At 34.9% G+C, this 72,089-nt stretch overlaps 3 protein-coding genes across 4 annotated transcripts; 2 read left to right on the forward strand and 1 right to left on the reverse strand.

The window, feature by feature from the left end:
- Positions 1–21,547: 21,547 nt before the first annotated feature.
- LOC139871821 (uncharacterized) lies at positions 21,548–25,008 on the forward strand. 2 transcript variants are annotated; one of them, XM_071859568.1, is made up of 5 exons: positions 21,548–21,772; positions 22,627–22,680; positions 22,769–22,834; positions 23,066–23,144; positions 24,823–25,008. In XM_071859568.1, exons 1-5 carry the CDS (start codon positions 21,615–21,617, stop codon positions 24,922–24,924), a joined length of 459 nt encoding a protein of 152 aa, XP_071715669.1. In that variant the 5' UTR covers positions 21,548–21,614; the 3' UTR covers positions 24,925–25,008. The 2 variants fall into 2 exon arrangements, with proteins under 2 accessions (XP_071715669.1, XP_071715673.1); XM_071859572.1 differs by lacking the exon at positions 24,823–25,008 and adding an exon at positions 23,476–24,035.
- Positions 25,009–26,286: 1,278 nt separating this feature from the next.
- On the forward strand, positions 26,287–29,772 carry LOC139901752 (uncharacterized). Its single transcript, XM_071884433.1, has 9 exons — positions 26,287–26,437; positions 26,543–26,673; positions 27,326–27,423; positions 27,511–27,788; positions 27,976–28,500; positions 28,573–28,712; positions 29,079–29,291; positions 29,388–29,534; positions 29,707–29,772. Exons 1-9 carry the CDS (start codon positions 26,287–26,289, stop codon positions 29,770–29,772), a joined length of 1,749 nt encoding a protein of 582 aa, XP_071740534.1.
- Positions 29,773–30,534: 762 nt separating this feature from the next.
- Positions 30,535–33,600, reverse strand: LOC139871833 (vacuolar protein sorting-associated protein 2 homolog 2). Its single transcript, XM_071859582.1, has 11 exons — positions 33,474–33,600; positions 32,968–33,012; positions 32,777–32,811; positions 32,654–32,704; positions 32,438–32,542; positions 31,961–32,032; positions 31,632–31,703; positions 31,438–31,518; positions 31,321–31,356; positions 31,067–31,125; positions 30,535–30,595 (listed from the first exon to the last, which is right to left on the reverse strand). The coding sequence occupies exons 1-11, from the start codon at positions 33,514–33,516 to the stop codon at positions 30,535–30,537; spliced, it is 660 nt and encodes a 219-aa protein (XP_071715683.1). The 5' UTR covers positions 33,517–33,600.
- Between the last annotated feature and the right edge of the window lie 38,489 nt (positions 33,601–72,089).

A 72,089-nucleotide genomic window follows, 5' to 3' on the forward strand; every position in this document is an offset into this window, starting at 1 on the left:
ATATTCACCTGAGAATAAACATGCTTTAAACGTCAACAAAAAATGTTGGTGAGTTATAGGTTTAACCTATATATATCAAATCGTAACAATAGACCACAAGATTTCATATTTCAATACACATCCCATACATAGAGATAAAAATCATTCATATGGTGAACACCTGGTAACCGACAATAACAAGATGCATATATAAGAATATCCCCATCATTCCGGGACACCCTTCGGATATGATATAAATTTCGAAGTACTAAAGCATCCGGTACTTTGGATGGGGTTTGTTAGGCCCAATAGATCTATCTTTAGGATTCGCGTCAATTAGGGTGTCTGTTCCCTAATTCTTAGATTACCAGACTTAATAAAAAGGGGCATATTCGATTTCGATAATTCAACCATAGAATGTAGTTTCACGTACTTGTGTCTATTTTGTAAATCATTTATAAAACCTGCATGTATTCTCATCCCAAAAATATTAGATTTTTAAAAGTGGGACTATAACTCACTTTCACAGATTTGTACTTCGTCGGGAAGTAAGACTTGGCCACTGGTTGATTCACGAACCTATAACAATATATACATATATATCAAAGTATGTTCAAAATATATTTACAACACTTTTAATATATTTTGATGTTTTAAGTTTATTAAGTCAGCTGTCCTCGTTAGTAACCTACAACTAGTTGTCCACAGTTAGATGTACAGAAATAAATCGATAAATATTATCTTGAATCAATCCACGACCCAGTGTATACGTATCTCAGTATTGATCACAACTCAAACTATATATATTTTGGAATCAACCTCAACCCTGTATAGCTAACTCCAACATTCACATATAGAGTGTCTATGGTTGTTCCGAAATATATATAGATGTGTCGACATGATAGGTCGAAACATTGTATACGTGTCTATGGTATCTCAAGATTACATAATATACAATACAAGTTGATTAAGTTATGGTTGGAATAGATTTGTTACCAATTTTCACGTAGCTAAAATGAGAAAAATTATCCAATCTTGTTTTACCCATAACTTCTTCATTTTAAATCCGTTTTGAGTGAATCAAATTGCTATGGTTTCATATTGAAATCTATTTTATGAATCTAAACAGAAAAATTATAGGTTTATTGTCGGAAAAATAAGTTACAAGTCGTTTTTGTAAAGGTAGTCATTTCAGTCGAAAGAACGACGTCTAGATGACCATTTTAGAAAACATACTTCCACTTTGAGTTTAACCATAATTTTTGGATATAGTTTCATGTTCATAATAAAAATCATTTTCTCAGAATAACAACTTTTAAATCAAAGTTTATCATAGTTTTTAATTAACTAACCCAAAACAGCCCGCGGTGTTACTACGACGGCGTAAATCCGGTTTTACGGTGTTTTTCGTGTTTCCAGGTTTTAAATCATTAAGTTAGCATATCATATAGATATAGAACATGTGTTTAGTTGATTTTAAAAGTCAAGTTAGAAGGATTAACTTTTGTTTGCGAACAAGTTTAGAATTAACTAAACTATGTTCTAGTGATTACAAGTTTAAACCTTCGAATAAGATAGCTTTATATGTATGAATCGAATGATGTTATGAACATCATTACTACCTTAAGTTCCTTGGATGAATCTACTGGAAAAGAGAAAAATGGATCTAGCTTCAATGGATCCTTGGATGTCTCAAAGTTCTTGAAGCAAAATCATGACACGAAAACAAGTTCAAGTAAGATCATCACTTGAAATAAGATTGTTATAGTTATAGAAATTGAACCAAAGTTTGAATATGATTATTACCTTGTATTAGAATGATAACCTACTGTAAGAAACAAAGATTTCTTGAGGTTGTATGATCACCTTACAAGATTGGAAGTGAGCTAGCAAACTTGAAAGTATTCTTGATTTTAAGAAACTAGAACTTTTGGAATTTATGAAGAACACTTAGAACTTGAAGATAGAACTTGAGAGAGTTCAATTAGATGAAGAAAGTTGAAGAATGAAAGTGTTTGTAGGTGTTTTTGGTCGTTGGTGTATGGATTAGATATAAAGGATATGTAATTTTGTTTTCATGTAAATAAGTCATGAATGATTACTCATATTTTTGTAATCTTATGAGATATTTCATGCTAGTTGCCAAATGATGGTTCCCACATGTGTTAGGTGACTCACATGGGCTGCTAAGAGCTGATCATTGGAGTGTATATACCAATAGTACATACATCTAAAAGCTGTGTATTGTACGAGTACGAATACGGGTGCATACGAGTAGAATTGTTGATGAAACTGAACGAGAATGTAATTGTAAGCATTTTTGTTAAGTAGAAGTATTTTGATAAGTGTATTGAAGTCTTTCAAAAGTGTATAAATACATATTAAAACACTACATGTATATACATTTTAACTGAGTCGTTAAGTCATCGTTAGTCGTTACATGTAAGTGTTGTTTTGAAACCTTTAGGTTAACGATCTTGTTAAATGTTGTTAACCCAATGTTTATAATATCAAAAGAGATTTTAAATTATTATATTATCATGATATTATGATGTACGAATATCTCTTAATATGATATATATACATTAAATGTCGTTACAACGATAAACGTTACATATATGTCTCGTTTCAAAATCATTAAGTTAGTAGTCTTGTTTTTACATATGTAGTTCATTGTTAATATAATTAATGATATGTTTACTTATCATAATATCATGTTAACTATATATATAACCATATATATGTCATCATATAGTTTTTTTATAAGTTTTAACGTTCGTGAATCACCGGTCAACTTGGGTGGTCAATTGTCTATATGAAACCTATTTCAATTAATCAAGTCTTAACAAGTTTGATTGCTTAACATGTTGGAAACATTTAATCATGTAAACATCAATCTCAATTAATATATATAAACATGGAAAAGTTCGGGTCACTACAGTACCTACCCGTTAAATAAATTTCGTCCCGAAATTTTAAGCTGTTGAAGGTGTTGACGAATCTTCTGGAAATAGATGCGGGTATTTCTTCTTCATCTGATCTTCACACTCCCAGGTGAACTCGGGTCCTCTACGAGCATTCCATCGAACCTTAACAATTGGTATCTTGTTTTGCTTAAGTCTTTTAACCTCACGATCCATTATTTCGACGGGTTCTTCGATGAATTGAAGTTTTTCGTTGATTTGGATTTCATCTAACGGAATAGTGAGATCTTCTTTAGCAAAACATTTCTTCAAATTCGAGACGTGGAAAGTGTTATGTACAGCCGCGAGTTGTTGAGGTAACTCAAGTCGGTAAGCTACTGGTCCGACACGATCAATAATCTTGAATGGTCCAATATACCTTGGATTTAATTTCCCTCGTTTACCAAATCGAACAACGCCTTTCCAAGGTGCAACTTTAAGCATGACCATCTCTCCAATTTCAAATTCTATATCTTTTCTTTTAATGTCAGCGTAGCTCTTTTGTCGACTTTGGGCGGTTTTCAACCGTTGTTGAATTTGGATGATCTTCTCGGTAGTTTCTTGTATAATCTCCGGACCCGTAATCTGTCTATCCCCCACTTCACTCCAACAAATCGGAGACCTGCACTTTCTACCATAAAGTGCTTCAAACGGCGCCATCTCAATGCTTGAATGGTAGCTGTTGTTGTAGGAAAATTCTGCTAACGGTAGATGTCGATCCCAACTGTTTCCGAAATCAATAACACATGCTCGTAGCATGTCTTCAAGCGTTTGTATCGTCCTTTCACTCTGCCCATCAGTTTGTGGATGATAGGCAGTACTCATGTCTAGACGAGTTCCTAATGCTTGCTGTAATGTCTGCCAGAATCTTGAAATAAATCTGCCATCCCTATCAGAGATAATAGAGATTGGTATTCCATGTCTGGATATGACTTCCTTCAAATACAGTCGTGCTAACTTCTCCATCTTGTCATCTTCTCTTATTGGCAGGAAGTGTGCTGATTTGGTGAGACGATCAACTATTACCCAAATAGTATCAAAACCACTTGCAGTCCTTGGCAATTTAGTGATGAAATCCATGGTAATGTTTTCCCATTTCCATTCCGGGATTTCGGGTTGTTGAAGTAGACCTGATGGTTTCTGATGCTCAGCTTTGACCTTAGAACACGTCAAACATTCTCCTACGTATTTAGCAACATCGGCTTTCATACCCGGCCACCAAAAATGTTTCTTGAGATCCTTGTACATCTTCCCCGTTCCAGGATGTATTGAGTATCTGGTTTTATGAGCTTCTCTAAGTACCATTTCTCTCATATCTCCAAATTTTGGTACCCAAATCCTTTCAGCCCTATACCGGGTTCCGTCTTCCCGAATATTAAGATGCTTCTCCGATCCTTTGGGTATTTCATCCTTTAAATTTCCCTCTTTTAAAACTCCTTGTTGCGCCTCCTTTATTTGAGTAGTAATGTTATTATGAATCATTATATTCATAGATTTTACTCGAATGGGTTCTCTATTCTTCCTGCTCAAGGCATCGGCTACCACATTTGCCTTCCCCGGGTGGTAACGAATCTCAAAATCGTAATCATTCAATAATTCAATCCACCTACGCTGCCTCATATTCAGTTGTTTCTGATTAAATATGTGTTGAAGACTTTTGTGGTCGGTATATATAATACTTTTGACCCCATATAAGTAGTGCCTCCAAGTCTTTAATGCAAAAACAACCGCGCCTAATTCCAAATCATGCGTCGTATAATTTTGTTCGTGAATCTTCAATTGTCTAGACGCATAAGCAATCACCTTCGTTCGTTGCATTAATACACAACCGAGACCTTGCTTTGATGCGTCACAATAAATCACAAAATCATCATTCCCTTCAGGCAATGACAATATAGGTGCCGTAGTTAGCTTTTTCTTCAATAACTGAAACGCTTTCTCTTGTTCATCATTCCATTCAAATTTCTTCCCTTTATGCGTTAATGCAGTCAAGGGTTTTGCTATTCTGGAAAAGTCTTGGATGAACCTTCTGTAGTAACCAGCTAGTCCTAAAAACTGGCGTATGTGTTTCGGAGTTTTCGGGGTTTCCCACTTTTCAACAGTTTCTATCTTTGCCGGATCCACCTTAATACCTTCTTTGTTCACTATGTGACCGAGGAATTGAACTTCTTCCAACCAAAATGCACACTTTGAAAACTTAGCGTACAATTCTTCCTTCCTCAATACTTCTAACACATTTCTCAAATGTTCACCGTGTTCTTGGTCATTCTTTGAGTAAATAAGTATGTCATCAATGAAAACAATGACAAACTTGTCAAGGTATGGTCCACACACTCGGTTCATAAGGTCCATGAACACAGCTGGTGCATTAGTTAAACCAAACTGCATGACCATAAACTCGTAATGACCGTAACGTGTTCTGAAAGCAGTCTTTGGAATATCATCTTCTTTCACCCGCATTTGATGATACCCGGAACGTAAGTCAATCTTTGAATAAACAGACGAGCCTTGTAGTTGATCAAATAAGTCGTCGATTCTCGGTAGTGGGTAGCGGTTCTTGATGGTAAGTTTGTTCAACTCTCGGTAGTCGATACACAACCTGAATGTACCATCTTTCTTCTTGACAAACAAAACAGGAGCTCCCCACGGTGATGTGCTTGGTCGAATGAAACCACGCTCTAAAAGTTCTTGTAATTGGCTTTGCAGTTCTTTCATCTCGCTGGGTGTGAGTCTGTAAGGAGCACGAGCTATTGGTGCAGCTCCTGGTACAAGATCTATTTGAAATTCAACGGATCGATGTGGGGGTAATCCCGGTAATTCTTTCGGAAATACATCGGGAAATTCTTTTGCAATGGGAACATCATTGATGCTCTTTTCTTCAGTTTGTACTTTCTCGACGTGTGCTAGAACAGCATAGCAACCTTTTCTTATTAGTTTTTGTGCCTTCAAATTACTAATAAGATGTAGCTTCGTGTTGCCCTTTTCTCCGTACACCATTAAGGGTTTTCCTTTTTCTCGTATAATGCGAATTGCATTTTTGTAACAAACGATCTCCGCTTTCACTTCTTTCAACCAGTCCATACCGATTATCACATCAAAACTCCCTAACTCTACTAGTATCAAATCAATCTTAAATGTTTCGCTAACCAGTTTAATTTCTCGATTCCGACATATATTATCTGCTGAAATTAATTTACCATTTGCTAATTCGAGTAAAAATTTACTATCCAAAGGCGTCAATGGACAACTTAATTTAGCACAAAAATCTCTACTCATATAGCTTCTATCCGCACCCGAATCAAATAAAACGTAAGCAGATTTATTGTCAATAAGAAACGTACCCGTAACAAGCTCCGGGTCTTCTTGTGCCTCTGCCGCATTAATATTGAAAACTCTTCCGCGGCCTTGTCCATTCGTGTTCTCCTGGTTCGGGCAATTTCTAATAATGTGGCCCGGTTTTCCACATTTATAACAAACTACATTGGCATAACTTGCTCCGACACTACTTGCTCCGCCATTATTCGTTCCGACACCATTTGTTCCTTTCGTTCTATTAACCCCTGGTCCGTAGACCTCACACTTCACCGCGCTATGACCATTTCTTTTACACTTGTTGCAAAATTTGGTGCAGAACCCCGAGTGATTCTTTTCACACCTTTGGCATAGCTGCTTCTGATTGTTGTTGTTGTTGCGGTTATTATTGTTGTTGGGATGATTGTTGTAGTTGCTGTTGTTGTTGTTGTTGTTGTTGTTGTTGGGCCATTTTTTGTAGTTGCGATTGATGTTGCGATTGTTGGGATAATTGTTGCGATTATTGTTGTAATTGCTGTTGTTGTTGTATTGGTGATTCTTATCACCGTTTTCCTCCCACTTTCTTTTGACTTGCTTCACATTGGCCTCTTCAGCAGTCTGTTCTTTAATTCTTTCTTCAATCTGGTTCACTAGTTTGTGAGCCATTCTACATGCCTGTTGTATGGAGGCGGGCTCGTGTGAACTTATATCTTCTTGGATTCTTTCCGGTAATCCTTTCACAAACGCGTCGATCTTCTCTTCCTCATCTTCGAATGCTCCCGGACACAATAGGCACAATTCTGTGAATCGTCTTTCGTACGTGGTAATATCAAATCCTTGGGTTCGTAACCCTCTAAGTTCTGTCTTGAGCTTATTGACCTCGGTTCTGGGACGGTACTTCTCGTTCATCAAGTGCTTGAATGCTGACCACGGTAGTGCGTACGCATCATCTTGTCCCACTTGCTCTAGATAGGTATTCCACCATGTTAACGCAGAACCTGTGAAGGTATGCGTAGCGTACTTCACTTTGTCCTCTTCAGTACACTTACTTATGGCAAACACCGATTCAACCTTCTCGGTCCACCGTTTCAATCCGATCGGTCCTTCGGTTCCATCAAATTCCAAAGGTTTGCAGGCAGTGAATTCTTTGTAGGTGCATCCTACACGATTTCCTGTACTGCTAGATCCAAGGTTATTGTTGGTATGTAGCGCAGCCTGTACTGCGGCTATGTTTGAAGCTAGAAAAGTACGGAATTCCTCTTCATTCATATTCACGGTGTGTCGAGTAGTCGGTGCCATTTCCTTCAAAATAGTTAAATGGAACAAGTTAATCATACAGAATATTAAGAGTAGTTAATAGTATTTCGTAGCATAATATGAACTCATTTATAAAAGCTTTTTCTTCATATTAGCGTTTTATAAGTTTAAATTCGGGTAGTACCTACCCGTTAAGTTCATACTTAGTAGCTAATATACAATTCAACTACTACAATTCTATATGAAAAACTGATTATAATAATATTTCGCGTTCAAACTTTTATACAATATTTTACAAACTTACAATACCGCTTATTTTACATAAAGCATGAAATATAGCACACAATAACTTTGATACAAGATAGTTATGAAGACAATTCTAGCTAGTACACAAGTCGTTCAGCAAAGGCAATAAAGACACGTAATTCATACGTCCAGAAACAAGTCATGCATTCTGGTTTTACTAGGACTACTTCCCATCCTTGGTCTTGTGCAACATAACCGTTATGGCCGTTGATAAGATAGCGTGTTGTAACGTCATCAAAGGGACGAGGGTTACGTAATGTCCAACAGTCCCGTAATAATCTAAAAACCTCATTTCTTACCCCAATTACCGACTCCGTCACTTGTGGAAACGTTTTGTTTAATAGTTGTAGCCCGATGTTCTTGTTCTCACTTTGGTGAGAAGCGAACATTACTAATCCGTAAGCATAACATGCTTCTTTATGTTGCATGTTAGCCGCTTTTTCTAAATCACGAAGTCCAATATTCGGATATATTGAGTCAAAATAATTTCTTAACCCGTTGCGTAAAATAGCATTTGGGTTCCCCGCAATATATGCGTCAAAGTAAACACATCGTAACTTATGGGTTTCCCAATGTGATATCCCCCAGCTTTCAAACGAAAGTCTCTTATAAACCAAGACATTCTTGGAACGTTCTTCGAATGTCTTACAAACTGATCTCGCCTTAAATAGTTGTGCCGAAGAATTCTGGCCAACTCTAGACAAGATTTCATCAATCATGTCTCCGGGTAGGTCTCTTAAAATATTGGGTTGTCTATCCATTTTGTGTTTTTAAACTGTAAAATAGACAAGAGTTAGTTTCATAAAAAAAATACTTATTAATACAAGCAATTTTTACATATATCATAAAGCATAAGAACACTATATTACATATATTACACCACACGAATACAACTATCTTATTCCGACTCGCTCGTTTCTTCTTCTTCGGTTTTGGTTCGTTTTGCCAAGTTTCTAGGGATATATGATGTTCCCCTAATACGAGCCGTCGTTGTCCACATTGGTTTAGAAAAACCTGGTGGTTTAGAGGTTCCCGGGTCATTGTTACAACTTAAGGACTTCGGGGGTTGACGATACATATAAAGTTCATCGGGGTTGGAATTAGATTTCTCTATTTTTATGCCCTTTCCCTTATTATTTTCTTTTGCCTTTTTAAATTCAGTTGGGGTAATTTCTATAACATCATCGGAATTCTCGTCGAAATCCGATTCATCGGAGAATTGGTAATCCTCCCAATATTTTGCTTCCTTGGCGGAAACACCATTGACCATAATTAACTTTGGTCGGTTGGTTGAGGATTTTCTTTTACTTAACCGTTTTATTATTTCCCCCACCGGTTCTATTTCTTCATCCGGTTCCGATTCTTCTTCCGGTTCCGACTCTTCTTCCGGTTCCTCTTCGGGAACTTGTGAATCAGTCCACAAATCATTCCAATTTACATTTGACTCTTCATTATTATTAGGTGAGTCAATGGGACTTGTTCTAGAGGTAGACATCTATCACATAATATCAAACACGTTAAGAGATTAATATATCACATAATATTCATATGTTAAAAATATATAGTTTCCAACAAAAATGTTAAGCAATCATTTTTAAAGAAAACACGGTCGAAGTCCAGACTCACTAATGCATCCTAACAAACTCGATAAGACACACTAATGCAAATTTTCTGGTTCTCTAAGACCAACGCTCGGATACCAACTGAAATGTCCCGTTCTTATTGATTAAAAACGTTCCATATTAATTGATTTCTTTGCGAGGTTTTGACCTCTATATGAGACGTTTTTCAAAGACTGCATTCATTTTTAAAACAAACCATAACCTTTATTTCATAAATAAAGGTTTAAAAAGCTTTACGTAGATTATCAAATAATGATAATCTAAAATATCCTGTTTACACACGACCATTACATAATGGTTTACAATACAAATATGTTACATCGAAATCAGTTTCTTGAATGCAGTTTTTACACAATATCATACAAACATGGACTCCAAATCTTGTCCTTATTTTAGTATGCAACAGCGGAAGCTCTTAATATTCACCTGAGAATAAACATGCTTTAAACGTCAACAAAAAATGTTGGTGAGTTATAGGTTTAACCTATATATATCAAATCGTAACAATAGACCACAAGATTTCATATTTCAATACACATCCCATACATAGAGATAAAAATCATTCATATGGTGAACACCTGGTAACCGACAATAACAAGATGCATATATAAGAATATCCCCATCATTCCGGGACACCCTTCGGATATGATATAAATTTCGAAGTACTAAAGCATCCGGTACTTTGGATGGGGTTTGTTAGGCCCAATAGATCTATCTTTAGGATTCGCGTCAATTAGGGTGTCTGTTCCCTAATTCTTAGATTACCAGACTTAATAAAAAGGGGCATATTCGATTTCGATAATTCAACCATAGAATGTAGTTTCACGTACTTGTGTCTATTTTGTAAATCATTTATAAAACCTGCATGTATTCTCATCCCAAAAATATTAGATTTTTAAAAGTGGGACTATAACTCACTTTCACAGATTTTTACTTCGTCGGGAAGTAAGACTTGGCCACTGGTTGATTCACGAACCTATAACAATATATACATATATATCAAAGTATGTTCAAAATATATTTACAACACTTTTAATATATTTTGATGTTTTAAGTTTATTAAGTCAGTTGTCCTCGTTAGTAACCTACAACTAGTTGTCCACAGTTAGATGTACAGAAATAAATCGATAAATATTATCTTGAATCAATCCACGACCCAGTGTATACGTATCTCAGTATTGATCACAACTCAAACTATATATATTTTGGAATCAACCTCAACCCTGTATAGCTAACTCCAACATTCACATATAGAGTGTCTATGGTTGTTCCGAAATATATATAGATGTGTCGACATGATAGGTCGAAACATTGTATACGTGTCTATGGTATCTCAAGATTACATAATATACAATACAAGTTGATTAAGTTATGGTTGGAATAGATTTGTTACCAATTTTCACGTAGCTAAAATGAGAAAAATTATCCAATCTTGTTTTACCCATAACTTCTTCATTTTAAATCCGTTTTGAGTGAATCAAATTGCTATGGTTTCATATTGAAATCTATTTTATGAATCTAAACAGAAAAAGTATAGGTTTATTGTCGGAAAAATAAGTTACAAGTCGTTTTTGTAAAGGTAGTCATTTCAGTCGAAAGAACGACGTCTAGATGACCATTTTAGAAAACATACTTCCACTTTGAGTTTAACCATAATTTTTGGATATAGTTTCATGTTCATAATAAAAATCATTTTCTCAGAATAACAACTTTTAAATCAAAGTTTATCATAGTTTTTAATTAACTAACCCAAAACAGCCCGCGGTGTTACTACGACGGCGTAAATCCGGTTTTACGGTGTTTTTCGTGTTTCCAGGTTTTAAATCATTAAGTTAGCATATCATATAGATATAGAACATGTGTTTAGTTGATTTTAAAAGTCAAGTTAGAAGGATTAACTTTTGTTTGCGAACAAGTTTAGAATTAACTAAACTATGTTCTAGTGATTACAAGTTTAAACCTTCGAATAAGATAGCTTTATATGTATGAATCGAATGATGTTATGAACATCATTACTACCTTAAGTTCCTTGGATGAACCTAATGGAAAAGAGAAAAATGGATCTAGCTTCAATGGATCCTTGGATGTCTCAAAGTTCTTGAAGCAAAATCATGACACGAAAACAAGTTCAAGTAAGATCATCACTTGAAATAAGATTGTTATAGTTATAGAAATTGAACCAAAGTTTGAATATGATTATTACCTTGTATTAGAATGATAACCTACTGTAAGAAACAAAGATTTCTTGAGGTTGGATGATCACCTTACAAGATTGGAAGTGAGCTAGCAAACTTGAAAGTATTCTTGATTTTATGAAACTAGAACTTTTGGAATTTATGAAGAACACTTAGAACTTGAAGATAGAACTTGAGAGAGTTCAATTAGATGAAGAAAGTTGAAGAATGAAAGTGTTTGTAGGTGTTTTTGGTCGTTGGTGTATGGATTAGATATAAAGGATATGTAATTTTGTTTTCATGTAAATAAGTCATGAATGATTACTCATATTTTTGTAATCTTATGAGATATTTCATGCTAGTTGCCAAATGATGGTTCCCACATGTGTTAGGTGACTCACATGGGCTACTAATAGCTGATCATTGGAGTGTATATACCAATAGTACATACATCTAAAAGCTGTGTATTGTACGAGTACGAATACGGGTGCATACGAGTAGAATTGTTGATGAAACTGAACGAGAATGTAATTGTAAGCATTTTTGTTAAGTAGAAGTATTTTGATAAGTGTATTGAAGTCTTTCAAAAGTGTATAAATACATATTAAAACACTACATGTATATACATTTTAACTGAGTCGTTAAGTCATCGTTAGTCGTTACATGTAAGTGTTGTTTTGAAACCTTTAGGTTAACGATCTTGTTAAATGTTGTTAACCCAATGTTTATAATATCAAAAGAGATTTTAAATTATTATATTATCATGATATTATGATGTACGAATATCTCTTAATATGATATATATACATTAAATGTCGTTACAACGATAAACGTTACATATATGTCTCGTTTCAAAATCATTAAGTTAGTAGTCTTGTTTTTACATATGTAGTTCATTGTTAATATAATTAATGATATGTTTACTTATCATAATATCATGTTAACTATATATATAACCATATATATGTCATCATATAGTTTTTTTACAAGTTTTAACGTTCGTGAATCACCGGTCAACTTGGGTGGTCAATTGTCTATATGAAACCTATTTCAATTAATCAAGTCTTAACAAGTTTGATTGCTTAACATGTTGGAAACATTTAATCATGTAAACATCAATCTCAATTAATATATATAAACATGGAAAAGTTCGGGTCACTACATAGAGCACATGTAACGCACAGTCGGGTTGCTCACGCAGCGGATCTCTCTCTTTTTAGATATCTATAGATAAAGAGAGAGAGGTGTGAAAGTAGTAGTGGAGTGTAATGGAATGTTGATGATTGTTTTGGGCCCTGATGATCGTCTTTCACTTTTTCAATCAAGTGATCAATCACCCCGACCCGGTCTTGATTGTTGATTAGCATAATTCACCTTAACACAATGTAAAAATTCCTTGGGCAAAGTCACAGGTGAAAATTACAAAGGCTAGAGCAAATGGTGGAGAATCAACAACCTATAAATGAGAGACCAAGCTCCCTATTTATAGTTTCTGAAATATTCGCGGTGTGCGAATTGACCATTATCTGCATTGACTTAGCGAAAGGAATCCGCAATCTTTATTAATGCGCAATCTGATCCGCGAACTTAACTTTCAGCAGATCTTCCAAATCCTTTAAGCATACTTCGCGTAACTTTCTATTTTCAGCCTTTAGCACTTAAAATATACATATACAATGCTATGTATATGATCAAGTCCCCCCAGTTTATTATGGTACATTTTATATAAAAAAAATGTAGCATAATAAACTCTAAAAAATAAAGCTTGCTATTAAAAAATTTTATTGCAGCAAGTCGCAATGATTTTTACACCGTTAATTTATTACCATTTAACTGAGTTAAATAATATATCCATTGAATAACATTCTCAATGATTACGCGTAATAGCGGCTGAAATTCTGTAAACCTGTTAAATCGAGCAACGCTGTAACGGCTATTTAATTACCGTTGATACGTTGCAGTAATTCTGACCGTTAAAATTTTATCATTACCCTTACGACTTCCTCGTCTCAATCTTAATTATAAATAGCAAAGTGATTCGCATTACAAACTTTACACTTTCATAATCAATTTCGTGAATCCAAATCTTCTGCTTTCAATTTAGCGATTCTTTTCTTAACCCAATTTCATTACAATACTTACTCATTATCCATAAAATCAATATGGCCTCATCGTCATCCTTAAACACACCAAATACATTCGTTTCATACATGACAGCATAAAAATTTGAAATTTTAAAGCAACACTACCCATTGTTAGCAATTTTCACCCACTGCAACATCTGCAGAAGATAGGGCCAATGCCCCACCCAAAGACATGATTACAATTTACGAAGCCGCTATCTCTCATGGAAATCTACGACTTCCATTAACCCTTTCTTTCTTAGCGTGTGCGAATATTATAAGATTGCGATTGCACAATTGCATCTAAATGCAGTAAACAAAATCATTCTTTTCGAGACGTACTGCAACGCGCTTGACAAACAGCTGCTGCTTAATGTTTTTTGCTCATTTAACAGCATCACCCCACATGATGCAGGGTGGTTTTCGTTCCACGGTCGTCTTGGGGTGATGACCACTCCCAAAGACTCAATTGGGAACTAGCGTAGGTCGCTTTTCTTCATCAATAATACTGCTCATGGTTCTAGCAATATTGTGAAAACCTGGTGCACAGAGCTTGGCGCTCATGCAAATGAGAAGGTCACATCGAATGATCTTGACAATGAAATCCTCAAATTGATCAAGGGTGCTGGTTTAATAATGCGATCATATAGCAACGTTCCGCTATATATCGGCAGGGTCTCCATATATTGGTTATGGCGTGAGCATAACGCCTTACTAATTGACGCATTGTATAATGGTATAACGCAAGTAACTTTTTTTGCACAAGGCTTTATTTTATTTTATATATGTGTAAATTAACGCACACATGATTTTGCAGAGGTTGGTCTTGACCAAGTGATGAGAATAGCGGACGTTCGAGCCATTAAGCCTGCGCGCCGCCCAAAAGAAGGCGATAGCGCAATCATCCCTATTGACGAACCAATTCTGAATACTTTTACCATTCATGGTGGCAAAGACTAAGGAAAGCGTAAAGCAACAGCCGACGAGGTTACTACGCCCCGCAAAAGACGCCTATGCACTATAGCAGAGCAAGAAGCAAGTAAGTTAGCTTTATTCAGCATTGCTACGCACATTATTTTGATATTATGACTGCATTCATAAAACTTATTCAGTTAATCTGCTTATCCGCTTTTAGTTGTTATTTCAGGCTCATTTGAGGAGGCAGGGGAGACATTCACCATAGGTGGGGATATCCCAGAAGGTATTTTTGAAACACCTGGTAAATCGTTGATTTGACCCTTCCCTCCGAAGCTGAGACATCAAACCGCGATGACGACACCGCAGATGCCGCAGAAGAAGAGTATGCCAACAAACTTTACCGGAAACTCTGCAAATTTATGCCAAGAAGTGTGCACGCAAAATACAGCGAACTTACATTCGCAGAAGCCGAATGACAGAGGATAAAGAATTGCTTTAACGCAATTTGCTTAACCGTGGACAACGTCGAACGGTTCAACACCATTTCGGAACATTATGACAAGAAGTGCGCTGTTGCTCTAGCTCGACGCAAGAAAATTCAAGAGCTGGAGCAAAAACTTAAGAAGACTGAAGATGCACTTAAAAAATCTCAAGATGAAGCTTACGCTCTAAAAAATAGAGCGGAATTTACTGAATGTCAATTTGCGCAACTTGTCAAATATCTACCCGAGCTTGGTGACAAGGTTATGGACTCCGCGCCAGTGACAGAGAAGTTCAGAGCGTATGCGCAAGCATCTAAGCTCGCTACTCGCTGTGAATGGTATGAATTGCTTTGCCAACTTGGCGATCTTTCCCAGCCGCTTCCTTCTGATATTGCAAATGAAATATTCCCAACAGAAGAGGCACTGGAAGCACTGGCGAAGGCCAAAAAAGAAGTCGAAAAGGTTACCATTCCAGCTTTAGAGGAGATTAGCCGAAAGAAGAATGTAACCTTTGAATAAATCAAGGCACTCGAGCTATAATTTTTCGTTTGACTAGTGTATCTGTAATTGCAATCATGCATTGCGTTTTTTGTATATCGACACGCTTCGCATAGCGTTTATTAATGAATTGTTATATTTCGCAGTTGCAACTTTATTTATTTATATAGCGCTTTGTTCAACATATTCATAACCTAGACTTGTCCTTTACAATTTCCAACTTTTATTATTGTGCACATAATAAGTATGTACTTTCGCGAAACAATTTGTACTTGTATAAATTTATACATTATGAATCTTCTAAGTCCGCCAAAACGATCCTTAGGCAATTTGTTAGCATTGCGAAGCATCTAAGTATGGAAAAATCAAATACTTTAGGAAATTTTATCCTTTCACAACTTTTATTACTTAGCACAAATGGGCAATTTCTTCACCTGGCTTTAAAGATAATATTTGATGAAAATCCGCATTGTTAATGCTTAAGTGGGCTTTATCATTACTTAGCGAAATAATGCCATATATCTTAAAATTTTTGCAAAAACTTAACTAAATTTTGCATAAGAATATTATTCAGTGTTGTGATACTTAAGCGTTTGTATTCTGCAAAATTATTACTGCGCGTGGCCACACGCAGTGTTTTCTGTTTTGTATAGAAATAATCACTAAAACACAAGTTCGTCACTTTTTATTCGCACTTTTCAAGAAATGACAACCATTAATAAGAACAGTGCAATGCAGTGCACATACACTAACATGTGACTAAGTAATCAATCACTTAAACGCTTATCTACTCCATACGTTTACGCTATTTAGCGAGCACTGCATGCCCTTCAATACCAATGCTTTCTCGTGCAGTAATCATCGCGCACATTGGTTCAATTACCGCTGAAGTTAGCATACCAATACCATTGCAAGTAGAGAACTTTACCATTCCGTGCAACGTAGATGATATTGCGCCAAACCAGCGCAAAGCAGTACGCCCAAGAATCATGTTAAACCTAGACTGATTACGCATTACATAAAGGTTTAACAAGGCTTTCCGCTTTAGCAGTTCATTGTGGTCATCTACCAATTCAATTTGCAATTCCAACTGACCAATAGGCCAAGTTGATTCCCCTGAAAAACCAGCAAGCGAAACCACAGTGGGTTTTATCGAAGCTTTAACATGTTTAGGTATTTTATTGAAACATTGCTCGTGCATGACATCTACGCTACTGCCAGTGTCAACGTGCACTTTCATTATTATAATACCAGTGTTTGCAATTCGGCATGAAATCACAACTGGTTTATCAAGATCAGCGCTTAAATTTGTAGGAGGGAAAGTAATAGAGGCGCATTGCCAATTTGCAAATTGCTCAGATACTTGAAACACAGACATTTCGTTTTGAATTTCCACCTTATTAATAACCTGTATTTCACGCAGATTCTCCTTCTTGCTCACCATCTTAACCCCTAAATTCTTTACTACGGGGGCTTTTTGATCAGTTTGAACTATCGCACCAGTATTTAGCACTTGTGGAGCATTAGATCCTGCGGGCAATATAATCGCGTTTGCAGTATTCGTAACTCCTTGAGCTAACAAGTGATCTAATTTTCCTTGCTCAAACGCTTCAGCGATTAACTCTGCCAAATCCCGACAACGGTTAGTATCATGACCATAGTCGTCATGAAAAATGCAAAACTTGAACTTATCATGCCTGCTATTCTCCGCTAAAGGCTGAGGATCAGGAAAAGACCTCGCCACTCTTTCTTACAAAAGAATTTCCTTAGACGTATTTGTTAACATTTGAATAATGTTGAAAGATTCATTATTCCATTTACGCGAAGAATAGCGATCGCCGATTGTACCCATGATTATCTCCTTGAACTTGATATCTGTCGTTACGCGGGTAACTACCGCCGCCGCTTCGCCTTGGATATCCCGAACTGCGAATATTATCATTATTTCCATCGCAGAAAGAATCATTATCATCTCTCCAACTTTTATCTTTACCCCATGCTCATGTAGGGGTTATAGCACTATCTTCACCACCTCTAATGTAATCATACGTTTCTTGTTGTACTTTTGCAAAAGTTGGTGGAACATCTCTTCTCAAACCCGCACAAGCGCTGGATGTCTTTGCGGATTGATGGCATGCAAAAAACCAGAAATCTTTTGATCCTCATTCAAACTCGGTATCTTTTGGCACTCATAGATATATCGTGTAAGTAGCGCATTTAAAGTTTCTCTATTGCCCTGCTTGATGTCATGGCACTCGATATGCGTCTTCTTTTGCGGTAAAAGATTTTAAAACTGCAATAAAAATTTATCGTGAAGATCGATAAAACCGATAATACTGCGGGCTTGTAGGCTATGGAACCACTCCCTTGCTGACCCTTGTAGAATCATGGGAAATACTCGGCACGCAACCGGTTCATCCCAATTATAAGTGCTTACAACTCCCTCAAACCGCTGCAAAAAATCCAATGGGTCAGTTAAGCCAGAATAAACTCCCAACGTTGCAGGCACAATGGGCGGTGTAACAATCGGATAATCAGAAATATGCTGGACAAACTTGTCTGCAGCAGTAGTGATCTCAGTCGCCTTTTTTGTGCGGGTATCAGTATTCTCCGCACAAAACTTAGTTATCATATCTTGCAAAAAATTCGGTTGTTCAAACTTATGCTGCATTGATTTAGGCACAATGCTTTTAAAAGCATCCGCTAAGAAATTTTGAGCATTTTCTCTGCGCGTAGCATCAGAAGACTCGCCCTCATCCCTATGACGGGGAAAAGGTGTTGACGGTCTCCTACGCTTAACATGTGGAATTTTTACAACCTCTTTTGCGTTGTCTGAGTCATCAGAATACTCACTTTCCTCTCTTGGCATTTTTGCAATCTTGGAATTATAGACAGAGCTGAAAACAACACGTTGCTCTGCGTCATCACTATCGCATCGCGATGCTCAATAACTAAACGATCAGCATGCGATCCTGAATCATTCAATGACCATAGATAAGTACGCGGTACGCGAGATTCACGACCTTGCGTAGCATCTTTTTTGGCTTGCTCAATAGCAGTGTCAACAACCTTATCCGCTTTCGAGTTTGTTTTTGCAGCCAAAATTCTGAGGCGTTTGCCTTCTACAGTAGTTTCATCGCGGACCTTTTGCAAATTTCTGCGCGCGACCATCTTATCAGCAACAACCGTTAATTGCGGTTCAGCACCAGTAACAATGGCAGTAGACGCTTTGGCAAGCGGTTCATGAACCGAATTACTCGCATTAGCATTAACATTTGCCTGAAAGTTAACTGGCAAGACGTTCTGCAAATCATCATGCAACCCATCAGTATTCACGGAGCTGTTTGCTTGCTTCACATTAGTTGTCATGGCAAATGATCGAGTCAGCTGGTACACCTTAGCAACTTACCTGCAAATTATCAAAACATTACATGGTTAAAATTAAACAAGCAATTTTACTGTTCGATAGCACGAATCGAAAGAATTTCGAATTTAATTTTGAACGTGTCCCACGGATGGCGCCAATTGATCAATCCTATATTAATATTACTTAATTAAGGATTGAGAGCAATGAGATTAGTGGAGTGGATGGGATGTTGATGATTGTTTTGGGCCCTGATGATCGTCATTCACTTTTTCAATCAAGTGATCAATCACCCCGACCCGATCTTGATTATTGATTAGCATAATTCACATTAATCACCGCAAATGGTGGAGAATCAACAACCTATAAATGAGAGACCAAGCTCCCTATTTATAGTTTCTGAAATATTCGCGGTGTGCGGATTGACCATTATCCGCATTGACTTAGCGAAAGGAATCCGCAATCTTTATTAATGCGCAATCTGATCCGCGAACTTAACTTTTAGCGGATCTTCCAAATCTTTAAGCATACTTCGCGTAACTTTCTATTTTCAGCCTTTAGCACTTAAAATATACATATACAATGTTATGTATATGATCATTGAGTTTCCCCATTATCCTTATTTTGACTCTCTTGCAATTCAAAAACTTTTGATGCGTCTGATAAATAATCATCATCATCTAAAGGAGAAGCAAAAGAAGAAGATTTGTCTGATTCCTGTGGTGAACAAGATAAAGATGAAGATTAACCATATTGATATATGATATATTGATGAAGAAGAAGATATAGTCACGATGCGTACAGTTTAGCCTAATAGATATTAGATAGATACTCCCGTATTATTTAGAGATAAGATTATCAAATAAATAGATAAAAAATAATTAACCAAAAATATAGGATGGCAGATGAGGGTGAATCAGACGTGGATGTACAACTTATATTGCCAACCAACTAAGTATGTAAATTAATTTGTGTAAAAGTGTATGTGAAGGTAGCATTTCTCAACGTTAATATTGTGTGAAATGGATTTTATGTTTCTCGGCCCAACATTGGTGGTTTCCAATTCTAAAAACTAAGGATTGAAGGTGTAACGGCTGATTTTATGTACTGATTCGAAAGTAATTAATTTGATTACTCCGCACAAATTCAATTCAACACCATACCTAACCTTCATCATCGTCCCGTTCCATCGTTCCAATCCAATGTCTCACATCACACAAATTCAATTCAACACCATACCTAACCTTCATCATAATCACCATGTACGTAACACGTTAACCTGTAATTTAATTTCTTATAACGGAGTAATTAATTAATAATTAATTAATGCTATAATAACATTTACTAATTCCTTTATTATGCATATATAATACGAATACGAATTGCTACAGGTTAGGTCTGGATTTCGCACATTCAACGTTCATATAACATCTTCTACACCTTTTCTCTCGCAATTCCAATTTAATCATCCCAAAATCACAGCGAAATGTGTTTACCTCCGGTGTACGCGCAATGACGACGATGTGAGTTTTATTCAATTGTTCTTATATTCTGCTACAATTTTAATGTTTTAATGTGTCATATTGATTGAATCGTTGGATATTTTTTTTACCTAATTTTAACCTAAAGGTACTAATCTAAGTGTCCTAGTGGTTACATATTGCTAACTACTATAAATGTGTGTTTATATACATGTTTCGATTAATTAGTCCAATAAATTAGGATTATAGCATATCTTTTGATTCACTATGTGCAAATATATATAACTTGTGTAAGTTTCGATCCACAACGTTGACCTTTCAGACATGTAGCTCAGTTAGTTCTGTAGGGGATGAATTTCCTTCCAAATATTGTCCTCGAGATGAGCAATTATCCCAAAATGAAAGATTTTTTATAAATTCAAGCTTATTGATATAGTCTTAGAAGTATAGAATGTTTATTTATTGTGGCTAATGACCTAATGTTAAGTTTTTAGCAATGAAAATGTTAATTATGTTACATGTACTTCAAACAATATATACTGGATGATAAATGATATATTTGATATTTATTAGTATCGAGTTAGTTGCCCTGGTAATAGTCCTCCACTCTAGGTCAGGAGTTGACTACTGAATAAAGTTTCTTGTTAAGCCGACAGCTCGACATAACTATCAAAATATTGTTACTTATTGTATGATAGTGTTTACTTCATCTCCATTATTAATCCTGATGTTACCTTACAACAATTAGTGGATGTAATGGTGCATTTAAGGTTCAGTTTTGTTCACTCGTTTTTGGATTTTCAGTTTTATTACCTTGCTAATAATGTTAACTCTTCACTTTAAGGTTAGCCTCATGTGTTATCAAATCCGTCCAGCAGCTCTACAGAGCAAGAAGGTAATGAGTATTAAAATCACGTTTGACTTGACAGAAATGCTACAATACTAAAACATATCTATATTGTAAGGCTTCTGAAAATTCACATCTTCTATTTTCGTTTCAGGAGAACACAATGAAAGTCAAGGAAAGTCATCCTCATCATCCGAGTACTAACTACTTGCTTTTCATCACGATTGCTCAATAATATAGACTATTCTTTATATGCATTGTCAATATTAGATTTTATTTGACAGCATTAATTGTTAACCCATTTCATAAATGCAAAGCAAGAAGATATGGAAATGTTTATTGATACAATTATTGTATGTGGAAATTTATAGGATATTGACGAAGCTTAGAAGATATGGAACCGCGGGGATATTGTCCTACGGGTTACTGAACACAGCCTATTATCTATCTGCTTTTCTTGTGACATGGTAACTGCTGTAAACCTAAATTGGTGATGGCAATTCGAGTTGGATTGGGTTGGCGGCTCAGAATTCTCAGTCTGATTTTTTTAAATGGGTTGAGTATTGCGACCCAACCTAAAACCTGTTTACTCGTACACGACCTTGATAAACCGTTTATCTAATCATGTTAACCAATTTTTGGGTCAGTTTGGCTTATCAAGTCCATTTCGAGTCAATTAGGCCAATGTGATCTAAGATTTTATGCAATTGTTAGTTTGCATAAAAATGCTTATTGAATCCCAAAGACAATTGTGTTAGCTATTAAATCCACCCAAGAATGGTCCAAAATTTTAGTTTACTAAACTAAAATAAAAACGTTAAATTTTTGAAAAACTCTAAAATGTATTGGGGTTGGCCTGTCAACGAGAAAACACATTGGGTGACCCCAAACTATCCTGAAAAAAAAAAAAGAGGGTACGCGAGTCGAAAATCCCAAACCAAACCTGCTCATTTTCAGACCGGTTTCATATCGGATTTCGGGTCATGTCAGATTTCGGGCCGTGTCAGAAATTGCCATGCATAAATTAGTCAATGGTCATGACTACTTTCAAGATACTTAGATCACTTAATGAAGTTATATGTATATAACTTCATATTTGGACTGTGAGGACCAATTAATTATGTCATTTAGTCATTATACGTATAAAAAATTGTTTAAACAATGTTGAGTGGTATCAGCTAGTACAATCCAATCATTTAGAAACTAACCTAGTAACAAAAGAGGGTGGCTCGCAATATTAATTACAACGTTATCATCTCCCTTGAGTTAATTACTCCATGAATATCTACTTAACGGCAATAATTTATTGTTTGTGGTCTAGGTTCTACATTGCACCTGCACCAGGGAAAATGGGTTATTTTACAGCAGTTAAAAGGTGATTATTATTTAATTTCTTATTCATCATTGTAAACCTCGTTGCTATACGTTTGTTATGAGAGTTTGCTGTGAATAATAATGTGCAGGTTTGTAAAATTGATGGCTATGGTCTGGGCTGGAAGCCAAGTAACTAAACTTTTGAGAGCTGGAGGGTAAGCTGCTTAACGTCATCAGTATTTTACATACACAATTTATGTTTTATTTGCTCATTTGACCCGTTAGGGCTAAGGTATAAACCCAAATGGACTCATTAACCCATAAGTGGACAAAACATGACCTCTCTTATTCAGATAATTCTTGCCCACAATCATAAGTTATTGCATCACATATAGAGACCTGAAAAAATGGAGAAGTTAAGTGACAAAACCGACATTATCGTGCAGAGCTTTGGCACTCGCACCTGTAGTTGCTAAAGGTTTATCCTGGTTCATGGCCAAGTTCAAGTTTAAATCACAGGCAAAGGTTCGTCACACCTACACCATTTCCTTTTTTCATATCTGTTTAAGCATCATCTAATCACCTTGTTTTACTCCTCGTCAGAGGTTACTAGGGTTGGGTTGGCCAGCTGGCCTACAAACACTTTTTTATACAGTTTTTGTATACTAAAAAAAAATAATGTTAAAAAAGAATAATTTAGTTTAATAAAAATCTTGTTATTTTAATTAACCAAGGTTATGTGATACACTATGTTCTTAACAAATTCGTAACCCGAATAGCTCAATTTGAAAGTAAATGGGTCGAAGTTATCACCTCTACTCCTCATTGGTGATATATAACAATTAACAATCCACAGGCCTTCACAGTGATTGTTGGGTGCTGTTTTGGACTTGCTGCTGTGTTGTTTCTTGTTGTGACGCTGCTTTCCGCATAAAAGTTTCTTTGTTCCTTTCTACGTTGAATGCCCCACCTTGACCCCATAGTAGCATTTTGAGTTTTGAATAAATATAAAAGGGTATTAATGTCTTATCTTTTCAAATTAGTTTTGAAAACCCGGACAAGTTCAGTAGGTCTATTAGTCTGTTACTAATAAGTTGGACCTTAAAAAGTCAAAATTCAGTAGCTGAAAATGGTAAAAGAACATTATATATCTTATAAGTGAGAAGCTTTATATCGTAAGATCAAAAAACGAGTAGCCGATCAACTAAGATATGTACTAAAGATATAAGTTTTTGAAATGAGAAGTATGTACTAAAGATGCAAGTTTTTGAAATGCGAAGTCTTCAAACGAGTTACAATGTAAGTTACGAGTATTATGTAAATTGAGTTTGTTTAGTATAATGTTTGTTCTATAAATAGGGATTAATAGATTATAAACTATGTGCATAGTAAAATATTTGCTTTGCAATTAGAATAGAAGTTTTCGCTTTCAATCTGTCTATATTCTTTGTATTTGCTCTGTATCCAACACATTTAAATTTGATTTCTAGATTAAAATGAAATTATGTCTCTAGTTCTTGTACTTAACGATCATTAGACAATGCTCTCAATCGAAAAAACGGCAATAACTAACAAAGATCAAATTACATTGTATATAAACGTAAGTGCACATGTCAGCTTAGTAGAATCTGTCATCTATTTATCATAGTATTATTAAAAGGGTGATAATATACTACTATATTTAAATAAAAAAATCATCAAAATTGTTTACATTAAGAACTTGCACGGTACGAGCCTTCAATACATAATTTTATTATATCTGTGTTAAAAAATATGGAAAATATATCACTAGCCTTTGAAATTGTTTAATTCTGTTATTATGTTCCTTTCTGGCACAATCGATTCACTTCAACATGCTGATTCACATATAGTAGTGAAATCAAACTCCTCTCGACACACTAGAAGAGTTCACAAAGGATGGGTACAATGTTAAGTATGATAGATAACCGAACTTTGTTTGCTTGTATAACATGTCAAAATGACTTACTTTCGATCAAACGCAATTGTTTATGTAGGTCAAAACTTCTGACCGGAACGTATTTCTCTTCATTATTTGGTAGACGCAAAAATTACGAGAAATATCTAAAATTATATGGAGTTCTCTTTAAACATTGAAATTTAGATAGAGTAAAATGATATAGGATGTTGTAAGTACCTGATTATGAAGTTTGATTTATCCAACATGTTACATTTTTTATAGCAGACACAAGAGATGCACGAACTACATATCCATCACACCCCGACAGTCTATCGTCCCTTAAAGCTAAAGTGGTGGACTAACCAGTTATCTTCATATTTCATCTAGAAATAAACAATGGTAGGAGATATTTGTTAGTCACTACTTTATGCTTACAAGGAACTCAAATTTCCTTTCTATATCCAATGTAAGACGGGTTGTTACAATTGTATTTTATCCTATCAACATCTTTGTTGGATATAATTAAGCTTGGTGATGATTAATGCTATTTTAATCTCATATTGGAATAGATTAAGTTGCAATATTGATGCCCCTATCACATAAGACTGATGTGAGAGTTAGCTCACTGTATACTTCTTAATCTTAATGTATAAACCTTAGTTTCATGTTTTAACCACTAAATAGTTGTAGTGAGTCAAGATTACTCTGTTTCTATGGGTCAAATACATGTTACTCCAATTTCATGCTCGCTCCGGATTTGCACCTAGAATGACAAAAAATTAGTAGCGGAAAGACCATAGTTTCTATCCAATGGTTCGTCCCCACACGACGAAGCTGGATATTTGATGCTCATTGTTGCGTATAAAACAACATTATGATCATCCAATAAAAAACCATACAAATTAGATATGTTATATTGGTAATACAAGCTTTGTTTTTGTCACTTTGAAGTATGAGCACAGCCGGCTATTAATCGAAAAAAACAAGAAATTGTCATATCATAAGTTTTCACAAATAGGTACTTAACATACAAAATCTTTCCTTGTTGACAATGAAAAAGTTCGACGCAGATAGAGGATATGCGAAAGAATGAACTCAAACTAGGCTGCTTCACACCAACTCCTCTATAAAGAGTAACTTCAAGTTTCTTAAACCTAATTCTAGTGAGCACTCTACTATCCCTTTCCTTATTTTCGGTTAATTACAAATAATTAAGTCATCTTCGTCGTAAATGATCTAATCGCGGCTTCGTTAATTTCCAATTGGTCTTAAGATATAAGTTTCACTGCAATAATAGTAGCATACTTTAATAATGATCATAGCAATCATGAGATAATTACAATAATGTAACCTTAACGCATGTCTATGGTGACATTGTCAAACTACTTGTCGCTTTGTGCAATTTTTATATATTATTATAATTTTTTTTCAAAAATGTGATAGTTTAGCAAGGCTCTATTAGAACACTTAATGAAACACAAATCTTAATAAATTGTGGACCGTGGAATCATCTCACACTATGATATAGGGTGTTTATCGGTTCGGTTTTTCGTTTATTTTGTCCGGTTTTGAAAATTTGAATGCAAAACTGAAAACTGGAACATAATTCAAATTCGGTTTAGTGTTTTTGGTTTTTATTATGTTCAGTTTTCGGTTTAATCGGTCTGAAACCAAATATAGAACACCCCTACAGTATGGAACTTACCATGAACCTACGATATTGCAGTTCAAATATATTAGAAGAACGTCATGCCTACGTGGCCAGAAAAATGGATGGTAATTCATGATGCGTCACGAAATGATGGTTTAAGCGCGATCATATTAGGTTTTGACAGTATACCGGTTAGATCAGGGGATGAACTAACACTCCTTGGAGTCTTTCACCAGCTTTCTAGTCCTTGTGCGTAACCTTTCATTCATCATTACAACGAATCATCAAATATCAAATATAACAATGAAATATCAAACTTATTACACTATTTTGTTTTGCTTAACTTCTACTTAGTGAAAATCAAGAGCATGATTGATGGCAGTGGTTCGAACGGAAATGTTAAAGATTATGAACAGATGAAGAAAGAGGAGTACCTTAAACGAGAGGATGTGATGGAATTGTCTAAGATTTGTACAGCAAAAAAGGTTCAAACGCTATACAAATCCGCACTTTTTGTAGTTTAGTTTACATATTGGTCATATATATAGAGTTAAGTGGCTGAAACTGTATCCAACTGAATAATTTAATGCTAAATGGTTCATGATCTGAATGATTCGGAGTCTCTGAACAAACTTGTCTCTGAATGAAAATAAGTTGTTTGATAATCATTTCGAATGGACGATATGAATTGAGTAAAATTACCTTATTATAGTGTTACATGAATTAAAAGAATCCAATATACGAGTTTGTTAGGTGTTCTGGATATAATTTGAGAAAGATATTACAGAAAATTTAGGTGCTTAATTGTTAAGAGTGTGTTTCAACTCTGAATGGTTCGGCACTGAATGTTGAACGCATTCAGCATCAAATGTCACTCAGAGGTCAGAAACAAACGCGTTGAATGCTGAATGATTCAGCATTCAACGTTGAGCCATTCAATTAAGAGGTAAACAAACACACCCTTAATTTAGAGTACCATTGTATTTAGCAATAACTGAAAGTTTTGATACTTACAACATAAGCTTCAATGTTTGGCTATGGATACAAATTAAGATGCTAAACTCTATTGCTCGTTTAAGTTCGTAAGAAAGTACATTTTTTCTAGCTAATTTTTAGTAAGAACAATGCTTGTTCCAGATAATATTTCATATAGATGTGCAAGCTGCATCGTCACCAAGAAACGCTGCTGCAACAGCTGCCAAAAGTTTAAAGGTTACGTGGGTGGTACTTGATCGGTATGTTGATAGTGAGAGTAGTTAAGTATCTATTTATAACCTTTTAACATGAACATTTATTGATAAAGTTTACAACATTTTGTACAGGCAGATGAAGAAAGACAAAAGGTACTTTATGGATAAGCTTAAGTGTGGCATACTAAGGATGAAAAGTAGTAACACAATCGAAAAGCTACGAGGGCCTATACTTATAGAAGATAAGAAACCGATGCGAAGGACTTTAAGCAGTGAACATGTCTCATATGGCGAAATGATACCGCAAATGTCAAAACAAAGAGACTCCAAGAAAAGTAAGATCCATATTTTCATCTCATTTGCTGCTAATATAAGGGGTAAAATGGGTGGGTCGGGTCGTTGGGCTACAGGTTAGGTTACATAATTTAGGACGTGGCAACACGGGTTGGGTTGAACCAGCAACACTATTTGTTTCTGGTCTAAAAAATTATAAGTAACTTTTAACCCGTTTAGCCCGTTTCCTTTTATTTGCTAAACTCTTTAATTTTACATATCTTACCCATTAGCACTAATCTATTTTCTATATGTTTTTTTCAGAAACAAGTGGTCAAAAGACAACAAACTTACCAAAACAAGAAGATTGCATAAGTGGTGATACAAGCAAAAGAAACTTATCCAATTTCGAAATCGATCCTAAAAATGAACAGGCCCCACCCGAGAGTAAAGATATTATCGAGGTTGAGTTTGATGAACAAACAGAATTTGAATATTCAGTTTGTTCGGTTTGCCAGAACAAGCGTCCTAGTATGAGGTTAAAACGAGACTTCAACTATGCCGAACTGCAACAAGTGACTAACAATTTCTCCTCAACAAACTTCTTATCAGAAGGCGGGTTTGGTTCTGTATATAAAGGAGAGATGATAGGTGGATTAAAAGTTGCTGTCAAACAACATAAAGACGCAAGTTCGCAAGGGGAAAAAGAGTTTAAGTCAGAAGTTAATGTACTTAGCAAGGCTCGGCACCCGAACTTGGTCGTGTTGTTAGGATCATGTTCAGAAGGAACACATAGACTGCTCGTTTATGAGTTCGTATGCAACGGTTCTTTGGATCAACACTTGTCAAGTAAGCCAAATCGATTAGGAGATAGCTAGATTTAATTTTATTGATGATAATTTATAAATTTTATATATGCAGGGCCGGAACTTACTTGGGACAAGAGAATAAAAATCGCGCTAGGAGCTGCACGAGGTCTAGATTATCTACATCGAATAAACATCATACATCGAGATATGAGGCCAAATAACATTCTCGTAACACATGACTACGAAGCACTGGTAAGGTTCAAATCATTGAAAACAATTTGCATAAGGAAAATTGCACTTATGAGTTACGAAACCAACGTTTGAGAGGCCCGTTTCCTGGTATTATTCTCGTTTGAGTACGTTTAACTGCAAAGTTCTCACGGGATCGGTTCATATCACCTATAAACCCAACATTAATCATGTCCGGTCGATGTGGATTCAGCTAGGGTGTAACATATGCTGATAACCGGGTACCTTAAACGCTGATTTGAATACATTCCAATTTATGTGCGGTTTTCCTGTGACAAAACGATATGGCACATCATAAATAGGATGATATTTACATAGAGTTACAAGAACTGTAACATACATAACTTATTTTGGATGTATGTATATCAGCTAGGTGATTTTGGTCTAGCAAGAACCGACTGTGTTGATACTGATTCGACTGGAGTGGTTGGGACCCTTGGATACGTAGCACCTGAGTACGCAGAATGCGGAAAGGTGTCAACCAAGACAGATGTTTACTCATTCGGTGTAGTCCTGTTACAGCTCATCACTGGATGTAGGACCCGGGAGGAGAAATTCGAAGGGAAAACGCTCGTTGAATGGGTAATGCGATTGATTATTTTACAATAAAGCAAACAAATCTAGTTAGTTATTAAAGTTGGTCCTTTTTATAGAAAGTTGTATTGCAACATTATGCAGGCAAGGCCACTTCTTGAAGAAAAGAATTTTCCAGTTTTAATTGATGAAAAGATTCTTGATGTTCATGTCTTTCAACTGTATCTCATGGTAAAGCTTGTTGATGGTTGTCTCAAAAAAGATCCTTCCAAGAGAGAAACAATGCAAGATGTAAGTATCTATCACCTACATTTTTAGAACGGGTCGTACATATGGGTCGAATGGGTCTAAGTAAAGCTTAAAAATCAACAATTACGTTCCGTGTTTACGTTTCGCATTTACGATACAGTTAGTTATTGCATGTTAAGTTGATATCAATTATGCATATATACTGGAAATGCAGGTGGTACAGGAATTAGAATGCATAAAGATGGGAACTACAAGGTATAGAGACCTAAAGCAATGTTAAATCAATCGGAGGAACTTAAGTTGTATCCGATTAATATGTCAAGAATAAAGCTGTGTCAAATATTCGAATGTGACATCAAATCTGTATCTATACACCAGATGTTAATGTATTTCGATATAGCCGTGTTGTATAAGTAACAAACCTTTGTTTGCTAGTTAGTTTACTTGAAATTCTTGTACATGTTGCATCATAAAAGTGACTAAAGGATATATTAATGGGTTAAATCGCCCTCACAAGTTACAAGAACATCTTGCGTCCTTGCAAACCAAGATTTATGTCATCTTACCGTGCATTTTGACAAATAACTTTTTTGAAAGTGTATCGTTATAGTTTAAATGAAAAATGGGCATTTTGGTTAATAACTCTATAATAGTAATTCTTAGCTAACACTAAATAGATTGACACAAGAATACAAAACCAGGAAATGTAAAAAAGCTGGTAACTTTACCCCTTAATCATAAATCACTGGACATTATATATATCTATATAGATATATGAATTTCTTAAACATAATAAGGGTGCAAAGTTTTTGACCTTTATCAATTTGATTCTAGCTGCACCAAAACTGACAACACTAACACAATGTAATATGCATATAAGCTGATCCAGAACAGCAAAGAATTAATACGTTCATTATATAATAACAATATAGAGACAATACAAAGATAGGTAACCTTTACATAGAGCATAACTAGACTTGATTCCATCCAATCACCAACCCAGAGCGCTCGCTCATGTTATGAAAAGCACTGTTTCCTCCTTTCATATGCGTCGAAGAGACGCAAGTCTCTTTTCAAGATCATCGACATCGTTTGTAACAGAACTGAAAATTCGAAACAACAAATATTACTTGCCATCTAAAGTCTGAGTTTGCATGAACGCATAAGTGAAAAGGTGCATTCGTGCATCATTGCTAAAAAAATGCATGTGTCAATTGTTACTTTCGTAACGACATTCAAGTCTACATCTATTTCAGGCTATGTACTTTTGTTATTTTACTCGGAAATATTCCATAATCTAAACTTGACAATAGAATTAAAAGAGGTTACAAAGATCTACATTCGGCCCTTTCCTTAACATTTTTTAAAACGGTGTTTTAGTTAGGTGGTCTCATATCATCAATGTTAGACTTTCACACAATATTGTAGTCAATTAAATTCTGCAGACTGTTATTTTCTTTCAATTTGAGTGCTTATTTTCACACTATGCAGGTTGTTAATTATGAAGTGTCAAATACAATTTTAAACTAAAGTTACAAACTTTTTGGTTTACTACAAGCTAATAATTGGCATACCTGGGGGCTGCATTCTCAACTTTCTTGGGTCCAAGTCGACCTTTTGGTGCTGAAGATAACTGTAAAACAAAAGTGTAACGAATTAAATATGGCTAGACAAATCAAATTAATGCAAAATTCATAATTTAGGAGTTTGTAAATTGAAACACTTTTGCCCACCAACTCCATGCAAATCGACCCATTCAGTAGTAAGTGGTTAAAGTTGCTAGATATTTAATCTAAAGAGTAACATAACAATACACTTAAAAACCTACCTGTGATGCAACGCCTACACCAATCTCGTCAAGCACCTGTAACAGAACCAAAAAATGTTGGATAATTAATCTGAGCATGCAAGAAACTGAAAACAGAGATGCATAATCAATCCATACTTGATTTGTAAGGTTCTCTGTTTCCTCTTCAGCCTCATCTTTGTCTAAAGTTTCATCAATGGACTCAGACATCATCTCAATCTGTTGAAAAAAAAAATAACAGTAAGTTGTAAAGTCTGATTATTTGACTTAAAGTTGTAAGAATCAGAAAATTGGGTTTAATATGTATTAAAGGCATAAATAATGAAACTTACAGTCATATCCAGCTGAGCTGACTCCTTCTGGAAACTTTTAATCACTTTAATTTGTTTTCCAGGGGCCATTTCCTGAAAAGAATATAATTTATCATGTCAGAAAATATCTATGTCAATATAGGTTTAACACATTCTTCAATATACAAGATTCTAGTACGGTCAAATCAGGTTGGCTTTGATCTCTGGGTCAAATACTTCGACCCACCCAAAAATATGAAGTTTATCAAATATAGTGGCCGATTAGCCATAAATAAACAAATAAAAAAAAAAAAAAAAAAAAAAAAAAAAAAAAAAAAACCAATAATACTAGAGTGAATTTCAAATTGTACCTTGTTCATGGCAACCATTGCTTTTGTTGCACCTTTCATACCAGTAGAAATCGAAGTGTTGGCGTACAGAGTCTACAAACAAAAACATACAAGGCTTAATCTAGCAAGTATAGATAAATCCATGTGGCAATTGTCTTCATGGACTACAAAAACTAAACATACGATTATAAAATAACAAATATACAATTGGTTGAGACAAAGGAGGGGTTGCTTGCATAATAGACTATAGACTATTCTAATAATATTTGAGCATCTGAAAAGTAGTATGTACATAGTAATTATAATTATACTTGGTATTTGAGAGTTAGTTTTGTTGCAACTGGTACTAAACTTAAAATTTGACCTCAGATTATCAGGACTAGTTATCCAAACACTAAAAAAACGATTATTGCAACTCGAAAACACAATAATCAGATAATTATTTCAAAACACAAATCCAAAAAAACCCTTATTCCTAAAAGCATAAGGTTTATATACCTGTGTGTGAGTTGCTACACCTCTGATCTGTGCACGACTGCCTTGCAGATTTGTTATTTGCTGTCGTAGACGAACAAGCTGACGAGCTAATATCTTGGTGGCAGCCTAATCAATGAAAACAACTTCTAAATACTACGTATAATAATAGTAATAACTTGTAACAATTTTTGGGAAATGTACATATATATTTATACAACTAACGTAAGCAACACTAACCTCGTTCCCGGTCTTAGCTGTTTTCTTAATCTCCGCCACTAATTTCCTCTCCTGAAAATTAATGTCATGTATATGTAAACTCAATGAACATAAAACAAAATCGTGTGTATAATTATAATATACCTCCATCTGTAAGCTTGCAATTTCGCGCTCAATACCTGCAATTGCAGCATATCAAAACATGATAAGGAGTCAAAAAATGCAGTTATGAAAATATTAAACTAGTTTACTGAATAAATCGGGCCCTATTATAGTACTAAACTAACAACGATTTCCTAGTACTCAAAAAAACTAAATAAAGAATTGTAGTTTACCGCGTGTGGCGACAGACATTTCTCTTTTGCTCTCCCTCAGTGCATCTGTATACAACAAATATCAATTCATCAACAACAATATGTGTATGTATGTGTACGTGTGTGTGTGAAATTTGAACCTTCGAATGACCATTTATCAAAATCCAATCACAACACAATGTAATGTTTCCAGCACACCTCATCAATTAGGTAAATTTAGATTATAAAATTTTCAATTAACTAAATACTACTGTAAAAAATAGAGAAATAGGGTAAACTTACCCAAATAAAATGCATCATTTTTATGCCCAATTAGAAAAATTAGGGAACAACATAAATTAGCGCACACAAAAAACAGAAACATCGAAACTTAACATTTACTAGAGTAATTATTAATTTGGGAAATATTGAAAATATAATTATCAAATAAATTTAGACTAAAACAAAAAAGAGAGCAAGTAACTAAATAAATAATAATAATGGTAAAAATAGAAAATGAAAGGAGGAAGATAGAAAGAAAGGTTTGCCTTTAGGTGAAGTCTTCTTCTTGAAGATGTTGATGGCTTTCATTTTTTGGGTCGGTCCGTACAGATCTGAAGGGAACGAGTTTAGTAGTTTAGGTTAGTTTATTTAGCAGTGTGTGTGTTCTTTCAGGTGTGATTATTATGAACAAAACCTTTTTACACAGGGTCGGCTCACATTATAGCCGTTACGCTCTCAATTTACTATTATGCCCTTAACTTTACTTTATCTAATCATATATGGCCCCCACTGCTCTTCTTTAAACTTTTTCCTTGGGGGAATACCGGAATACTCCCAATATTCCGCAGTACTTACTATTTTCAGAGATTTTTACCAACTATGACGCCGTTATGATCATTTTTTAATAGCCACATCAGCTTTATCTCTTCTCTTTTCTCACCACTTCCTCTCATAATACTCTCATAACACACCATTGTCAACCATGACATACTTTCTCAATTTTTATTATTATTATTATTATTATTATTATTATTATTATTATTATTATTATTATTATTATTATTATTATTATTATTATTATTAAAGCAAATAAATAATTGTTTTTGAACATCACATTTATTAAATAACAATGATACGGTTACATTTTTTTATAAAAAAAAGACATAATTGAAAATAAACACAAGTACATAAAACAATAAAAACTACTCGTCGTCGTCGTCGTCGGATAACTGAAACGTTTTTTAGTATTTCTTGGTGATTCTTGTTCGGCCTCTCATTACCAAAGCGCGTTGTTCCTCCGTCAAGTCGGGTGCACATGGTTGGGTGAGAAATGACAAATTATCCAACATTTCACGGGTCTCGGTCGCGTCGTATAGCCTATCCATCGTCCGCCTAGTAGGGTTGGCGGATTCAATCAATTTTACACGAGCTTCGTGAAATGCCCCGTTCATATCGATTATAAACGATTCACAATAGTTGATTTCATTGCGAGGTATTTGACCTATATATGATAAGTTTTACAAACATTGCATTCGTTTTTAAAAGACAAACTTTCATTACATCGAAAGTTGACGACATGCATACCATTTCATAATATATCCAAACTATAAATGACTTAATAATATTCTTGTTGAACTCAACGACTCGAATGCAGCGCCTTTTGAAATATGCCATGAATGACTCCAAGTAACATCTTTAAAATGAACAAATGCACAGCGGAAGATTCCTTTAATACCTGAGAATAAACATGCTTTCAAGTGTCAACCAAAAGGTTGGTGAGTTCATTAGTTTATCATAAACAATCATTTTCAATAATATAATAAACCACAAGATACTCATATTTCGAAAACAATTTGTGCAGGTCTGCTCACTGCTGTAAAAATCATTCATACGAAATTAACACCTGGTAATCGACATTAACAAAATGCATCTAGAATATCCCCTGCATACAGGCATTTCGCAAACTGCATGCAAACAGCATACAAACGGGCCACTCTTTTAAAAATGACGGTTGTGTACACCTTACAAACAGGTCATTCCTTTTAAAGCTGGCTGTTGTATACTAAAATCGAAGTACTAAAGCAGTTCAAATTCTCTGACTGGGGCTTGTCAAGGCCCATAGATCTATCTTTAGGATTCGCGTCAATTTTGGGGTCTGTTCCCAAATTCTTAGATTACCAGACTATAAAGGGGTGATATCCGGTGTATTCGTAACTCAATCGTAGAATGTTTTTAAGTACTTGTGTCTATTTCGTAAAACAGTTATAAAAGCAGCGCATGTATTCTCAGTCTCAAAAATATATATATTGCAAAAGCATTTAAAAAGGGAGCAAATGAAACTCACGATACGATATTTTGTAGTAAAAATATGCATGCGACGGTATTGAACAATACAGGGTTGGCCTCGGATTCACGAACCTATATCATTTATATATATATTAACACATATAATTGTAATCAAACAAATTTATATATATATTTATTAGTGATATCATTTTATATTAATAACTTGTATGTTTCATAAATGTATTCATTTTATGTACTTTAAATAAATAAAAATATAGTTATATTATATGTATTAGATCTATATGAACACTGACGAAATGCCAACCGGGTATTACAATTGTTTACTATTTAAGCTCGAAATCAATTATTTTTAATATATTCTTTTTCTATATATAAACAGTTTTAAGTAGCAAGTTTAACAACTAAAATAAATATGTTATATATTTTTAAACAAATAGATTTAATATATTAACCTTTATAGACTAAAAGACATGACACATGCTGTAGTTTTAGTTTTACCCGATTGTAGTTTTGAGTTCGCGTTCACATTACAAATGGTCCCTCAACTTTGCCTATATTTCCACAACGGTCCCTACAGTTTACACTTTTTAAGTGGTAAAAAGTGTAAATATATAATTTAATTAAAATATAAAAAACTAATTCCACCCGAATTTATAACGGGCCCTATCTTCTCGCTGGGTACGAGTTAAATTTTTCAGAGACTACCGTCCAACTCGAAAAAATCTTACGAACCCAACGGAACTAAGTATACGCGAAACGGACACTTCTAAAAAAAACGCTAAACACAACGACAACCCGTATCTTCCCGCTCGGCATGAGTTAAATTTTTTCGACGGCAGCGTCAGACTCGAAATAATTTTATGAACAGAACGATACTAACTACGTTCGAAACGGACACTTTTTAAAAAACACTAAACACAACGACAACCCGTACCTTCATGCTCGCCCCGAGTTAATTTTTTTTTCCAGCACCATTATGCTTGAAATAATTTTATCAACAAAACGAAACTAACTACGTTCGAACCGGACAGATTTTAAAAAACACTAAAGACGACGACACCAACAACGACGCATAACACATGGCCTGTTTTCTCTTCTGTAAATAAAACTGCGTTAAATATGAATGCATTGGCCGAAAGCCCCCGCCGCATCGCGCGGGCTGATCCAGACTAGTTTCATATATTTACAAGTAATATTTATATAAATATTTGTATATATATATATATATATATATATATATATATATATATATATATATATATATATATATTGGTAGGATCAAGAGGGAAGTAACCAATCGGGGTGAAGCGGGGGGAAGCACATTTTTATTTTTTTTCGTTTTTTGAAAAAAACTTTTTTCACGAACATTATAGATTGGATGAAAATAAGAACATTTAGAAAAGACACTTCGTGATGAATGTTATTATTTTGGCGGGAAAACGCTCGGAGAAGTAATATATAACAATTATCGTGTTTTTCGAGCGTATGTTGAGGTTTTAGACATTAGGGTTTAGATATTAGGGTTTAGATATTAGGGTTTAGAAATTTAGGGTTTAGATTTAAGGTTTAGATTTAGGATTTAGATTGAGATTTTAACACGAACGGTTTAGAGTTTAGGATTTAGGGTTTAGGGTTTTGGGTTTGGTGTTTTGGGTTTATTCCATAAATCCAAAACACCAAACCCTAAACCCTAAACTCTAAATCGGGCTAAATTTTACTTCACAAAACATGAAGAAAAAAAACGTTAACATTCTTCACGAACAATATTATCTTGAATGTTATTTTTGTCGATCGTTTTCCCGCCAAAATAATAACATTCATCACGAAGTGTCTTTTCTAAATGTTCTTATTTTCATCCAATCTATAATGTTCGTGAACAAAGTTTTTTTTAAAAATGAAAAAAAAAATTTGCTTCCCCCCGCTTCCCCCCGATTGGTTACTTCCCCATTGATCATGCCCCTATATATATATACGTGTGTGTGTGTGTGTGTGTATATATATATATATATATATATGTATACACACATTTATAATAATAGTTTTCATTACATCGCATATTATTTTACATATTGGTTTTCAACAATTAAATCATATATTATTGCAAATAATATTTCAATTATTATATATATTTGTATTTAAATATATATGTATCTATTTACAATTTGTTGTTCGTGAATCGTCGAGAACAGTCGAAGGTCAATTGAATATATGAAAATTGTAACAACCCAAACCAAACCACGAACAACCCGCGTAAAATGTGAAATAAAAAAAAAAATTATGCTGTTCAGTTGGTGGCGCGGCGCGCCAGGTATTCGCGCGGCGCGCAGAATCACCTGGTGTGATGACCCGGAAATTTCTGACCAAATTTAAACTTTATCTTTAAATGATTTAATGTTTCCGACACGATAAGCAAAGTCTATGAAGTTGAATCTTAAAATTTTAGAACTGTTTCATGTATTCAATTACATTTGACTGCTCTCGACGATTCATGAACAATTATATGTATGTGTGTGTGTGTATATATATATATATATATATATATATATATATATATATATATATATATATATATATATATATATATATATATATATATATATATATATATGTACAAGTAAAAACGACTTTTCTACCGTAAAACACTATTTGCTACAGTAAAATGACTTTCCTACCGTAAAACACTATTTGCTACAGTAAAACACTATTTACTACAGTGAAACCGTATTTTGCTACAATGCTACCGTGAAAACGACTTTGCTACAGTGATTTGCTACAGTAAACGCTATTTACTACAGTAACACACTATTTGCTACAGTAAATACTATTTGATGTCAACGAACTAGCAAACAAAAACAGGATAAGGCGGCCATGCGATCGCATGGCAAAAACACTGAAAACTCATGCGATCGCATGAGGTACTGTAGCAAGCCACATACTATAAAAGCTCGATTCATTCCTCTGTATTATTTTTTTTATATTATTATTATTATTATTATTATTATTATTATTATTATTATTAAGATTAATATTATTATTATTAATCTTATTATATTATTATTATTAGTAGTGTATATACCTAAAATACTACGACGAGGTTATGAGCGTGTCACCTTCAAAATGGGTTTTTGAGCGGGATAGAGCTAAGGAAATTATGGGTTATTGTCAAAGAGGTTATGGGTAATGTTCGAGGGTATATTTGTGAATCAAATCTAGTGTTTATCATCTCTGTTGCGTCTACGTACTTTCCTACAATATTGAATCTCAATATTGATATGTAAGCACTCATATTTTATCTTTTATACATTAATTGTGTATCCATGTCTAGTGCTCGAGTATATATATTTATGCATGCTTGTATGCTAAATTTTGTCGTTAAACAGTTATGATGAATCACGAAGTAAATACATATATTACTGGTAAAAGGTATATGATATACATGTTTTTGGAAAGCTGGCGAAAAATCAATAACTTTTCATTTAGATATCGAATAATTTCGATGAACGGATTAAAAGATATGATCAACTGAATTATGACTAACGTTAATTGAAATTGCTTTTGAATCTACAATTAAGATTTAAACAACTTGTTTACGCAATTGATAAATTGGATTTTTGAATATTACCAACCGAGTAAATGAATCCTTATATAAGGTATGTCTCGTTTTGTTGAACTATTGTCAAAATTGACTTTTTGAAACGACTTTGGATAACTTTTGTATGTCGATCTCGAGCATTAGGATTGTTATACACTATGATCTGACCTAGCTTGATAGACATTTATTGACCAACATATGTTCTCTAGGTTGAGATCTACGGTTATTTGATATTCCGAGTTTCGGTCACGTTTTGGTGAACAACTTTATGTGCTGCTAAGGTGAGTTTCATTGCTCCCTTTTTAATTGCTTTTGCAATCTATATTTTTGGGCTGAGAATACATGCACTTTATTTTAAACGCAATGGATACAAGTATATACTAAATTCTACACCGAGTTTGAACCGAAAATCCCTTAGCTTTGGTAACTAGTAACTGCCGGTTATAAGAACTGGTGGGCGCGAGTAGTTGTATATGGATCCATAGGGCTTGATATCCCCGTCCGGGCTAGAGCACTAGCCTTTTAACGGACGTATGCTATTTGAGAAGCGTACACGTTGGTTTGCGTGTATTTATTAAGATGATTATACAAAGGGTACAAATTATATATACGTTAAGTTTAGTTACCAGGGTGCTCAATTTCGTAGAATATTTTGATAAACGTTTCTGGATGAAACAACTGAAATCTTGTGATCCACCTTTATACACAGATTATGCGAAACATTAAAACTATGAACTCACCAACCTTTGTGTTGACACTTGTTAGCATGTTTATTCTCAGGTTTCCTAGAAGTCTTCCGCTGTTGCTTATATGTTAGACAAGCTATGTGCATGGAGTCTTACATGACATACTTTTCAAGGAAACGTTGCATTCACCAAATTATCACCATGTATCTTATTTTGACTGCATTGTCAATGGAAGTACTATTGTAAACTATTATTTACGGTGATTGTCTATATGTAGAAATCATCAGATGTCGAAAACCTTTGATTTAAATATTCATTTATGGTGTGCCTTTTCAAAAGAATTCAATATTTACAAAATGTATCATATAGAGGTCAAATACCTCGCAATGAAATCAATGAATGACGTATTGTCCATATGGATTTGGAGCGATCGTCACACCTGGACAGCCCGCTGTCCCCGGAAGTCAATTACACGAAAATGTTTGACTTTTTCCCGACATAATTAGACAAAACGCTTCCAACCACATACTCATACATGTAAAACTAACACGTTCCATTAATAAAATTAGTTTTACGAAGAGGGGCCCACACGACCCAAATTACAAGTTTAATACATAACGCGAGTTTCGACCACAAAAAGTTTAAATGCCAAACGACACATCGAGCATGGTGTTTGGGGTTAAACTACCCAAGTCTCGGTCGAACTTCCAAAAGCTATAATCCCCGAGCCACTAATCCAAGCGAATACCTTTGCCCTTATCCAAGCCGGATCCTAAAAAGGTAAACAACGAGAGGGTAAGCTAACGCTTAGTAAATGCAATAATTATACATATACATATATAATATACCTACTTGCAAAGCACTTACACAAATACCTCATACACACTAGCAATATATATATAGCATACCATCACAAGTATAACTCTAAACCCTCCAAGATCACAAGCTAGCGCAACAATAGCATATATATAACCCGAATAATTTAACATGCTACACTACAACGCGTAATCATGGTTAACCAATAACACAAGGGAATGGTACTTCGAATTTCCCATCGGTGTTCGTAACAACCGTTAGTGTACAACGAAATATATCACTAACCCCTAGGCGACACGGACAACGAAATATCCATTCAAGCAATCGTTAGTGTACAACGAAATATATCACTAACTCTTGGGTGATTTGGACAACGAAATATCCATCGTTAGTGTATAACGAAATATATCACTAACTCTTGGTGGTATAGACACGTATACCCGGCCCCATCCCCCGCCCTACAAATAGATACATTATATACACACATGTATAATCATTCCACTCACCTTACGCCTTCGGTGAATCGATAAACCAAGCTTGAAACTTCAAGGTAACACACCTATTACAATGTACACATAATCAACACCCATTCAAGTTGGTCAAACTCGCAACACTCACCATCACTAGGACGTTTTGACCCATTTGGACACTTAACCCTAAAATTGGGTCAACTCACACCCAAAACCCTAACATTAGCCAAGATAGGTTTAAAACACATTTCAACACTAGGTTTATGCATTAATCACAAACATTAACTAACTTAGGTCCATTTTGACCCATTTGACCAATTAAAGTCAACATACCCATTTCGGGTCATCCCACACAACGCCCATTTACATATATATAGGTGTGCTAGCAATTTACTAACTAATTTAAGTTCATAAACATCAATTTAACACTTTGAAAACCCTAGTTAGTCATCTTTGAGTCTACTCGACCCAATTTCACCCAAAACCCCCAATTCACCCACAAATGGGTTTTAAGTTCATCATCTACCCCAAACCCTAACCCTTAATCAAAATAAAATCAAGAAATCAAGATTAGAGCATACTGCTACCACCAAAACGTAGCTAGAGGGAAGATGAATGACTTTAGAACTCGCACTAAGACCCGATTCAACCTCCTTCTTCCTTTAATGGAGCTCTCTCACTCTAGAACTTCCTCTCTCTCTCTCTAGGATTTAATGGAAAGTGATAAGGTAGATGGAAATGGAGTAAATGAGACTCCAACAACTGATCCCAAGCCTTAAAGTCGGGTCCCATGTGAATTTACCAAAAAGCCCTTAAAATATCTCATTTAAAAGTAAGAGATGAGCTGTCAGCCCGTAATGGCGCGGCGCGCCATAATTCGGCGCGGCGCGCAGATAGCCTGGGCAGAATTCTTTTCTCTTTTTAAAATATACAAAGAAAACCCCACAACTTGAATAACTTAATTTCACATATGTACAATGAAATATTTGGGTCTTACAAAACAGTTCAAAATTTTTGAGACTCAACCTAACAGACTTTGCTTATCGTGTCAAAATCATATAAAGATTAAGTTTAAATTTGGTCGGAAATTTCCGGGTCGTCACACTTCGTTGGACGAAAATTGCGAGGCCGCGTCGGATGAACCCGAACTCCTTTGACTCTTGGTTCTTGAACGACCCGGTGGACGACGTAGAGGTTCTTCGTGAAATAACCTTTCAAACTGACTCGGATCCCCACCCGCACTTTCACCCGCACCTTGGTTCGAACCTTCACCCGGGCCACTCACAATTAATGAGATATAAAATAAAAAAAATGAGATAGTGTAAATAAATGAGATAAACTGGTTTAAGTTCATGAATCCTCGTATCAACTTTGTGAATCATCAGAATAGATTGATAATCACTTCAGAGTTCTCAAATTCGAAGTCAACATTCGTTCTTACTTGGTCAACATTTTAATTCGAATAATTTAGGATGTTTCAGGATGAGTTGATGATCATCTAGTGATTAGGTGATGATATGGAACACGTTTTATGAAGGATTTGTGAACTCAAAGTTCTTCAATCGAAAATTCATACTCATGCTCATCATCTTCGAAGCTGCTACTGTTCATCGATTTATTTCAACTTTTGATGATGTTTTGGATAATAATTCATCACATAAGTTGTTCGTTGCAGGTCATTGTATGATTATCAATTGATGTTATTCATCACTTTAATCCATTTGGATTTCCAGATTATTGAATATGAACAATCGATGTAGAAAATTGAAGATGATGTTGCGTCCTTTATTATTTTATGTTTTAATCTTGGTCATTGATGTTAAATTGTAACTATAACGACCCGTCCTAATCCATCTGGATGAATACATTACATTTGGTTACATTGCGAGGTACTTGACCTCTATATGATACATTTTACAAACATTGTGTAACGACCTGCCAAAATTGCTATTGACGCGGTACGTTATTCATTGATTTCATAGTGATGTTTTGACCTCTATATGATACGTTTTGTAAACATTGCATTCTTTTGAAAAGGCACACCATAAATGAATATCTAATTCCAAGGTTTTCGACATCTGATGATTTCTACATATAGACAATCACCGTAAATAATAGTTTACAATAATACATCCGTTGACAATGCAGTCAAAATAAGATACATGGTGATGATTTTGTGAATGCAAAGTTTTCTCGAATAAAGCATGTATGACTCCATGCACATAGCTTGTATAACGTATAAGCAAACAGTGGAAGACTTCTAGGAACCTGAGAATAAACATGCTTAAAAGTGTCAACACAAAGGTTGGTGAGTTCATAGTTTTAATAGTGCGCATAATCTGTATATAAAGGTGGATCACAAGATTTCAGTTGTTTCATCCAGAAATTTTTATCAAAATATTCTACCAAATCGAGCACCCTGGTAACTAAACTTAACGTATGTATAATAAGTACCCCTGTTTTAACATACATGCAACCAACATGTACAATACACGCAAACCAGCGTGTACTAAACTCAAATAGCATATGTCCGCTTTATAGTTCAGGCTAGGGTCTCTATACCTGGAACGGACGGGGATGTCAAGCCCTATGGATCCATATACAACTATTCGCACCCACCAGTTCTTATAACCAGCAGTTACTAGTTACCAAAGCTAAGGGATTTTCGGTTCAAACTCGGTGTAGAATTTAGTATGTACTTGTATCCATTGCGTTTAAAATAAAGTGCATGTATTCTCAGCCCAAAAAATATAGATTGCAAAAGCAATTAAAAAGGGATCTATAAACTCACCGTTCAATATTGTGGTTCAATATTGTAGGAAAATGTATGTAGGTGCAAGGTAAATGATAAGTGCAAGGTTGGCCTTCGATTCACGAACAAAACCCCCGAACAATACTCATAACCTCCTTAGATATAACCCATAAATTCCTTACCTTTAACCCATTTGAAAACTCGTTTTGAAATCACCCGAACATAACTCCGTCGTAGTATTTTATATATTTTACTAATAATGATACTTAATAATAATATTAATAATAATAACAACAGTAATAATAATAATAATATCATACGAAGTAAAATAGAGATATAGATATTGATATATGTGTGTTTTTGAAATGAAATTATGCGGAGTGTTCAGTAAAATGATCTTCGAATATATAAGCCAGTATGACCATGATGAAGCATTAAAATAATAAAAAATTAAAATGTGCGAATTATTTAGCAGCCATCGAATTTGTAAGTTTCTCTATCGACATCATTTTTTTATATATATATTAATAAAATAATAATATAATATAATAATATTGAAATAAAATATAATAATATAATAATAAATTTTGAATCAAATGAATCGTAAATTGTTTTAAAAGTCATATTTCTCAAATACTTTAGGGGTATATTATGTAACTTATAATTAATAATTTCTATCATGTCGCTTTCATGTGAATAGTAAATTAATTAATTACGTTTCATTTACTAATCACATAAATAGTAAATGAATTAATTTTAATTCAACTATTTAAGTTACGATGTTGTAGGTTGTGCTTTACAACTTGTACATCTTTGATTTAACTTCGTTTCTTAAAAAAATTACAAAAACTATATCATAAAAATAAAATGACTTAATACGTAAATTTTTTAATTTGAAATAGCATCGTTTAATAGTAAATTTTTAATCATTTCGTATATAAATATTATAAAATTTAGTTTTCTAGAACTAATTATATTCAAAATCATTTATTAAGAGGTAATAATAATAGAAATTATTATATCATAAAACGTCTTCGTTTAAGAAAGTAAAATCATATATAAATCATGACGGGTTCGAGTTTTAAATTATAGGTTGTTCGTGAATCGTAGGGTAAAGTTCAAAGGTTAATTAAATGTATGAAAACATTTTAATGAAACACATCAGTTTGCTTAACTTGTCGGAGTTATCAGAGTTTAAATTTGACCGAAATTTCCGGGTCATCACAGTACCTCCCCGTTAAAGAAAATTTCGTCCCGAAATTTTGACAGAGGTCGTCATGGTTGATCGTAAGAATATTTTTATGAAGAATATAAGTTGAAATTTAGAGTTTTATCACCATTGAGTAATATGGATAAAACAATTCGATTACTTGAAGCGTATGAGAGGAGCTATCGCAAAAGAGTAATATGATGAAATCAAAGATTCGTTTCAACTCTTGACGTAGTCACGGTTAATTTCCGAGATTTAAGGAAGTTAAACAAGATTTTCATAATCTATATAAGATTTGATTAAGGAAATTAGGATCCTCTTTGATTAAATGCGGTAACCTGCCTCGATTGCTATGTCTGATGTTTCGCTATAAATTAACCTCTTCCGTTTCATTATTTTTCTCAACTCTTTTCTTTTCTTCCTCAATTCTTCTTCAAAAGATTGTGAAAATGCTAAATCCAGTTCTAATTCTTGATATTTTTCTGGCTATTGTTTCTTTCATTCTTCTTTTTCATCTGCCACTGGAGGAATTTATTTTCTTCTACTATTACCTTGGGGTTATAATGTTTTTAATTCTTCCGTGCCTTTACGTTGCAATACGTATTGATATACACGGTTTGTAATTTCTATGTTGTCGTCGTGTTTATATTTTTCCTTATATTTCAGGGCTTCATGTTTTTATTTTTCTTCCCGACTTTAAGTAAAATGATCAAAACGTTTTAGATTTGTAGGTTAGGTCTTCGAATTTTGAATGAACGTGACTAACGTTCTAAGAAGGAATGGTAGTAGCATGATCTGAATTGTTAAATTACAAGAAGTTACGGAAAGATAGAACTATCAAGAAAATATTTCTTGATATGTTTAACGATTAAGTAGAATGCAAGAGTCGTGTAACATGGCACATGATGACGGTATGGTGTGTGAATCATCATGTTTCATTAAAAACTTAGCATGACTTACTGTAATATAACCACGTTGATCAGGCGTCATTATATTATACTAACTCATGCTTCCCAACACTACTTCAAAAACATTCATCTTTTAAATTCGAATTTTTCAGAATTTAGAAACTTAAACAGTTTCCTTTATGATGTAATACAAATAGCATGAGGAGATAAGTGATTTCAGACAAGAATAATTATGAAGGTATCTTCAGAAATATTGAAGATATTTATACTTAAAGATACGATGATATCTTAGAATTTTTAAGATCGAAGAATGATGAAGAAGATTTGTCCGCAAGGGTTTAGAGTAAGGAGCAAGGTATTCGCTAAAGACTTCAGCAGACACTGAATCATTTGGATTCTTTGAAGGCGGGTTTAATCTTTGTGATTTGTTCACAGCCTTCTTCATGGTGTGCTCAATTCGTTTTTCCGTACCAAATTTTTCTCATTTTCTGAGCTTTTTCAACGTACTACTCTTTATCATTAAAATATCGACTGTTAAGGTCGTGTACAGTTTTTGCTGCTTTATCAGCATTTTCCAAAATTCGAAGAACTAATTCGTAGTTTGGGTGCTTTTCAGAAATTCACAATTTGAAGTACGTAAGTCTAGGAGATAGATTTTATATGTATATATATAACTGTTGACGTAGAATCGCTGCGAAATGCGAGAATAATGATTGAAGCTTTTTGGTATGGCAATTACTGTTACAAGATGCAGATGAGTACATGATAGGGTTTCAATGAATACATATAGTGATTTTTCGGAGAGATTTAAGTTAAATATCAATGAAGTTGCTGGTAAGTTTACTGCTAATGTGGCGGGATATAAAAGGTTCCCCGGTAACGATGACGAAAGGAGCAAATGTATATATTAAAGTTATAATAAGGCTTATCCGAATGAAAAATCGAAGTTGATTTGCTGGAGGTGTGACAAAACTGGCTACTTTGAAAAGGAATCGCAAAGTTATTTTCGGTAATAATAATGTCAAAGGATCTAGCACAGTTTTGAATTCTAAGTATGGTTTTGTAAGATGTGAAAATCTAAAAGTGATATCTTTTGTTAAATCTTGACTCGGATTCTGATCTATCAAAAATCAGAATGTGTAATCGAATTTGTATGAAAATGGTTGTTATGATTCTTATGGAAGAATGTATATCGCTGTGAATGTAGTGAGTATAGTTAATGATTTTTGAATCAAAATTGAAGAATGTACAGTGTAATATATTTAATTGTAACTTAAATATTTCTCGGGCATTACCTACCCGTTAAAAAAAGTTCACAAGTAATATATTCTACAAGAGAATTTTTATTACAGTCTTCATGAAAATATATATATGTATATTTTCTTCAGATGTAATACAGATTTAATGAGTTAATATACTATTAAACTCATTTAATTTTCTGCTGGAACTAGAAATGAATAATCTCTAAAACATTAGAGATTACATAATCTTCACGGAGTATTCACTAATGTAATCAATACTTCATTATCTATTCTTATTGATATTCCTCGGTGAATGATGTTGGTGCTCGTGGAATTCTTGTGAGTTTGCAAGGTACGAATGATGTTTTCTGGAAAATTTCAAGTACATCGAAAATGAAAGTGTAAAATCAAACATGTATTTGAATAATACACTTGATTTATTATGAAATGAAATCTATTAAGTCGAAGCAGAGATTATAGTTAACGATTGTTAAGTCATTAACGAAGGATGTACATCATAGCATTTTAGTAACATGAACTAACCTTGTAGTACCTACCAGTTAAGATTCACACGTAATAGCTTAGTACGAAAAGATTTATTTTGATTTCAAAATTCATATATATATATATAAAATATACATATAATTTCTTTAGGGGAAATGAGTTAATACTTCATAACTCGTTGATACAATATACGCGTTGTTGATTTGTGTTGATGTTGGTGATTATGGAACTGGTGGAGCTTGTGATGTTATAGGTGCTGCTGGTGCTGACGATGCTGATGGTACTGACGTGCTGGTGATGCTGACAGTACTGTTGATGCTGCTTGTATAACAAGTCTAGCTTGTAAATCACGCACCATTCCTGTCAGGGTTTCCTTTCATCATTTGTATCCGCCCACTCATCGGATTTACGGTTAGAACTAGAATAAATAATCTCTAAAACTTTTAGAAACTACATATTCTCTGCGGAATATTTCTTCAGTGAAGTGATGAATCAATACTTCATCATTTATTGTTGTTGGTACTCTTTGGTATTTATGGTGCGTATGATGTTGATGCTCAAGGTACAGATTGTGATGTTGAGGCTCGGGATGCGGATGTTGTGGGTGGTGGTACTGGTTCTGTTGGTGCTGATGCTGGTGGTGCTGTTGGTGCTGTTGGTGCTGTTGGTGATTGTAAATTTTGCACCATATTCTCCAAAGTCACTACTCAAGCACGAAGCTCGTTGAATTCTTCCATTACTCCGTGATGATTGGCGGTTAGAACGAGGGGATGAATAAAATTTAGAATTCTCGATATTATATAATCTTTGCGAGATATTCTGGATATGAGGGTGAAAATGGTGTTTGGAACTGGTTCGCCGGTAAGTGCTTCAGGTTCTTCGCCAAAAGGTGAGTTAGGTTGGTGGAAAGGATAGCCTTCTTCTTGTCTCCATTGGTTAAGTCGACTACGAACCCATCCCCAATTCATCCAGAATTAATGATGGCTAATTGGTTGATCCATTCGGGTCACACTGCTTTCGGAGCTCAGGTAGAAATCCATATCGAAAGAGCTATCGGATTCTGAGGAACTCGAACTGGATGCAGGATCCATCTTGTATAATCAGGGAAATGATTTTTGATATGAAATAGATTATAGGACTTAGATTGGTATTCTTCAATACATAATTTACATATGTATATATAATACCAAAATCTCATAAATTACGGAGGAATCTTCGGAAGATGTCAGACAAAGTTTACAGTAACATATATGCTAAAAATTAATTCATCTGTACACTATCTATGCAATAAATGCAGGAAAACGTGTCTAGACTTAAGAATGATAAGTATGTAATTTCTGACAAGAAATGATAAGCAAAAATCGGTAAAAACAGATACGGTCATAGTCCAGACTCACTAATGCATCCTAAGAATTACCAGTTAAATACACTAATGCAAATTCTGGTTCCCTATGACCTCAAGCTCGGATACCAACTGAAAGACAGTTGGGGACAACCACCATCCCACCCAGTGCCTTCCCAGCTAACCACCTGGTGACCACTTAATGTACCTCAGATACTGATTTTAGGGCCTGCCTCTCGGCTACTGCCATCCCTCGTAAGGGATCCCAAGGAGTAAGAGCCAATGCTTCATCACAGGTAACACTGTGAGAACCTCCTTTACGACTAACCCGCCACACATGGACGGCGTTATACTAGCTCTGATGCCAACTGTAACGACCCGCCAAAATCGCTATTGACGCGGTACGTTATTCATTGATTTCATAGTGAGGTTTTGACCTCTATATGATACGTTTTGTAAACATTGCATTCTTTTGAAAAGGCACACCATAAATGAATATCTAATTCCAAGGTTTTCGACATCTGATGATTTCTACATATAGACAATCACCGTAAATAATAGTTTATAATAATACATCCGTTGACAATGCAGTCAAAATAAGATACATGGTGATGATTTTGTGAATGCAAAGTTTTCTCGAATAAAGCATGTATAACTCCATGCACATAGCTTGTATAACATATAAGCAAATAGTGGAAGACTTCTAGGAACCTGAGAATAAACATGCTTAAAAGTGTCAACACAAAGGTTGGTGAGTTCATAGTTTTAATAGTGCGCATAATCTGTATATAAAGGTGGATCACAAGATTTCAGTTGTTTCATCCAGAAACGTTTATCAAAATATTCTACTAAATTGAGCACCCTGGTAACTAAACTTAACGTATGTATAATAAGTACCCCTGTTTTAACATACATGCAACCAACATGTACAATACACGTAAACCAGCGTGTACTAAACTCAAATAGCATACGTCCGCTTTATAGTTCAAGCTAGGGTCTCTATACTTGGAACGGACGGGGATGTCAAGCCCTATGGATCCATATACAACTATTCGCACCCACCAGTTCTTATAACCGGAAGTTACTAGTTACCAAAGCTAAGGAATTTTCGGTTCAAACTCGGTGTAGAATTTAGTATGTACTTGTATCCATTGCGTTTAAAATAAAGTGCATGTATTCTCAGCCCAAAAAATATAGATTGCAAAAGCAATTAAAAAGGGATCTATAAACTCACCGTTCAATATTATGGTTCAATATTGTAGGAAAATGTATGTAGGTGCAAGGTAAATGATAAGTGCAAGGTTGGCCTTTGATTCACGAACAAAATCCCAGAACAATACCCATAACCTCCTTAGATATAACCCATAAATTCCTTAGCTTTAACCCATTTGAAAACTCGTTTTGAAATCACCCGAACATAACTCCGTCGTAGTATTTTATGTATTTTACTAATAATGATACTTAATAATAATATTAATAATAATAATATCATACGGAGTAAAATAGAGATATAGATATTGATATATGTGTGTTTTTGAAATGAAATTATGCGGAGTGTTCAGTAAAATGATCTTTGAATATATAAGCCAGTATGACCATGATGAAGCATTAAAATAATAAAAAATTAAAATGTGCGAATTATTTAGCAGCCATCGAATTTGTAAGTTTCTCTGTCGACATCATTTTTTTATATATATAATAATAAAATAATAATATAATAATATAATATAATAATATTGAAATAAAATATAATAATATAATAATAAATTTTGAATCAAATGAATCGTAAATTGTTTTAAAAGTCATATTTCTCAAATACCTTAGGGGTATATTATGTAACTTATAATTAATAATTTCTATCATGTCGCTTTCATGTGAATAGTAAATTAATTAATTACGTTTCATTTACTAATCACATAAGTAGTAAATGAATTAATTTTAATTCAAGTATTTAAGTTACGATGTTGTACGTTGTGCTTTACAACCTGTACATCTTTGATTTAACTTCGTTTCTTAAAAAAATTATAAAAATTATATCATAAAAATAAAATGACTTAATACGTAAATTTTTTAATTTGAAATAGCATCGTTTAATAGTAAATTTTTAATCATTTCGTATATAAATATTATAAAATTTAGTTTTCTAGAACTAATTATATTCAAAATCATTTATTAAGAGGTAATAATAATAGAAATTATTATATCATAAAACGTCTGCGTTTAAGAAAGTAAAATCATATATAAATCATGACGGGTTCGAGTTTTAAATTATAGGTTGTTCGTGAATCGTAGGGTAAAGTCCAAAGGTTAATTAAATGTATGAAAACATTTTAATGCAACACATCAGTTTGCTTAACTTGTCGGAGTTATCAGAGTTAAAATTTGACCAAAATTTCCGGGTCATCACACATTGTATTCGTTTTTAAAATACAATCTTTCATTTCATCGAAAGATTATGGCATGCATACCATTTCATAATATATCTAACTATAATTGACTTAATAATAATCTTGATGAACTCAACGACTCGAATGCAACATCTTTTGAAATATGCCATGAATGACTCCAAGTAATATCTTTAAAATGAGCAAATGCACAGCGGAAGATTTCTTTCATACCTGAGAATAAACATGCTTTAAAGTGTCAACCAAAAGGTTGGTGAGTTCATAGGTTTATCATAAACAATCATTTCCATTATTTTAATAGACCACAAGATTTTCATATTTCATAAACATCATTCTCATATCAGGCATTTCGCAAACTGCATAGAGATAAAAATCATTCATATGGTGAATACCTGGTAATCGACATTAACAAGATGCATATAGAATATCTCCATCATTTCGGGACACCCATCGGACATGATAATTTCGAAGTACTAAAGCATTCCAAATTCCAGAATGGGGCTTGTTGGGCTCGATAGATCTATCTTTAGAATTCGCGTCAATTAGGGGTGCACTAATTCTCAAAATTAGTGATGTTCCCTAATTCTTAGATTACCAGGCTAAAGGGCATATTCGGCTTCGATCCATTCAACCATATAATGTAGTTTCAAGTACTTGTGTCTATTTCGTAAAACAGTTATAAAAGCAGCGCATGTATTCTTAGTCCCAAAAATATATATTGCAAAATCATTTAAAAAGGGAGCAAATGAAACTCACAATACGATATTTTGTAGTAAAATATGCATACGACGGAACTGAACAATGCAGGGTTGGCCTCGGATTCACGAACCTATATCATTTATATACATATTAACACACATAATTGTACTCAAGTAATTTCATCTATTAATTATATAATATACATATTCAGTGTTATGAAATTTATACTAGATCACAATTAGAATATATATATTTTATTTATTATATCTTAAGTTATATGTTATCTATATTTATTCTGTATATATATTTAAAATAATCAATGTTTATAGTTATATCAATATATATATATATATATATATATATATATATATATATATATATATATATATATATATACATATATAGTTAGTATTATATCAGAAATTTGTTATGTGTATCATTTATATAAAAAAATATGTTTAATATATAATTATATGAAATAAAAATATATATATATTTTTTTTATATGCATAATATTTATTTGTCATAATAATGATAACAATAATAATTTTTCATAAAAATGATAGTTTTAATAAACATGATAATTTTTGTAATAATGATAATGCTAATGATAATAAGAATGATAATAATAATAATAATAATAATAATAATAATAATAATAATAATAATAATAATAATAATAATCATAATCTTAATAGTAATAATAGTATTAATAATAATAAAAATAATAGAAAGGCTACCTTAAAAGTTTTCCCCAAAACAAAATGCCCAATACTGGACTTGAACCCAAGACCTCTCATTTAACCACAAACACCCTTTACCACTCGTCTGATTATGTTTTCCTGTATTAAATCGTAACCCAAACATACCTAATCGTTCCTTCTATTTCTATTTCTCCTTCTTCTTTAAGGAAAAAAAATTATGCCATAGACCAGGATTGAACTTGTGACCACCTGTTAACCCAACAACACACATAACCATCCATATGTCTCTCCTTATTTGATTAATTCACCACTTGAATATATATAGAGCTCGTCTGGTTCAGTTTCTTTTGGCCCAACAGAATTAATCATGACAGCCCAATAACAACCCAAATCAGCAACCTTGGCCACGATTCCTTTTAGCAGATATCATGTAGGGTTTCGGTGTTGGGGTTATTATATATATATATATATATATATATATATATATATATATATATATATATATATATATATATATATATATATATATATATATATATATATTCTTTTTTTTAACGACACACTCCAATCATCAAGTATCCTATCTGTTTCGCATTAAAATTTTTTTTTTTAGATTATTTTAGTTTTCATCACACCTCACCACTATTAATTTAATCATAACATTTTCATTGTTATCTAACTGTAATACATCGTGTATCACTCTTACTCCATCATTCGATAGAAACAAACCGCAGGTTGCTTAGATGGTCGGTAATGGTGGTTTCGATGAATAGCTAAAATAGAAAATAGATTTAATAAGCTGCAGTAGCAGTAACACCGCTGTAGCAGAAAACCATGGTGGTTCGTCTTGTCTTTGATCATCGATAATAGCAAACAGTATAGTAACAGTGAATAGTAACAACAATAATAACTTGGTGATGGTGATAAATACGTTAGCACCGAATCAAGCAAACAAGGTGATTGACGGTTTTAAAAGAATCAAAGAAAAATTATATTATGATGGTTGTTTGATTGGGTTGTGGGTTTCGGTTTATAGAAACAGAAACATAGTAGCACGAATGATAATGATTCAGCAAGAATAAAGTGAGAGAAAGAGGAGAGAGATATGGAGTTTTTCATGGTGGTTATGAACCGGCGAAACATAGTAGCACAATAACAACAACAGCCTTGCAATCGGCTGAATTCATTAGGGTTGGTTCTTGGGTGGTTTTTGGTGTGGTGTTCTGTTGGGGTTTCGAACAAGAGGAGTATTCAATGATGGAGTGGTGTCGGGTGGTTCATAGTTGTGGAGGATGGTGGGTTATAGTGGGGATGGTGGTTTTGTGATCTAACTAAAACAAAGGTGGTGTTCCTGATGATTTGTTCGAAGGTGATGAAGCTTTGGTGATCAAGCCGAAGCATACTACAATTATGGCAAAGCAACCAATCAACAAATCAGGTAGCATCAAGTTGCTTCATGTGATGATGATCGATTGGTATAAATATAATAAAGGTGGTGGGTTGTAATCGAAACAAAACAATTGCTGTGGTGGTGATGGGTTTCACCGAGAAGAAAAACAAGAAAGAAGAAAAAGAGAGATGGGGTGTTCGATGGTTGGTGGTGGTGATAGTGGCGATTAAATGGTTATGGGTTCGGGTTCATTAAATATAAACGCAACAGTATCATAATCAAATAGAAAATACTATGGTGGTTTAATGGTTTTAAAGATGTTAGTTTGCAGAGAAAATAAAACAAAGATGATTGTTTAAGAGATAAGAGAGAGAAGAGAAATGTGGGAGTCTGTTTACTATCATACAATATGCATATAGATGCATATATAATATTATTTTTGAAAAGTTAAACACGGTATATGAATCTTACAATTCTTAGAACGGGTTTACAGCTCAATATCTAGATATGCAATATATAAATATAATACTGATAGTGGAAAGGAAATAAACAAAAAGAAATAGTAAACTAAATATTATAATAATAACAATCAACATTCAATGAAACTTAAAAACGTGCAACATAGTTTAGCAGCCGGATGAAATGTAATTATGTGCCGACAGTTTTCACGGACTGTGTATCGTACTCCGTTGTGTAACTCAGTGGTGAATAAAAGTGTTCAGAAAAATACCATATTTTTAAATTAACTATATTTATTTATTTTGGTCATTATGGTATAAAATTCGATAATTAATTATTAAATAAAAATTACATTAATTATTCACTCCCCACCCCAAGTAAAATATAAAAAGTTTTAAAATTTGACAAACAACTTCTAAATATATTATTAATAAGCCTAAAATTTATAGAACTCATTTTCGTATCACCATTTATTTTAAAATTACATAAGTTTGAATTTAACTTGCTTAATATCAATCAAAACATCAAACGAGTATTACAATCATTTAATATTTATTATGTTTTTTTAATATACTTTATTTATATATAGGGATATATTTTAAATAATAATTATTATAATATCCTATTTTTACTTTATGAGTTTTTTTTAATAACAACAACATATAATACTTCAAATTATTTTTTCGAATTATTATTTATATATACATACACACATATCTATTTAAAATTAATTGTTCGTGAATTGTCGAGAGTAGTCGAAGGTCAATTGAATATATGAAACAGTTCAAACTTTTTGAGACTCAACCTTACAGACTTTGCTTATCGTGTCGAAAACATATAAAGATTAAGTTTAAATTTGATCGAAAATTGTCATCACAGTAATGACCCTGGATTTTCTGACTTATATTATTAATATTTGTTATTAATACTTGCGCTTTAATAAATGTATTCTTATACATTTTACTTGTTACCGTATTTGACTTTAAATGTCCCGACTTATCATTTTGACGCGTGCTTTTCACGAATAATATTTTGAATATTATTTACGTACATGATTAATTATTATTAGTTATTTCTAATTAACTAGTGTAAGTAGTTAATTACTTGGGATTTTATTTAATTGTTACATACTTGGACTTGGGCTTATATTATTGGACTTGGAAGCCCACCCTACTTTTCTTAATGGACTACTAGTAATATCACTTTTATGCTAGTGATTTATTAATGATAAGTAAGGTTAATTAAGTTAATGAGGAGACAAGAATGTCTCAAGCATGCACGACCTCTTTCCCATACATTTAACCTTATACCTCATACTAGCATTCACCACCTTCCAATACATGAAAGTTGAATTTGACTTCCCCTTTTGGGCACCTAGAAACCGTCGGCCACCTTGTGTGGGGAGGGAGTTCAAAACTTTTTTTTGGGTTACTTATTTGCTAGCATTCACTTCATTTTACACACACATACTTACACCCCATTATTTTCTCTCAACTTTCTCTCTAGTTTGTAAGTATTATATTTTTTTTTCTTCCTTCTTTTCTTCCTTGAAAACCGATTACTAACCATCATCATTCTACTTGTTACTTGTTATTGTTATTGTTAAAGATCAAACTTCCTAGTTTGAATCTTCATGTAATCTTGTTTCTTCCATCTCTGTTTGATGAGAAATAAAGAACAAGGATCTAAGTTTCTATAACTTATGGTTCTACACTTAAGATGTTATAAAGATCTAAAGCTCATAAGCTTTGAGATCTTACTTGTGTTCATGTTTTGTGAACTTAAGGTTTATTTTCTTAAAGATCCAAGTTTTGGCTTGAATATTCTTAAGTATGAAACAAACATGAACCTAATACTTGTAACTTTAGTTTATTTCTTCATTTTATTTATTTAAAGTTGTGATGTTGTTAATTTGGTCAAGTATTACTAGTTAAACTTGATCTCATTTTTCTTGAAACTAAAGATTAAACTTTGTAAGTTCAAGAACATGGAAGTTTAACTTTCTAGTTATAACTTTATAGACTTATGTTGGATCTAAGTTTCTATAGCTTATGGTCTTCCAATTTTGTCTAAAACAAGAGCTTATAAGCTTACATACATTTTCAAGATGAAAATCTAAGTTTCATAACTTATGGTTTCATTAAAGTAAAGATCCAAGTTCTATAACTTAGGGTTTAACTTAAGAACACTAGATCTAGACTTTTTAGTCTAGTAATTTTAAGATTTAACTAATATCTAAGCTCCACAACTAAAAATCTTGTTTATTTTAGTTTACATTCAAGTTTATAGCTTAATGTTACTACTAGAACTCATGTATGTGTCGGATCTAAGATCTTGATGTAACTTTGGTTCATCAACCTACTTGCAACCCTTAAATGAGTTGTGCTACATATATTAGACATAAACTAGTGTCATGATGGTCAAAACTTGGTTAAGATGATGCAAACACATCAACGAGTTGTACACTTAAAGCTATAAGCATCAAGGATGAGAACCGTGATGAGCATCAAACACCAAGAACCCACCGGAGCACTTTGTTTACTGTTTTATGGGTCTTATCAAGCTACCTGGGCTACTGTAAAGTTTATTTCCAGTTAGTTCGGTTCGAGTAGATGATTTTCTGTTTAGGCCTCGTCTTAATCCAAGTTACGATTTAGGATTTATAGCCTTCCGAAAGTCACTACACCCTTGTAACGTTGTGCTGAAATTTCTGACCCACTCGCACTTAAACCGTCACCACGGTCAAACGAAGACGAGTTTGGTTCTGGAAATTTGTTAGCAACTAGGGGACTCATATACGGAGCCATGGCCACTGGTCTCACCTCATTTCAGTTTGTATAAAGGTCGTGGAGACTGAAAGAAGTCAGCCTTTGTTTCGAACTCTATTCTTGATTGAAACTTACTTTACCCTTTTTGACTTATGATGAATGATGATGATACTTAAGACCTAATTTACATACTTTTAAACCTTTGGGAACGATTTACTAACTTAGTAACTTTTGACTTAGGTTGAGGACCTTTCGGACCAACTACTTGCTTACTTATCTCGTACCGACCTAACTACTTTTCACTGTGAGTTATAGCATCCCTCTTTACTTTAACTATTTTGGGAACTGAGAATACGTGCGCGTTTTACGTTTTACATACTAGGCACGAGTACTTAAACTTTATATATGTGTGGTTTATACAACGGTATAAACTTTCCCCTTAGCTCGGTAACGTTTAGTCATTAGTCTTTGAACCGGTGAACGCGAATCTTAGATATGGATCCATAGGGTTTGACATCCCCACTCGGGCTAGTAGCGCTAGAATTTAACAGGTGTTTAATACTTTGTAAACTTAGGCACTCGCCAAGTGTACTTTTAGGGGGTGATATTACGTTAAGTTAGTTACCAAGTGCCCACGGTTGAACATATACTTTTCATACTGTTTTGAAACATTAAAATCTCGTGTCCTACCTTACATTACTGTTATACTTAAACTATAGCTCACCAACATTCGTGTTGACGTTTTTAAGCATGTTTTCTCAGGTGCTTAGAGGTTTGATTGCTTCTGCTGTTGTAGTATTGCTGTGTAGACACCCGCTGCTTCTGTTAGAGATGTCTTCGCATGAAACATTTATTTTGCATTCAAACTATATTACTTTTGAAACAATGAATTTGTAATGACCATTGGGTCACGTACTATTATTATTGCCTTCTATTCGTAGAAGCACGCTATCGTATGTTAAACATTTGACGTTGGTTATGACGTCACCTTTTCTTATGAATGCAAACTTATTTTAAAACATCATATAGTGTTTGACCTTGTAATGATCCTGTTGTTGATGATCCGTACACATTAATTTTGTACGGGGCATCACATTTGGTATCAGAGCGTTGGTTGTAGGGAATTATGTTGCATTAGTGAGTCTAGACCAGACTGAGTAGGATTCACTAATAGGACTAATCTACAACTTGCTAGTTTACTTGTTTCTGCGGAACTTGCTGCATGCTGCTGCTTACTTTTACTGCTATATGCCGTATACTGCTACTTGCTTTCACTACTGCATGCTATTATCTGCTTTCGATTGCATGATATTTGTCATTATTGGCATGCTACTTACTGCTATAGATGATCTAGACTGTCGTAGTTACTTTGCCTAATACGTGCTTGCTATATGACTTACTGGCATGGAAAAAGTTATTTTTCCTTGTTCAAATGTCGGATATCCCGCCCATCATCATTGACTTGGACAGCGACTCAGATTCATCTGCCGCCTCGCCTGCAGCTGCTGCCGACTCACAGATCCCGTCATCGCTACCTTCCAGTGACTCTGGCGATTCATTCTCTGGGGACAGTAGCCACGCACCTGACCTGATGATCATCTCCGACGAAGACGAGGAGCCAGAGGAGATTCCAGCTCCACCTAACCCCGGACTCCCGGAGCCACAGCACCATTCCGGTGGTGCTGTGATTCCTGGGGAAAATGGGGACGGTCCTTTCCGCAATGAGCGAGGACATTGGGTCAGACGCCTTCCTGATGGACGTGTTGTGCTGATCCCGCCTTGCAGATATCGACTGATGACCACCGGTCGAGCAGATCCACCCTCAGATGATTCAGATGACTCATCATCCGATGACTTCAGCGAGGATGATTCCGATGAGGATTCCGACGAGGACCCTGAGGAGACGCCCGTGCAGCCGCCCTCTACCCCGCCGAAGAAGCGGTATCGTTTCGACGGTACTGTTATTCCAGGGGTTAAGGGAGGTAGATCGTTCGTTAATGCACATGGACTGAGGGTTAGGGTCACCTCCCGCAAGCGGGTTGTGCCTTACCCTGCCGATCCATTCGTGCGTAAGGCTTCCCGTTATGCACCGTCTACTTCTGGTGCTGGACCGTCTGCACCACCAGCTCCACCAGTATCGTCTGTCCCACCAGCTCCACCTGTACCATCTGCACCGCCAGCCCCACCAGCATCCCCCGTCGTCGAGGAACTGACGAGGGAAGTACATATCCTCCGTGCTCGGGTAACTGAGCTCGAGGACCAGGTGTCCCACATGATGGACATCCTTTACCCACCATCACCTTAGGGCTATTGTATTAGATTTCATTATGTAATCCCGTTTGTAATTTCATGTTTTACTCATGTATTGTACAAACCGTATGCGGATGTATGCAACTTTCTTATTTAATGAATGGAACTTTGTGTTGTTTAATTTCTGTGCGGTGTTCTATTTACGTTACTATATGATGATTTTTGTGGTATCTATATCTAGTTGCATTACTTAATTAACATGCGATGTGTTGATTCCATGTTGGTTACCATATACTGTATTATTATTTATTGAATGCTGGATCTTGACTTAAGTCGAAATTTCTGTTTCGAAGATCAATGGCAAACGGAAGATCAACGCCCACAGTAGCACAGATTGAGGAGATGATAACTGAACGAATAGCCGCAGCAATTGCGAATGTCAACCCCCAGGCTCCACCTGTTAACCAGCACAATCATAACGGGTGTACATATAAGGAGTTTCAAAGCTGCAAGCCCCATAATTTCAGCGGTACTGAGGGGCCGGTTGGACTGATGAGGTGGTTTGAGAAATTGGAAGCTGTGTTCCGTGTGAGCAACTGCTCAGAAATGAACAAAACTAAGTATGCCTCCTGTACACTGTCAGACGGCGCTTTAACCTAGTGGAACACACTTGCTCAGGCTAAAGGTATTGACGAGGCTTATGCTACACCGTGGGAGGAATTTAAGGGGGCTTTGATCGAGGAGTACTGCCCCAGAACAGAGATTCAGAAAATGGAAGCTGAGTTTTGGAAGTTGAAGGTTATGGGAATCGATCTTGACGATTATAACCGAAGGTACCTGGAATTAGCTCTGAAGTGCCCCACGATGGTCACCCCGGAATTTAAGCGCATGGAACGGTATTTGTGGGGACTTCCCAAGTCCATCCAAGGAAATGTCACCTCTTCAAAACCAGCTGATGTCCCGGAAGCTATACGCATAGCGCACACCCTGATGAACCAAATTACCAGCAAACAACCAGAAAAGGCAAAATCAGAATCAGAAGTTAGTAATGAGAAACGTTAGTGGGACAACAACAAGGGAAGGGTCTTTGATCAAAACCCAGCTAAGAGGCATGAAAGTTTCAAGGGAAACAACTCCAACTCGAACCCTAGCTTAAACCCTAACTACAAGGGTAGGCTCCCGCAGTGCAAGAGATGCTACAAGCATCATACCGGGTACTGCAATGTGGTCTGTGAAAAGTGTAAAAGGATTCGGCATATCGGCAAAGACTGCAAGATCACTACCCCAACTGTGAAGACAAACTCTACTGGGCCAAGGAAGTGCTATGAGTGTGGAAAACAGGGCCACTTCAGGAATGAATGTCCCAACAAGAGAAAGGACGGCGGGCCAGTGCGTAGAAGAGCTTTCAATGTAAACGCAAGGGATGCCCGTGAGAACCCTGACTTGGTTACAGGTATATTCAATATCAACAATCTATTAGCTTCTGTCCTATTTGATACTGGTGCCGATAGGAGTTATGTATGTAGTCACTTTTGCTCTAAGATAAATTGATCGTTAGTTCCTTTAAAGGAGAGTATGCTTGTTGAGGTAGCCAATGGAAAACTTGAGAAAGTTGACCAAATTAGTCGAGGAGGTATTATCAACATAGCTGGTGTGGATTTTGAGATTGACTTGATACCCATCAAATTGGGAAGTTTTGATGTGATTGTCGGTATGGACTGGTTGACCAAGGTAAGGGCCGACATTATCTGTGGAGATAAAGCTATTCGTATACCACATGGAGATGGTGAGCCACTGATTATTTACGAGGAGAGATGTAACTCAAAGCTGAACCTCATTAGTTGCATGAAAGCACAAAAGATCATGAAGAAAGGATGCCTTGCTGTTTTAGTACATGTGAAAACATTAGAAACTGAGGTGAAGAGCGTGGATGATGTACGAATTGTGAACGAATTTCCCGATGTCTTTCCGGAAGAATTGTCTGGATTACCGCCAACGAGGGCAGTGGAGTTTCAGATCGATTTAGTGCCAGGAGCTGCTCCTGTAGCTCACGCACCTTATCGACTCGCACCTTCCGAAATGCAAGAGTTGCAGAGTCAACTACAAGAACTGTTAGACCGTGGATTTATCCAACCAAGTTCATCGCCTTGGGGCGCACCTATTTTATTTGTGAAGAAGAAGGACGGATCTTTCCGCATGTGTATCGATTATCATGAGCTGAACAAGTTGACAATCAAGAACCGGTATCCCCTTCCCCGAATTGATGATCTTTTCGATCAGCTACAAGGATCAAACATTTACTCTAAGATCGATTTGCGATCCGGTTATCACCAGTTGAGGTGAAGGATAGTGATGTGATGAAAACTGCGTTCAGAACCCGTTATGGTCACTATGAGTTTCTCGTGATGCCATTCGGTTTAACCAACGCACCTGCCGTGTTTATGGATCTCATGAATCGTGTATGCAAGCCATACCTGGATAAGTTCGTTATCATCTTCATAGATGATATCATCATCTACTCCAAAAGCGAAGAAGAACATGAGCAACATCTTCGACTAGTGCTTGAACTCTTGAGACAGGAGCAACTTTATGCCAAATTCTCCAAGTGTGAGTTTTGATTGAAGGAAGTCCAATTCCTGAGTCATATTGTGAGCGATCAAGGTATCAAAGTTGATCCCACAAAGATCGAAGCTATCAGCAAGTGGGAAACCCCCGCTACTCAGACTCATATCCGCCAATTTTTAGGTCTCGCCGGTTACTACCGAAGATTTATTGAAGGTTTCTCTCTGATTGTGCTTCCTTTGACCGCGCTGACTCACAAGGGGAAGAAGTTCGTTTGGGAAACCGAACACGAATCAACATTTCAAACCTTGAAGTAGAAGTTGACCATCGCGCCTATCTTATCACTTCCTGAAGGCAGTGACGATTTCGTCGTATACTGCGATGCCTCGAAAAATGGTTTTGGTTGCGTATTGATGCAAAGAACGAAGGTCATTGCTTATGCTTCTCGTCAACTGAAGATTCACGAGCGAAACTACACTACTCATGATCTCAAACTTGGAGCCGTTGTTTTTGCGCTCAAATTATGGAGACACTATCTTTATGGAACTAAAAGTACTATCTTCAACGACCAAAAAAGCCTCTAACACATATTCGATCAGAAACAACTGAACATGAGACAGCGACGATGGATCGAGACGCTGAACGACTATGATTGTGAACTTCATTACCATCCTGGCAAGGCCAATGTTGTAGCCGACGCTTAAAACCGAAAGGAGAGGATGGCACCTCTTTGTGTCCGCGCCCTGAACATCACCATTCATTCGAACCTCAACAGCCAGATCCGAGTAGCCCAAGATGAGGCTCTCAAAGAGGAGAATATTTCTCATGAACACTTGAACATTCTCGTCTCTCGATTCGAAGTTAAGGAGACTGGACTCCGCTACTTCGCCGAAAGAATTTGGGTGCCTAGTTATGGGGATTTGCGAAGCCTCATTCTAGACGAAGCCCACAAGTTAAGATATTCGATTCATCCAGGAGCCGGTAAAATGTACCATGATCTCAAGGAACTGTATTGGTGGCCTAATCTTAAGAAGGATGTTGCAACTTATGTTGGGAAGTGTTTGACTTGCTCGAAGGTTAAGGCCGAACATCAAAGGCCATCTGGGTTACTTCAGCAATCGGAAATCCCGCAATGGAAGTGGGAAAGGATAACGATGGACTTCATCACAAAACTACCAAAGACGGTGGGCGGATACGATACCATCTGGGTTATCGTTGACCATCTTACCAAATCTGCACACTTCTTAGCCATGAAAGAAACGGATGCGATGGAAAAACTCGCTCAACTATACATAAAGGAAATTGCATCTCGTCATGGTGTGCCCTTTTCGATTATTTCAGACCGAGATGCCCGTTTTGCTTCCAGATTTTGGCGTTCTTTGCAAGAAGCCTTGGGGACTCGTCTCGACATGAGTAATGCGTATCACCCATAGACCTATGGACAAAGTGAGCGAACGATTCAAACTTTGGAGGACATGTTGCGTGCTTGTGTTATTGATTTCAGAAAGGCTTGGGAAAGGCATTTCTCACACTTAAACTGTCACCACGGTCAAACAAAGATGAGTTTGGTTCTGGAAATTGGTCAGAAACTAGGGGACTCATATACGGAGCCATGGCCACTGGTCTCACCTCATTTCAGTTTGTATAGAGGTCGTGGCGACTGAACGAAGTCAGCCATTGTTTCGAACTCTATTCTTGATTGAAACTTACATTACCCTTTTTGACTTATGATGAATGATGATGATACTTAAGACCTAATTTACATACCTTTAAACCTTTGGGAATGATTTACTGACTTAGTAACTTTTGACTTAGGTTGAGGACCTTTCGGACCAACTACTTGCTTACTTATCTCGTACCGACTTAACTACTTTTCACTGTGAGTTATAGCATCCCTTTTTACTTTAACTATTTTGGGAATTGAGAATACGTGCGTGTTTTACGTTTTACATACTAGGAACGAGTACTTAAACTTTATATATGTGTGGGTTATACAACGGCATAAACTTTCCCTTTAGCTCGGTAACGTTTAGTCATTGGTCTTTGAACCAGTGAACGCGAATCTTAGATATGGATCCATAGGGTTTGACATCCCCACTCGGGCTAGTAGTGCTAGCATTTAACAGGTGTTTAATACTTCGTAAACTTACGCACTCTCCAAATGTACTTTTAGGGGGAGATATTACGTTAAGTTAGTTACCAAGTGCCCACGGTTGAACATATACTTTTCATACTGTTTTGAAACACTGAAATCTCGTGGCCTACCTTACATTACTATTATACTTAAACTATAGCTCACCAACATTCGTGTTGACATTTTTAAGCATGTTTTCTCAGGTGCTTAGAGGTTTGATTGCTTCCGCTGTTGTAGTATTGCTGTGTAGACACCCGCTGCTTCTGTTAGAGATGTCTCCGCATGAAACATTTATTTTGCATTCAAAATATGTTACTTTTGAATCAATGAATTTGTAATGACCATTGGGTCACGTACTATTATTATTGCCTTCTATTCGTAGAAGCACGCTATCGTATGTTAAACATTTGACGTTGGTTATGACGTCACCTTTTCTTATGAATGCAAACTTATTTTAAAACAGCATATAGTGTTTGACCTTGTAATGATCCTGTTGGTGATGATCCGTACACGTTAATTTTGTACGGGGCATCACATAAATGATCTAAAGGCTGATAATTGTCCATGAGATTTCAAGCTTTTTTTAAGTTTTAAGGGATTACAACTCTCTTTTCTTTCTATATATTAAAATAAACCTTTAATAGAACAATAAGTCTAATTTAAAATTAATATGAGTCATTCGATTAAATTATTACAATCATTACCTTTTTGATCCACCAAAGGTCCATTGCCCTGACGGTATCGTGATAGCCTTTTTAACCAAGTGGTTGAAGTTTCAAGTCCCGTTCTGGACATATTTCGTGGAAATTACAACCATCCAAACTACACTTATAAGATATAATAGATTAATAAATATCTAGAAAAAATCGATTTTAAAATCAAAAGTCGAAATTAAATTTTAGTTGTTATAATTATTTTACATTGTATGTTTTTGGGCTTTTGAATTTAAGCTGAAACCAAATCGAAATTGAATTCGGTTTTCTGTTTGGCTTCATTTTCGGTTTCTAATACAAATATCATGGGGTTAAAATGAGAGCTTAGATTCACATAGAGGAGCGAGGTTGGGGTGTTTATTTGTTCGGTTTTCGATTTCTTTGGTTTATTCTCGATTTTAAAAAATTTGGGACCAAAACCGAACCGATAACCGAATTCATTTTCAAAATTGAATTCATTTTCAACATTGTTGGGGAAGAATGTGGGTTAACACGGGATTATGCTTAATGACTATACTAATCTTAACTCATAACAATAATTTTTTTGATGATGACATATGCACATAACTAAAGGTGATGGTAGACATCTTGACATAAATATACAAGTTCACTAATCCACCATTACTCTAACAAAAGACCAAAACCGAATAAAGCTTAAAACATAAAATGTAAATTGCACGGCTGGGTACACGGTCAACCGCAGATCAGACCGTGGATTCCTGCACCCTGATTTATGAAATCAGGGATGCACGGTCGACCTCACGGTCAACCGTGGGTCGGCCGTAGAAGCTTCTGTCCCAAATTCCATCGATTTTAGTTCGACTACTTCGGGGGGAAACTTGTTCAAACTTGCTTAGAATAGTTGCCTCCTTTATATCTAAAGGAGTTTTGGTCACTAGAACACTAATCTTGGTTAATCATGCTTAATGACATCTTAATGACGATTAAACCTTGATTAAGGATAACACATAAGCGCTATAGGAAAACATGTACATCTAAAATGTATCTAGACATACTTGCATGGTCACCAAGTCCCAACCAAGAGTTGCTCATTCCTTGTACATGTGTTGGATATTAATGTATACTTATACATTAATCTTGCAAATGTCATTTTGCAAGTAAAACTTACATAGTCTTGATTCAATGCTATGTAATCACTATGTGTTTAATTCTAGATCTCTTGCTAGTCATTACATGAATATTACTTGACTACTTGCTACTAATACATGTGTATTATTTGACTATGTGCTAAATGCTAAGTAGTTATTTAATATATGAACCATGTCTTGCTATGTGTTACAAGTTGGATTCCACCAACTAGTATTTGGACTACTTCAATATATGCTTGTGCTACTTGGATAATGCTTAAAATGTCATAATCTAGTAATTTTAAAAGTCAATGAATAATTAACACACATAGGTTTGCTTAAGTCTAAAATTAAGTTTATGAATAAGTTTAAACTTGATTTAACTTGGTGTCTTGCAACATGTTTAATTGTTATTACCTGCTTAAATTGTCAAGACATCATTAATGTAACGACCCAACTTCGTTTTACCAAAAATACGCCCTAAATTTTTTTTTGTGAGACAGTGCATCTGGACGGCGTCCAGCAGTAAAGCCCAGGACGACGTCCAAGCAATTTGGACGGCGTTCAAATGAACTAAAAGTTCCTGATCAGTTTTACAAATTCACGCGGGCGGAAAACCCGCTTCCCGACACTTTTAGACGAAACGCTTTTCACAACATATAATATTAGATGAAACTAACACGTTCCAATAATAAAACGAGTTTTACGACTCCGGGCCCACATCGGTCGTTTTACGACTTTCGTACGAAATGCAAGTTTCAATCCCAATATACATTTAGACGAGTTAGGACTCTGTAACCCAACCCGATACCAAGAGCATAATCCCGGGGACTACCAAATCCCCAATCCGCATCCGCAAATCCAAAAGCTACCCCCATCGAGCCCAAGCGCTCCTACGCAACTAGTCTAACAACTAGTTAGCTTCATAACACAATACCTGTAAAAAGGTAAACAACGAGAGGGGTAAGTTAACGCTTAGTGAATGCAATAATTATACATATACATATATAACCTACTTACTTGCAATCACTTACACAATACCGCATACAAGCTAGCAATTCGCACCCGTGCAAACATCATGCATAAAACTAATATCCGCAATTCACAATAAGCTAGCAACACCAATAGCATATAGTTCATAATTAAATATGCTAATACAAAATTCACACAACCATGGTTAACCAATCATACAAGGGAACGGTATTCGTAAAAGACCGTCGGAGTACATAACATCCATTAGTGTTACTTAATCACCGCGTAATCACTAATCCCCCAGGTGATGTCTTGAACATCGCGACTAACTCACCCCCATGACAATGTGGCGTCTTGAACACCGCGACTATTCCACATGTCAATCAAAACAATGAGTGGTATCTTGAACACCGTGACAATTCCACTCCCATGACAATGTGGTGTCCTGAACACCGCGACAATTCCACTTGTCAATCAAACCAAACGAGTGGTGTCTTGAACACCGCGACAATTCCACTCGTTACGTAGAATGTGGTGTCTTGAACACCGCGACAATTCCGCATTCCACGCTACACAAATAAATTCATTATATACCTACACGTATAATTATTCCACTCACCTCGAACTCGAGCAATACAAACCATGCGTGAAATCTCCACCAAACGCAACCGAGCAAGCTTTTACCTATAATACGCATATAGGTATACAAACAATCAACATACATTCTCTACAAGAGAATTCGACGCCAACACCTTTTATCAAGGGTTTATGCCTACTTCCACAATCCGCCCATTTAGACACCTAAGGTGGACTTCACCAACTACCACTACGGGTGGTAATTCTGACCCATTCAAACAAGTACACAATAACACTTAATGTACTTGATCATACAAAACCAACCCATAAGTGCAACTCGACCCAAATTGCACTTAACCACTAAAACAAGTCAAGTTCGACCCATAAGCACCATTACTAGTGATTATGTCATAAAATCACCAATTTAACACTTAACACCAATGTTTGACTTTCATTGACCAAATTAGGTTTAACTCACTTTGACGTGTCAAATTACACCCAAAATACCTACAATTACTAACAACTAGTGATTGTATCTCAAAATCATCATTTGACACCAAAATTCAATAACACTTGACCCATTTCAACACAAAACCCATTTTGACCCATATTAGGGTTTACACCCCAAAATCAAGTCAACACAAACCAAAATCACTAGTACACAAGTGTTCTAATGTTTAACCAACACATGCAAGATCCAAACTTACGATTTCATCAATCGAACCCCTAAGTCACCCAATTAGGCTTACTTACATGAATCTTACCCAAAAGCCCCCCAAATTTCACAATAAATGGGTTTATAACTCTAACTAACACAAACCCTAACTCAAACATAAATCTTAACAATGAAATTCAGATTTACAATTTACCATAACAATTAAAACGTAGCCGAGAACGAAGGGAACAACTTTAACTCTCGCGACTTGACCCGATTCACACATCTTCTTCCTCGAACCAAGCTCTCACTCTCTAAAATCTCCTTCTCTCTCTAAGATAAGATGAGAGAGATGTGTGGATGTCAAAATGATCCGAAATAGGATCTAAAACTGATATTAAGGCTACAAATCCGTCCACATGTGAAAAGACACAAATACCCCTTTTAATTTATTAAAATTCCAACAGCTGGCCCGTCAGACCATTTGGACGGCGTCCAAAATGGTTGAACGGCGTCCCATCTTTCATTGGTAGACGGCGTCCCAAAAACTGGACGGCGTCCCACTGAACTGAGACTGAAACTGAACAGCAACTTCTTTCAGGGACTAAAATTGTCTGAGTCTGATTCTGATGTAAATTCTGAAAATGCATAAGTGTTAGGTAGACTTTTAGTGGCGCTTTCTGATGCACACATTTACTGACACTTTCAGGAACACTTTCTAATGCATAAAATTTCAGGATCTTACAACTCTCTCCCACTTAAATTGGATCACGTCCTCGTGATCCGCACCTACACTAGAAGTTAAGCACTTCTCCCTCGAACATTTTCGCTCTCAATGCGGAGTCACACATGTAGTAATCACTCATTTGAAATCTCAATTCGTACACTAACGCATCATATTACAACAACCGTGCTTCATAATCGTCCTAAAAGTAGAACAATTCACCGACAATCATCGTTGTCATGCCTCACGATCCTACGAAGCACAACCAAGCCGACATGTGACGATCGCTCCAAATCCATATGGACGAACACGTCATTCATCGATTTCATTGTGAGGTATTTGACCTCTATATGATATGTTTTGTAAACATTGTATTCTTTTAAAAAGGCACACCATAAATGAATATTAAAATCAAAGGTTTTCGACATCTGATGATTTCTACATATAGACAATCACCGTAATATAATAGTTTACAATGATACTTTCGTTGATAATGCAGTCAAAATAAGATACATGGTAATGATTTGGTGAATGCGACGTTTCCTTGAAAAATATGTCATGTAAGACTCCATGCACATAGCTTGTCTAACATATAAGCAAACAGCGAAAGACTTCTAGGAAACCTGAGAATAAACATGCTAACAAGTGTCAACACAAAGGTTGGTGAGTTCATAGTTTTATTGTTTCGTATAATCTGTATGTAAAGGTGGATCACAAGATTTCAGTTGTTTCATCCAGAAACGTTTGTCAAATTATTCTATAAGATTGAGCACCCTGGTAACTAAGCTTTAATGTCTATATAATAAGTACCCCTGTGTTTAACATGTAACCAACATGTACAATACACTCAAATTGCATACGTCTGTTTTGTAGTTCAGGCTAGGGTTTCTATACCTGGAACAGACGGGGATGTCAAGCCCTATGGATCCATATATAACTACTTGCGCCCACCAGTTCTTATAACCGGCAGTTACTAGTTACCAAAGCTAAGGGATTTTCGGTTCAAACTCAGTGTAGACTTTAGTATGTACTTGTGTTCATTGCGTTTAAAATAAAGTGCATGCATTCTCAGCCCAAAATATAGATTGCAAAAGCAATTAAAAGGGATCTATAAACTCACCTTAGCAGCACATAAAGTTGTTCATCGTAATGTGACCGAAACTAGGATTACCAAATAATCGTAGATCTCAACCTAGAGAACATATGTTGGTCAATAAATGTCTATCAAGCTAGGTCAGGTTATAGTGTATCACAATCCTAATGCTCGAGATCGACATACAAAAGTTATCCAAAGTCGTTTCAAAAAGTCAATTTTGATAGTTGTTTAACAAAACGAGACATACCTTATATAAGGATTCATTTACTCGGTTGGTAATATTCAAAAATCTAATTTATCAATCTCGTAAACAAGTTGTTTAAATCTTAATTGCAGATTCAAAAGCAATTTCAATTAACGTCAATCATAATTCAGTTGATCATATATTTTAATCCGTTCATCGAAACTATTCGATATCTAAATGAAAAGTCATTGATTTTTCGTCAGCTTTCCAAAAACATGTATATCATATACCTTTTACCAGTAATATATGTATTTAATTCGAGATTCATTATAAACTGACAAAATTTAGCATACAAGCATGCATAAATATAAATACTCGAGCACTAGACATGAATACACAATTAATATATAAAAGATAAGATATGAATACTCACATATCAATATTGTGATTCAATATTGCAGGAAAGTACGTAGACGCAACAGAGATGATAAACACTAGGTTTGATTTGTAAATAATACCCATGAATATTACCCATAACTTCCATAGTTATAACCCATAATTTCCTTAGCTCTATTCCGTTTGAAAACCCATTTTGAAAGTGACACGCTCATGACCTCGTCGTAGTATTTTATGTATAAATAATAATAATACTAATACTACTAATAATGATAAGATTAATAATAATATTAATTTTAATATTAATAATAATAATAATAATAATAATAATAATAATAATAATAATATATAATTTAAATATATACGGAGTAAAATGATTGAGGAAACAAAGAACCAGGTCGAGCTTTTATAGTACTTTGGCCTGAAACAGTACCCCATGCGATCGCATGGGGTTAACCCTTTGTGGCCATACGATCGCATGGCTAGGGATTCCAGCTCACAATGTTTTTTTCCTAATGCTTGTCGACATAATTAAATAATATATATAATATATAATTTAAATTAATTAATTATATATTATATTTTATTCCCGTGCATAGTTGATTTGTAATTTTTGTTCTGATAAGTCGTACGTCATCACGTGACTTATGTCCCTGTTCTGGTTTTTCGAATGTCCTTTCGTACACTTAGAAAACTTGCATTTTACGTTTCGTGACTCGTACTCTTGTCAATATATAGTCTTAAATTATCCATAAACTATACCACTCAAAGTATATCTTAAACTTTAGAGTATTTTGGTCATTTACTTCTATAAATCATCGTCTCGTTATATACATATACATATATACATTTTCATTTTAAAATAGTGTTTTACTTTAGCAAAGTTACTGTAGCAAAGTTTTTTTTACTGTAGCAAATAGTGATTTTCGAAAACACTGTAGCTTTTCGGGTACTGTAGCAATTCGAAAATACTGTAGTAAATTAGTGTTTTACTAGTTCATCTTAAACGTTTTAGTTAACTTATCTATATAACAATCAGATAATCAAACCAATAAGGTAAATGCACAGTATCATTTTCTTAACAGTTTGTTACGTTTTCAAGTTATAGTATATATATATATATATATATATATATATATATATATATATATATATATATATATATATATATATATATATATATATATATATATATATATATATATATATATATATATATATATATATATATATATATGTATCTATTTACATATAATTGTTCGCGAATCGTTGAGAAAAATCGAAGGGTATTTGAATAGTTTAAAATTTTGAGATTCAACTTCATAGACTTTGCTTATCGTGTCGGAAACGTTAAAGATTAAGTTTAAATTTGGTCAGAAATTTCCGGGTCATCACAGTACCACCCCGTTAAAGAAATTTCATCCCGAAATTTGAGTGAGGTCGTCATGGCTAACAATAAAAATGTTTTCATGACGAATATGTGTTGATAAATAGAATTTTTATCACCGTTGAATAATATGGATAAAACAATCCAATTACTCGAAGCGTATGAGGGATG

The sequence above is a fragment of the Rutidosis leptorrhynchoides genome, chromosome 1, assembly GCF_046630445.1.
Source record: "Rutidosis leptorrhynchoides isolate AG116_Rl617_1_P2 chromosome 1, CSIRO_AGI_Rlap_v1, whole genome shotgun sequence".
Classification (NCBI taxonomy): Eukaryota; Viridiplantae; Streptophyta; class Magnoliopsida; order Asterales; family Asteraceae; genus Rutidosis; species Rutidosis leptorrhynchoides.

Coding starts and splice junctions, on each gene's coding strand:
- LOC139871833 (XM_071859582.1), bottom strand. CDS start 33,516: ATGAAAGCCATCAACATCTTCAAGAAGAAGACTTCACCTAAAG. Junction 33,013..33,473: donor GAAGAAGACTTCACCTAAAG/GCAAACCTTTCT, acceptor TGTTGTATACAG/ATGCACTGAGGGAGAGCAAA. Junction 31,519..31,631: donor CAGCTCAGCTGGATATGACT/GTAAGTTTCATT, acceptor TTTTTTCAACAG/ATTGAGATGATGTCTGAGTC.
- LOC139901752 (XM_071884433.1), top strand. CDS start 26,287: ATGCCTACGTGGCCAGAAAAATGGATGGTAATTCATGATGCGTCACGA. Junction 27,789..27,975: donor GTCGGGTCGTTGGGCTACAG/GTTAGGTTACAT, acceptor TGTTTTTTTCAG/AAACAAGTGGTCAAAAGACA. Junction 29,535..29,706: donor AGAGAGAAACAATGCAAGAT/GTAAGTATCTAT, acceptor CTGGAAATGCAG/GTGGTACAGGAATTAGAATG.
- LOC139871821 (XM_071859568.1), top strand. CDS start 21,615: ATGCAAAGCAAGAAGATATGGAAATGTTTATTGATACAATTATTGTAT. Junction 21,773..22,626: donor TCTGCTTTTCTTGTGACATG/GTAACTGCTGTA, acceptor TTTGTGGTCTAG/GTTCTACATTGCACCTGCAC. Junction 22,835..23,065: donor AAACTTTTGAGAGCTGGAGG/GTAAGCTGCTTA, acceptor ATTATCGTGCAG/AGCTTTGGCACTCGCACCTG.